At 48.8% G+C, this 71,837-nt stretch overlaps 2 protein-coding genes across 3 annotated transcripts; one reads left to right on the forward strand and one right to left on the reverse strand.

Moving 5' to 3' along the window:
* Window positions 1–21,179: 21,179 nt before the first annotated feature.
* LOC137349103 (zinc finger protein 551-like) lies at window positions 21,180–24,381 on the reverse strand. Of its 2 annotated transcripts, none has more exons than XM_068014446.1 (2): window positions 24,306–24,381; window positions 21,180–22,569 (listed from the first exon to the last, which is right to left on the reverse strand). In XM_068014446.1, exon 2 carries the CDS (start codon window positions 22,279–22,281, stop codon window positions 21,412–21,414), a length of 870 nt encoding a protein of 289 aa, XP_067870547.1. In that variant the 5' UTR covers window positions 22,282–22,569; window positions 24,306–24,381; the 3' UTR covers window positions 21,180–21,411. The 2 variants fall into 2 exon arrangements, with proteins under 2 accessions (XP_067870547.1, XP_067870548.1); XM_068014447.1 differs by having other exon boundaries at window positions 21,180–22,595; window positions 24,306–24,369.
* A 9,351-nt stretch (window positions 24,382–33,732) lies between these two features.
* LOC137349101 (uncharacterized) lies at window positions 33,733–55,660 on the forward strand. Its single transcript, XM_068014444.1, has 3 exons — window positions 33,733–33,862; window positions 50,110–50,193; window positions 53,844–55,660. The coding sequence occupies exons 2-3, from the start codon at window positions 50,125–50,127 to the stop codon at window positions 55,596–55,598; spliced, it is 1,824 nt and encodes a 607-aa protein (XP_067870545.1). The 5' UTR covers window positions 33,733–33,862; window positions 50,110–50,124; the 3' UTR covers window positions 55,599–55,660.
* Window positions 55,661–71,837: the final 16,177 nt, after the last annotated feature.

The raw sequence follows: 71,837 nt of genomic DNA on the forward strand, positions 1-71,837 counted from the left end.
GTGGGGTTGGTTTATCTCAGACAGGAGGAGATTGGTGTCAGTGACTGTGGGGTTGGTTGATATCAGACAGGAGGAGATTGGTGTCAGTGACTGTGGGGTTGGTTTATCTCAGACAGGAGGAGATTGGTGTCAGTGACTGTGGGATTGGTTTATATCAGACAGTGGGAGATTGGTGTCATGACTGTGGGGTTGGTTTATATCAGACAGTGGGAGATTGGTGTCAGTGACTGTGGGGTTGGTTTATCTCAGACAGGAGGAGATTGGTGTCAGTGACTGTGGGGTTGGTTTATATCAGACAGGAGGAGATTGGTGTCAGTGACTTTGGGGTTGGTTTATATCAGACAGGAGGAGATTGGTGTCAGTGACTGTGAGGTTGGTTTATATCAGACAGTGGGAGATTGGTGTCAGTGACTGTGGGGTTGGTTTATATCAGACAGTGGGAGATTGGTGTCAGTGACTGTGCGGTTGGTTTATATCAGACAGTGGGAGATTGGTGTCAGTGACTGTGGGGTTGGTTTATATCAGACAGATGGAGATTGGTGTCAGTGACTGTGGGGTTGGTTTATATCAGACAGTGGGAGATTGGTGTCAGTGACTGTGGGGTTGGTTTATATCAGACAGATGGAGATTGGTGTCAGTGACTGTGGGGTTGGTTTCTATCAGACAGGAGGAGATTGGTGTCAGTGACTGTGGGGTTGGTTTATATCAGACAAGAGGAGATTGGTGTCAGTGACTGTGGGGTTGGTTTATATCAGACAGGAGGAGATTGGTGTCAGTGACTGTGGGGTTGGTTTATATCAGACAGGAGGAGTATTACAGTTTTGTTTCTTTGCTAACCTTACCCTGGATTATTTTTGTGTCTGAAGCGTTCTCCCTTTATTGCACCCGAAATCCCTTCCTCTTTCACTGTGCCTACTCATGCCTTGAGATCTGCTTAGGCTTTAATTATTTTTGGCAGCAGGCTTACCTCAGGCCCTGACTGCTGGCTGACTTCATTTACCTCAATGATCGTGTGCTTCTGTTCCATTTTCATTTTGAGCTTTGGAAGCAGTGAAATAGCGAATCGGACCGAGTTCATCTACAAAAGATGAACAAGCGAATAAGTAAAAGTCATGCAATGTATCTTAATATAGTGACAAAAACTGATACACACTTCCCATATTAATTGTTACCATTTTAAATCCATTTCTTTGGCCTCCTTATCTCGAGAGACAATGGGTAAGTGCCTGGAGGTGGTCAGTGGTTTGTGAAGCAGCGCCTGGAGTGGCTATAAAGGCCAATTCTAGAGTGACAGGCTCTTCTACAGGTGCTGCAGAAAAATTTGGTTGTCGGGGCTGTTACACAGTTGGCTCTCCCCTTGCGCCTCTGTCTTTTTTCCTGCCAACTACTAAGTCTCTTCGACTCGCCACACTTTAACCCTGTCTTTATGGCTGTCCGCCAGTTCTGGCGAACGCTGGCAACCGACTCCCACGACTTGTGATCAATGTCACAGGATTTCATGTCGCGTTTGCAGACGTCTTTAAAGCGGAGACATGGACGGCCGGTGGGTCTGATACCAGTGGCAAGCTTGCTGTACAATGTGTCTTTGGGGATCCTGCCATCTTCCATGCGGCTCACATGGCCAAGCCATCTCAAGCGCCGCTGACTCAGTAGTGTGTATTAGCTGGGGATGTTGGCCGCCTCGAGGACTTCTGTGTTGGAGATACGGTCCTGCCACCTGATGCCAAGTATTCTCCGGAGGCAGCGAAGATGGAATGAATTGAGACGTCGCTCTTGGCTGACATAGGTTGTCCAGGCCTCGCTGCCATAGAGCAAGGTACTGAGGACACAGGCTTGATACACTCGGACTTTTGTGTTCCGTGTCAGTGCGCCATATATCTGTCTTTATTATGGAAATTGGCTATGTAAACATGTCATACTGTAATGGCACTTGCCTACCACTAGGTGGCATTACAGCATGCCATATGTACATCAGCAGCTGCTGACAGCCTATGGGGGAGGGGGCAGGGGTGATGGGGTGGAGTTCAGCATTTCCACAACCTTTTATGTCTCTGTCTTTGTTTTTCTTTCTGCTTCAGTTCGGATAGGTACAGCACCGGTTAGTTACAGAGTAAAGCTCCCTCTGCACTGTCCCCATCAAACACTCCCAGGACAGGTACAGCACAGGCCGCCTGTACTTTCTGCAGCCTGGACGAGTCCGTGTTCCACGTTTATACGGAGTGTGCGAGGTTGCAGCCCCTATTTGAGTATCTGAAGGGGCTGCTCCTCAAATTCTGGCTGCACTTCAGTCCCACGCTCCTGATCTTTGGGCACCCGATGCAGAGGGGCTTGGGCCGGGAGGAGGATCTCCTCGTCGGTCTGCTCCTGGGCCTGGCCAAGGTGGCAATTCACAGGTCCAGGTTGTGGGCCGTCGGGGGGGTCCGTCCTCCCCGATTGCCTGCCCCTCTTCCACGGTTAAAAAAAAAACGGGGTTAGATACAGAGTAAAGCTCCCTCTACACTGTCCCCATCTAACACTCCCAGGACAGGGACAGCATGGGGTTAGATACAGAGTAAAGCTCCCTCTACACTGTCCCCATCAAACACTCCCAGGACAGGTACAGCACGGGGTTAGATACAGAGTAAAGCTCCTCTACACTGTCCCCATCAAACACTCCCAGGACAGGTACAGCACGGGGTTAGATACGGAACACGGACTCGTCCAGGCCGCAGAAAGTACAGGTGGCCTGGGAGTCCGTGAACCTACTTAAAAGCCTATTGCACGGGACTGCTCTGTGCAGCACCCTCCACCCCAGGTCCCCGATGTAAAGGGGGAAGACTCCCGCGTAGAGAGACCTCCATCGGGGTTTCCCCTCGCCGCCAGATGGCAACGCGGACCGCCAGGGCATGTCCGGCCGGCTGACAAGGGCGAGAAAGTGGAGAGTGTGCACGAGCAGCCCATACAGGAAACCCCTCCGTGCCGATTGGAATGGCACGGAGGGCATTTCCGAGAGGCGGCTCGGGTTGTGTGGGACCAGCTCCCGAGGAGGGTTTCGGGGCCTGGGTCCGATGAGCAGTTCCGGCCGAGTGGAGGACAGCTCGGCCAGGATCGCTCCGCACTCCCGAGCCCCCTCGCCACCCGCAGTGAGGGGCGTCCCGGGGGTTTCGGCTACTCCTCCGCCCGCCGGACAGTCCCCGGAGTCGGCCGCCCGGACAGCCGAGGCGCTCTCCTCCGCCGGCGGGGGAGCACCCTGACTGGAGGCGACCATGTTCCAGACTCGGAAAAGATCCCGGTAAAAGACAGGCAACTCCCTCAGAGAGGCGCGGCTAACGGACTCCATCGGGAGTTGCGTGTCGTCTTGAAGGCAGTGACACTGGCGGAAAAAATACATCGCCAGCGCACACCATCTGGGAGGACGCTCGACGTACAGGTATCTCTGCAGGGTCCGAAGGGCGGAGAGTCACAGCCTGGGTGCGGACGCACACCAGCGACTGACCGCCCTCCTCGATCGGGAGACTCAGGACCGCGGCAGAGACCCAGTGTTTCCTCTTGCCCTAGAAGAAATCGACGAGTTTCTTCTGGATCTTGGTGGCAAATACAAGGGGCGGGGCCAAAGTGACTGGACGAGTCCGTGTTCCACATTTATACGGAGTTTGCGAGGTTGCAGCCCCTATTTGAGTATCTGAAGGGGCTGCTCCTCAAATTCTGGCTGCACTTCAGTCCCACGCTCCTGATCTTTGGGCACCCGGTGCGGAGGGGCTTGGGCCGGGAGGAGGATCTCCTCGTCGGCCTGCTCCTGGGCCTGGCCAAGGTGGCAATTCACAGGTCCAGGTTGCGGGCCGTCGGGGGGTCCGTCCTCCCCGATTGCCTGCCCCTCTTCCGCGGTTACGTTCGCGCCCGGGTGTCCCTGGAAAAGGAGCATGCGGTGTCCGCCGGTACGCTTGAGGCCTTCCGCGACCGGTGGGCACCTCAGGGACTGGAGTGCATTGTCGACGCCGAGAATGGTATTTTAATTTGAGTTTTTTGTTTATTTATCTGGTTTTAATAAAGTTATTTTAAAAATATAAGTGTGTATATAAAGGGGGCCTGAGGAATAAAGGCCCCCTCGACATAAAAAAAATATATTTAAAAAAAACGGGGTTAGATACAGAGTAAAGCTCCCTCTACACTGTCCCCATCAAACACTCCCAGGACAGGTACAACATGGGTTAGATAACGTGTAAAGCTCCCTCTAACTATCCCATCAAACACTCCCAGTGCAGATCCAGCACAGGGTTAGATACAGAGTAAAGCTCCCTCTACACTGTCCCCATCAAACGCTCCCAGGACAGGTACAGTACGGGGTTAGATACAGAGTAAAGCTCTCTCTAACTCTCCCATCAAATACTTCCAGGGCAGGTATAGCATGTTGCATGATTGCCTTTAAGAGTGATGTCCCTTTAAGATCTTAGTATGCTAATGAGCTAAGTGCCAGGACACGATCATGTGACTCAGGGCTACCGTCACCCAGCAACTGCAACACCCAGAGTGAGGTTCAGTAAATATTTTGCTCTGTACTGTATATTCCTGTTAGCTATAATAAACCTGTTTGAGATCTTCAACCAACTGGACTCCACCCATCTCATTTATGTTGCATCAGACAACATAAAAAGAACTCACTATATGGTTCCAGCTCTGGTAAGAAAATGAAGTCTAAGCTTGAAGACCTCAGGTGAAACAGCTTTTAAAAAAACCTTCCTACAGCCATTAGATGGAAAGTTTTAAAAAAAACTGGCTCAAACAATGACAAAAAAAGAAACTTGCCTTAAGCTGCAGAAGAGAGAACAGAATGACAGGCTGCAAGGAAATCAGGTGAGTCATTGTGGCAATGGTTGAAGGATACTGCTTTAAAAAAAAAAGCTCTGAAGTGCTTAAAAATTGATCTTTTTCAAAGTCTCTGTTTAATAAAAAGGGAAGGCCCAATTCTTCTCCCAGGCTGATTGACGTCGGCCCACTACAGGAGGCGTCGTTAGAAAAAAAACATGGGACCACTGCAGAACCTCATCCAGGTAGCCAAAGTTTAAAAAAATTAAACCACTCAAACATGAATAAGAGCTTTCATTCAGGAAGCACAGTAAAAACAATATTAAAACCACTCAAGCGTGAAGAACATAAACAAATTCTCATTGAACTGTTTCCTGAACAGCTGTGTAAACAGAACAGGCTTAAATGCTGGAAGCAAGATAAACACACAGCACCAACACCTGCTCCTGTCAATCAAAGCAGCTAGTTTAAATAACAGGGAAGTTTCTTAAAGAGGAAATAGTGCAGTCATAGATCAAGTTTTAAAGCAAAATAACAACAGAATAATGGATACCAAATTTTCCAGCATGAACTGGAAAGCCTTGGATATCCTACCCGAGTTCTAACTGTTCAAAGAATGCCATTATGCTTTACAGACCAAACATTTGCAGAACCAGAAAAACAGGCTGTAAAATACTAATAACAGTTGGAAATGAGGGATTGCACAGAATCAATACCTCTGGCTTATCAGAAAGATCCCACAAAGTTATGGGTAGTGCCAGAAGATCAGCTCCAATTACGAGTGAATTTTTGAATTCACCGCCTGGAACTGATGTCCTGCAGGAAACAGCCACAGGAATCAAAAGACCAGTTCATCAATAGATGCCGTAGTAAGGGCAATGAATGTGATTTCTCAGAAACTGAGCTGTCAGACCGAATAATGTCGCTAGTTTTTGTCTCCACACCCATTGAAACATTTCAGAAATACCTCTTAGGGAAAAAGAAAGGTCACAGCATTGATGCACTTCTAAAAGATGGAAGGAAATACAAAGCCATTGTAGCTGGACAACAGCATCTGCAAGCACTAGGTGCAGCCAATAGTATCGGCACAATAACCAGGTCAAAAAGAGCAAGCAAGCTGTCTGGTAAATGTGCTTGGTCCCACTCACCGTGAAGTTGTCCTGCATTTCGAGACCTGTGCAAGGCGTGCAGTTCAAAAGGACACTGGGCCTGCCTCTGCAAGAAATCCAGCTCCAAAGACACAGCCAGAAGCCACAGTAGGACACAAGCAAGCAGAGTGCCAGAGACCTGTGTAAACGCAAGACGATACACGAAACAGACCTGAGACAAGAGTCAGAGAGAAGCAATTCTCAGTCAGAAGATGAACAGGCGTTCCACATTGTGAACCTGACACATCATGTTGATGAAGCCAAACTGGAAGCTTTCAATACTATTAGCATCATGTGCCCAAAGAAAGCTGGCAAATATACACTCAGGGTTAAGATTGATACCAGGGCTAGTGCAAATATCCTACCAGTCTGGATCCTGAAGGATATGTACCAGAGTCGTTGGAAAGCAATGATACAAGGTATCTGCAGACAATGTGTCACCCATCCCTTGCAGTGGCACATTAACAAATCAATGCAGCTACGGAAAGTCGGCATGGAAACCACAAATATTCTACCTAGTAAACACGAGCGGACCAGCAATGGCAGGACTACCAGCGTGTCAGCATCGCAACATCGTGATCATCCATGAGGTGACCAAGATACCCATTACAGCAGAAGAGACTAAGGGTACCTGCATGGAGTCGGTCCACGACCTACAACAAATGTACCCGGACAGGTTCGACGCCAGAGGAGATTCCAAAGGCGATGCTGTAATGCACCTCCAAGAGGATGCAATTCCATCAATCGACCCTCCCAGAAAGTGCAGCATACATGTACAAGAAAAACCTAAGCGTGAGTTAGATGACATGAACGCAATGGCATCATCCGTCATGTGCATCATCATACAGACTGGTGAAGCTCAATTACGTGCGTACTAAAGAAGGATGCAGCAATCAGGATAGGTCTAGATCCAAGGAGTCTAAACCTTTCCCTAAAGAGATGCCCCCACAAGATTCCAACATCAGAGGAATTGTTCACAGGAGCCAAATTCTTCTCCAAGTTGGATGCTAAACATGGATATTGGTCGGTACACCTAGCTAAGGAATCTCAAGAAGTCACCACCTTCAGAACAACATTTGGAAGATATTGCTTCCAGAGACTACCCTTCAACTTATCTGTCAGTCAAGATCAGTTTCAGCAACATATGGACAGAATTATAGAAAATGTGCCTGGATGTATCTGCATTGCTGATGAGATTGCGGTAATGGGCAAAACCAAAGAAGAACATGACTGAAATCTCCATTCACTGATGGCAGTACCTCGTCGTGAAGGGCTCATTTTTAACAGCAAGAAGTGCCAGGTGAATGTAAGTAAGAGCAATTTCTTTGGCTCCATCTATTCCGGTTGTGGAATCCGTCCTGACCCAGGCAAAGTCGAAGGTGTGAGGCATATGCCTACTCCACAAGACAAGGAAGACCTCCAGAGATGTCTTGGAATTTTCAACTTTTTGGCACCATACATTCCAAATTTTTCTGACAAAGCATCATCACTGAGCGAGCTCTTAAAGAAAGACGTACCATTTGTATGGCAGGAGGATAATCAGCATATGTTTGAGTCTCCCACACAAGCATTGTCAGCAGAAATCTGTACCCTGCAGTACTACGATCCAAGGAAGAAGACAATCCTGGAAGTCGACGCCTCACAGAAAAGGCTAGGAGCGTGCATCCTACAGGATGACAAACCAATTGCATTCAGGCCCAAATGTTTATCCTCATCACAGTCCAATTACTCAAACAGAGAGCGTGGAACACTTGCTCTGGTGTCTGGGATCACAAGGTTCCATACCTACCTGTTCAGTAAGCGGTTCACTGTGGAAACCGACCACAAACCACTGGAGATGATCTGGCACAAACCATTGACAAGGTTCGCACAAAGAAATTATCCTAAAGTGTAGGACAACGAAACAAGATTTTCATGTTGCCATGCTCCACCTCAAAGCTACCCCTATGGATATGGGTTTACCATCACCAGCAGAGATCATGTTTGGCAGACAAGTGCGGACGACTCTGCCAAACCATCATCTGTCCAAATTCTCTGAGATGCAGGAGACACCGCTCGGAAAACAAGGAAGAATGAAGATGGAGCATGACCAATACTGCAGGTGCAGAACTATATCAACTGCACATAGGACAAAAGGTCAGGGGTCATACACCCCACCATGAGAACATGGTTACCAGGTGTACGTAAAGGATTGCACGGCCACTATTTTGAAGAAGAGCAGTGGAGGTCATGCTGGTGTCAATATTTAGCCCTTTTCTGCTGTAGGCCCAAAGGCATCTCCCTCCATTAGAGGGGCACCGTTGGTAATGTAGAGCTTGAGGGACACCACTCCTCAAGAGTGGGACATAGCAAGTAGGCAGGTCTTCGTGAACTACCACAGCCTGCACAGGGATTAAACCCACACTGTTGGCACCTTTCTGTATTATATACTAGCCATCTAGCCAACTGAGCTAACCAACATCACTGAAAGAACAGACTATCTGATAATAATCAGATTCTCTGGAAAGTGGTACCTCAATGAATTTTTGCCCAACCTTATTGAGTTCTATGAAGAAGTCACTGAAAGAGTAGATAAGGGGATTGCAATAAAGGTAATAGATTTGGGCTTCCAAACAGCCATCGATAAGCCAACGCACAGCAGACTCACGACTTAAGGTCGGAACCTGCAGAGTCGGCGACAGAAAGGAGAGCAAGCTGGCTAGAAAACAGAAAACGGAGATTCGTGCTTAAAGGGAGTCACTCGGATCGGCAGGTGGTGGGAAGTGGCATTTCACAGGGATCGGTGCTGGGATATCTATTGTTCACCATTTACATAAAGGATTGGGAATCAGAAATACAATTCCAAAATTTGCAAATGACACCCAACCTGGGGGAGGGGGAGCATTTAATAGAGGACTGCGACCAGCTACAAGGAAATAGTAGAAAACTTGCAGAATGGGCTTGTAACTGGCAAAGGAGCTTCAATTTCGTGTTACAACCGAGGCAGGAGGAGTGCACTGTTTATTCTAGTTCCACTTCTCCACAGGTCACAACATATATTTAATTGTTTCCCACTTACCGATATGGTCAATCATAGACTCTATTTTTATCCCAGAACCAACTAGGTTTCTTTAATAAACAACAACATTATAAAACAAGTCTTAACCCATAATGAAGTAAAGCATAAACACACAGATTGAAATGTTAAAGTTCCCTTTTTTACCTTTGCCCCTCACACTCACACACACACAAACACAGACACAGACACACAAACACACACACACACAGGTTAACTGAAAAAATAAAGGATTTTTTGTTTTTAAGAGCTCTATTACAGACGAAGAACATTTGGGCTGAATACTTGCTTATCCTTGAAGAAACAGCAGATGCGATATGCTGTGTTCTAAAACTTGCATACAGTCTGGCGCTGAGTACACATAGATGGGTCACTGGGATCTTTCAGAACAGTTCTTTTCAGATGGCATTGAGAATTAATTTAGCAGGCTTTTCTTCAAAGACAGGAGACAAGATGAGTTGACACAGTGGATTTCTCAAGGTCTTTTAGAAAAGTGCTGGAAAGTTGCGCTGGGTTGTGGTCTTCTCTCCTTGGAAGTTTTCTCCCTTTTTATACAGTTCAATCCCAACTCAAAACAAAGCGAAACCAATGACAGGAGGTCAACCTTTTGACTGCCATCAATCTTGACCTGTCACTTCTTTGTAAACAATTTCTCCAGGTGTCCAAATTTCTCTGTTATTGTGCTGGAAGTCAGGTGGTTTCCGAAAAGGCTTGTGTTGTTGCTGGAAGTCAGGTGGTTTCCCAGAAAGGCTTGTTTTACTCATAAGACCTCTCAGTGCCCCTTTTAAAAAACATTTCCAGGGACCGTTTTTAAAAGTCAAGTAGCCTTTACATGACCCCCTTTGAAAACCCCAAAGTTTAACATTTCTTCAATCTTTCAAAAATGAATCCTGAAAAAATATATTTAACAAAACACAGAGGCAGTACATTTTGATGGGAAGAATAATGGGGCCACATGCATCTTGGGAAATAAGGGTATAAATGGGGGAGAGGGACAGAGGGGTCTAGGGGTACAGATACAGTGATCACTAAAAGTAGCGACCCAGGTTAATAAGACAAAACCAGCACTGGCGTTCGTTTCTGGATAAATAGAATTCAAAAGCAGAGACGTTATGTTAAATCTCTGCAGAACCTCGGTTAGATCATACTTGGGAGTACTATGAACAGTCTCGGTCTCCATTATTATAAATAGGATATAGAGACAGTAATGAATATGCAAAATTTACCAGAATGATCCCAACAATGGAAAGGTTGAACAAGATGGGACCCTTTTCTCTGGAAAAGAGAAGGCTGAAAGGATGAAATAAAAACGGGAACGCTGGAAGCAGGTCAGGCAGCATCCATGGAGAGAGAAACGGAGTTAATGTTTCAGGTCTGTGACCTTTTGCTAGAAAGGTTAATTCAGCCAACAACAACTTTAAAGTTCCAAAATATCCCAAGATGCTTCATAGGAGCGATTATCGAACTAAATTTGACACCGAGCCGCATAAGGAGATATTAGGACAGGGGGCCAAAAGCTTGGTCAAAGAGGTCGGTATTAAAGGAGCGTCTTAAAGGAGGAGAGAGAGGGGCGGAGAGGTTTAGGGAGGGAACTCCAGAGCTTAGGTGCCCAGGCAGGTGAAGGCACGGCCGCCAATGGTGGAGCGATTAAAATCGGGGAAAGAGAGCAGAGATCTCAGAGGGTTGTGGAGGCTGGAGGAGGTTACAGGGATAGGGAGGGAGGGGGTCACGGAGGGATCTGAAAACAAGGTTGAGAATTTTTAAATCGAGGCATTGCTTAAGCAAGAGCTATTTTTGGTCAGCGATAACAGGGGGCAATAGGGGAACGGGACTTGGTGCGAGTTGGGACATGGGTAGTAGAGTTTTGGATGGGCTGACGCGTGGAAGGTGGGCGGTCGGACAGGGAAGTGTTGGAATAGTCAGGTCTGGAGATAACAAATGCATAGATGGGGGCTTCCACAGCGGATGAGCTGAGGCAGCAGGACGTGAAGGAGATGGCAAGCCAAGCTGCCCGACTGCACGCTGGCAACTAACTACCAGGAAGGGGCGATGCCTTTATACGCTCCGATTTCAGATGGATGATGGAGATATTGTCTGTGGCATGTTGGATACCAACTGCAAGCAAAACCTTGCAAGGTCAGCTTGGCTTGTACGGCCTTGAAGTGTAGACGATTAAGGGATGAGGTGTTTGAGATGATTAAAGGATTTGACAGAGTACGGAGAGAAACTATTTCCTCTGGTGGTGGAAGCCAGATGGATTGGCAGCTCAACTGACCAATACCCCACACTTCACCATCTACCCCACCCCCTGCCCCAGACAGGGAAGTGGTCAAAGGTCAAGTTCTCCCACTTCCTGTGGCGACTGAACAAAAGGAAAAATGCACGTTCATGACAGTCTTTTGACAAAGGCTGGCAAGTGAGATATAGGATGCATGGCAGGTCAGTTTTCAGAAGAAACTACAACAGTAAGGTCACAGCCTCAGGGTTCGGTTCTGGGTACTGCCTGTGCGGAGTTTGCACGTTCTCCCTGTGACCGCGTGGGTTTCCTCCGGGTGCTCCAGTTTCCTCCCACATACCAAAGACTTGCGGGTTGATAGGTAAATTGGCCGTTGTAAATAAATTGCCCCTGGTGTAGGTAGGTGGTAGGAGAATTGTGGGAAGGAGAGGGAGAAAAATGGGATTAATGTTGGATTAGTATAAATGGGTGGTTGATGGCTGGCGCTGACTTGGTGGGCTGAAGGGCCTGTTTCAGTGCTGTATCTCTCTATGACTCTATGACTAATAACAGTATCTTTAATGCTGTAAAATGGCCCAAGGGTGCGTATTCAGACAAAGAAATTAATACCAAGCCACATAAAGGGGGTATTAGGACAGGAGACCAAGATCTTAGTCAATGAGGTAGGTTATCATGGAGAAGAACATGGAGAGACAATATAGCATAAAGGACACAATTCTAAAGGGGGTACAGGAGCAGAGGGACCTAGGTGTATATATGCATAAATCATTGAAGGTGGCAGGACAGGTTGAGAGAGCAGTTAATAAAGCATACAGTATCCTGGGCTTTATAAATAGGGGCATAGAGTACAAGAGCAAGGAGGTTATGTTGAACTTGCATAAGACACTAGTTTGGCCTCAGCTGGAATATTGCGTCCAGTTCTGGGCACCACACTTTAGGAAAGATGCGAGGGCATTGGAGAGAGTACAGAAAAGATTCACGAGAATGGTTCTAGGGATGAGGAATTCCAGTGATGAAGATAGATTGGAGAAGTTAGGACTGTTTTCCTTGGAGAAGAGAAGGCTGAGAGATGATTTGATCGAGGTGTTCAAAATTACGAGGGGTCTGGACAGAGTAGATAGAGAGAAACTGTTCCCACTGGTGAAAGAATAGAGAACGAGAGGACACAGATTTAAAGTATTTGGTCAGAGAAGCAAAAGTGACATGAGAAAGAACTTTTTTTATGCAGCGAGTGGTTAAGGTCTGGAATGCGCTGCCTGAGAACGTGGTGGAGGCAGGTTCAATTGAAGCATTCAAAAGGGAATTAGACAGTTATATGAAAAGGAAGAATGTGCAGGGATACGGGGAGAAGGCGGGGGAATGGGACTAAGTGAATTGCTCATTCGGAGAGTCAGTGCGGACACGATGGGCCGAATGGCCTCCTTCTGTGCTGTAACGGTTCTGTGATCACGAGTGTCTTAAAGGGGGAGAGAGAGAGACGGAGAGATTTCAGGAGGGAATTGGAGAGCTTAAAGCCCAGGCAGCTGAAGGCACGTCCACTAATGGTAATGCGAAGGAAATTGAGCATGTGTAGAATCAGATCTGAGAGATCTGTTGCTTACAGAGATAGGGAGGGGGCCAGGCCATGGAGGGATTTGAACTCGAGGATGAGAATATTCAATTTGAGGTTTTTCTGGAGCAGCAGCCAATAGAGGTCAGTGAGCACCGTACAATGGGTTGGGGTTGAGGGGGGGGGGGGGTGATGTAACATTAAAATTAGATATACAAAGTGATGGCAAGAAGCACTTCTTCAAACAAAGGGTACTCCAAATCGAGAACTCTCTCCCCAAGAAAAGCTGTTGAGACCGAGAGTCTATTGAAAATGTCAAGACTTGAGATTTTCATTGATCAGGGTATCGAGAGATATGGAACCCAGGAGTTGAGCTACTGATCAGCCATGCTTGAACAGACTGTTGGAAAGGACTCAAGGGGCTGAATGGCCTCCTCCTGTTCCCATGTATGTAATCCTGCACACTGAACATAGCTGTGCTTCACTCATATCAAGCAAAACAGAACAGAAACTCACACATCACTGGATGGGTGCAGCTCCAACAACACTCAAGAAGCTCGACACCATCCAGGACAAAGCAGCTCGCTTGATTGGCACCCCATCTACAAACATTCACTCCCTCCACCACTGACATACAGTGGCAGCAGTGTGTACCATCTACAAGATGCACTGCAGCAACTCACCAAGGCTCCTTAGACAGCACCTTCCAAACCCGTGACCTCTACCACCTAGAAGGACAAGGGCAGCAGATGCATGGGAACACCACCACCTGCAAGTTCCCCTCCAAGTCACACACCATCCTGACTTGGAACTATATCGCCGTTCCTTCACTGTCACTGGGTCAAAATCCTGGAACTCCCTTCCTAACAGCACTGTGGTTGTACCTACCCCACATGGACTGCAGCGGTTCAAGAAGACCCCAATTAAATTACTGAACAAACTAAGTTACTTTTCTCAATTAACGATGAAGTTCTGCACCCCTTCCTCATTCTGAGCGTGTCAGCAGGAAGAACTCTGAATGAAAACCAAGGACAGGCTGCCTAAAAATGTTCCCCATCAGTAACTCCTTTCAGTTCCCATTAGAGAATCATACAGCCCAGAAATTCTATGTTACTACTGGGGCGGGAGGAGTGCACTGCTTATTCTAGTTGCACTTCTCGACAGGTCACAACATATATTTAAATGTTCTCACTTACCGATACAGTCAATCATAGACTCTACTTTTCCCAGAATTAAACACACCAACCAGGTTTCTTTAATAGACAATTATCAGTTTATTAGAAAACAGGTCTTCACCACTAATGAAGAAACCATAAACACACAGATTGAAATACTGAAGCCCCTTATTTATCTTAGCCCCTCACGTACACACATACACCAGTTAACTGGAAAAATAAAAGGGATTGTTGTTTGTGGCGCAGATACAAACAAAAGCACTTCGGCCGAATACTTGTCCTTGGTTTTGGTTTGGCATCCCAAATGTGTACAGACAGCTGGCACTGGAATCTTCCTGGAACAGTTCTTTCCAGGTGATGTCGAAGATCAGTTTGGGTAGGCTTTCCAAGAAATGCAGCTGCAGAGGCTTCAGATAGGACTTACAGCAGAAATGCAGCAACAAGGGTTATCAGTTCCCACGCATTCGATACACAAGGTTTCTTCAAATACAGTTGGAAACAGGAAACTGACACTCTGTATGCAGGATTTGTTTTAAAGAGAGAGATCAGTTGGGTCTTCTTTGGCTGTCAAAAACCAACTGGCTTTCATAACAGTTCAAATTGAAACTAAAAACAGCAGAGAAGTCAAACCTTCAGACCTCTCTAAATCCTGACCTGTCACTTCTTTGTAAACAACTCCCCAAGTCAACACCTCCCCTGCTGAGTGATTATCCACAGATAGATGCTTGCCAGTAAGAAACAGATACAAGCCAAATCCAGGAACCTGCTGGTGACTTCTTTTAAAAAAAACGCAAAGTTCAGCATCTCTTCAAGATTCCAGATGAATCAATGTCCCCATAATTCATCCATGTCACTAAAACGTATTTAACAAAAAAAAGTACTCGCGTAACAGGAGGCCATTCGGCCCTTCATTGGCTTTCTGAAAGAGCTATCCAATTAATCCCACTCCTCTGCTCTTTCCCCGTAGCTCTGCAAACCTTTCCTCTTCAACTATATATAATAATACACCATTTTTGTCTATCCATACTGTTCTGCTTGATCAGTTTAAGGGGCGTGTCGGTTGGTAGGCAGTGACCAACGCACGCAGAGACACAAAGGGCACGTGACACACGTGTAGCTGCCAATGGTTTGTGGTATGGTGGGGGTGGGTGGGGGGATAGAGGTTACAAATTTACACTGAATTCAGAATAGAAAGTGCTGGAAATCCTCAGCAGGTCATGCAGCATCTGTGCACTGGGAAACAGTGTTAACATTTCAGGTCTTTTATTTTTATTCATTTCATGGGATGTGGGCATTGCTGGCCAGGCCAGCATTTATTGCCCATCTCTAATTGCCCTTGAGAAGGTGGTGGTGAGCTGCCTTCTTGCATCGCTGCAATCCATTTGGGGTAGGTACACCCACAGTGCTGTTAGGAAGGGAGTTCCAGGATTTTGACCCAGCAGCAGTGAAGGAATGGTGATATAATTCCAAGTCAGATTGATGTGTGGCTTGGAGGGGAACTTGCAGGTGGTGTTCCCATGCATTTGCTGCACTTGTCCTTCTAGTTGGTAGAGGTCGCGGGTTTGGAAGGTGCTGTCTGAGGAGCCTTGGTGCATTGCTGCAGTGCATCTTGTAGGTGGTACACACTGCCGCCACTGTGCGTCGGTGGTGGAGGGAGTGAATATTTGTGGACGGGGTGCCAATCAAATGGGCTGCTTTGTCCTGGATGGTGTCGAGCTTCTTGAGTGTTGTTGGATCTGCACCCATCCAGGCAAGTGGAGAGTATTCCATCACACTCCTGACTTGTGTCTTGTAGAAGGTTTTGGGGAGTCAGGAGGTGAGTTACTCGCCACAGGATTCCTAACCTGTGACCTGCTGTTGTAGCCACGGTATGTATATGGCTACTCCAGTTCAGTTTCTGGTCAATGATAGCCCCCAGGATGTTGATAGTGGGGGATTCAGCGATCGTAATACCGTTGAATGTCAAGGGAAGATTGTTAGATTCTCTCTTGTTAGAGATAGTCCTTGCCTGGCACTTGTGTGGCGCGAATGTTACTTGCCACTTAACAGCCCAAGCCTGGATATTACCAGGTCTTGCTGCATTTCTACACGGACAGCTTCAGTATCTGAGGAGTCACGAATGGTGCTGAACATTGTGCAATCATCAGTGAACATCCCCACTTCTTACCTTATGATTGAAGGAAGGTCATTGATGAAGCAGCTGAAGATGGTTGGGCCTAGGACACTACCCTGAGGAACTCCTGCAGTGATGTCCTGGAGCGGAGATGATTGACCTCCAACAACCACAACTATCTTCCTTTGTGCTAGGTATGACTCCAACCAGCAGAGAGTTTTCCCCCTGATTCCCATTGACTCCAGTTTTGCGAGGGTTCCTTGATGCCACACTCGGTCAAATGCTGCCTCAGTGTCAAGGGCAGTAACTCTCATCTCACCTCTTGAGTTCAGCTCTTTTGTCCATGATTGAACCAAGGCTGTAATGAGGTCAGGACCTGAGTGGCCCTGGCGGAACCCAAACTGAGCATCACTGAGCAGGTTATTGCTGAGCATGTGCCAATTGAAAGACTCTGGGCCCTGACAACATTCCGGCAATAGTACTGAAGACTAGTGCTCCAGAACTTGCCACACCCCTAGCCAAGCTGTTCCAGTACAGCTACAGCACTGGCATCTACCCGGCAATGTGGAAAATTGCCCAGGCATATCCTGCACACATAAAGCAGGACAAATCCAACCTGGCCAATTACTGCCCCATCAGTCTACTCTCAATCATCAGTAAAGTGATGGAAGGTGTCGTCGACTATAACCTACTCAGTGACGCTCCGTTTGGGTTCCACCAGGGCCACTCTGCTCCTGACCTCATTACAGCCTTGGTTCAAACATGGACAAAAGAGCTGACCTCCAGAGCTGAGGCGAGAATGACTGCCCTTGACATCAAGGCAGCATTTGACTGAGTATGGCATCAAGGAGCCCGAGCAAAGCTGGAGTCAATGGGAATCAGGGGGAAAACTCTCCACTGGTTGGAGTCATACCTAGCGCAAAGGAAGATGGTTGTGGTTGTTGGAGGTCAATCATTGCAGTCCCAGGACATCGCAGCAGGAGTTGACCTTCCTTCAATTATAAGGTCAGAAGTGGGGATGTTCGCTGATGATTGCACAATGTTCAGCACCATTCGCGACTCCTCAGATACTGAAACAGCCCGTGTCCATATGCAGCAAGACCTGGTCAATGTCTAGGCTGATAAGTGGTAAGTAACATTTGCGCCACACAAGTGCCAGGCAATGACCATCTCTAACAAGAGAGAATCTAACCATCTCCCCTCGACAGTAACTGGCATTACCATCGTTGAAACCCCCACTATCAACATCCTTGGGGCTACCATTGACCAGAAACTGAACTGGAGTAGCCATATAAATACCGTGGCTACAAGAGCAGGTCAGAGCCTGGGAATTCTGCGGTGAGTAACTCACCTCCTGACTCCCCAAAGCCCGTCCACCATCCACAAGGCACAAGTCAGGAGTGTGATGAAATACTCTCCACTTGTCAGGATGGGTGCAGCTCCAACAACACTCAAGAAGCTCGACACCATCCAGGACAAAGCAGCCCGCTTGATTGGCCATCCACAAACATTCACTCCTTCCACCACCGACGCACAGTGGCAGCAGTGTGTACCATCTGCAAGATACACTGCAGCAACTCACCAAGACTCCTTCAACAGCACCTTCCAAACCCGCAACCTCTACCACCTAGAAGGACAAGGGCAGCAGATGCATGGGAACACCACCACCTGCAAGTTCCCCACCAAGTCACACACCATCCTGACTTGGAACTATATCACTACCCCACATGGACTGCAGCAGTTGAAGAAGGCAGCTCACCACCACCTCAAGGGCAATTAGGAATGGGAAATAAATGCTGGCCTAGCCAGTGATGCCCACATCCCATGAATGAATAAAAAAAATGCTTACTGCACTACCCCCATTTATACCCCATTACTACCCTTTCCCCATTTATACCCCCTTATTCCCTTCTCCCTGTTTATATCCTTTCTGCACACACCCCATTTATACACCCTTCCTATCCTCTCCCCATTTATACCCCCTTAATGCCCTCTCTCCCTATTTATACCCCCCTTACTGCCCTATCCCCATTTATACCCCCTTCCTGTTGAAATAGCAACATGAAGATTAAGGATGCCAAGAAACCCTCGTTCACATGGTTTGGAATGGACATTTGTGGAACACTGGTGAAATTCGTTTTTTTTTTATACCCCCTTCCTCCCCTCTCCCCATTTTTACTCCCTTACTGCCATTCCCCATTGATACCACCTTACTGCCATTCCCCATTGATACCACCACCTTCCTGCCATTCCCCATTGATACCACCACCTTCCTGCCATTCCCCATTGATACCACCTTACTGCCATTCCCCATTGATACCACCTTACTGCCCTTTTGTATTTGTAGCCCCTTCCAGCCCTCTTCCCGTTTATACCGATTACTCCTCTCTCCCCATTTATAATCTTTTACTGCCCATTCCACATTTATACCTCCTTGCTGCCCCATTATACCCCCTTCCTCCCCTCCCCCCTTTATACCTCCTTACACCCCTCTCCCCACTTATACCCCCTCTTCCCTTCTCCCTCTTTATACCCCTTTCCTCCCCTCTCCCCATACACCCTTCTCCCTTTTTCTACCCCCTTCCTGCCCTCTTCACATTTATTTCCCCTTATTCCCTTCTCCCTCTTTATACTCCCTTCCTCCTCTCTTCCCATTTATTTCCCCTTATTCCCTTCTCCCTCTTCATACCCCCTCTCCCTCTTTATACCCCCTTCCTCCCCTCTCCCTCTTTATACCCCCTTCCTCCCCTCTCCCTCTTTATACCCCCTTATTCCCTTCTCCCTCTTTATACTCCCTTCCTCCTCTCTTCCCATTTATTTCCCCTTATTCCCTTCTCCCTCTTTATACCCCCTTCCTCCCCTCTCCCTCTTTATACCCCCTTCCTCCCCTCTCCCTCTTTATACCCCCTTCCTCCCCTCTCCCTCTTTATACCCCTATTCCCTTCTCCCTCTTTATACTCCCTTCCTCCTCTCTTCCCATTTATTTCCCCTTATTCCCTTCTCCCTCTTTATACCCCCTTCCTCCCCTCTCCCTCTTTCTACCCCCTTCCCATTTATTTCCCCTTATTCCCTTCTCCCTCTTTATACTCCCTTCCTCTCCTCTCCCTCTTTATACCCCCTTCCTGCCCTCTCCTTTCTCCCTCTTCACATTTATTTCCCCTTATTCCCTTCTCCCTCTTTATACTCCCTTCCTCCTCTCTTCCCATTTATTTCCCCTTATTCCCTTCTCCCTCTTCATACCCCCTCTCCCTCTTTATACCCCCTTCCTCCCCTCTCCCTCTTTATACCCCCTTATTCCCTTCTCCCTCTTTATACTCCCTTCCTCCTCTCTTCCCATTTATTTCCCCTTATTCCCTTCTCCCTCTTTATACCCCCTTCCTCCCCTCTCCCTCTTTCTACCCCCTTCCTGCCCTCTTCCCATTTATTTCCCCTTATTCCCTTCTCCCTCTTTATACTCCCTTCCTCTCCTCTCCCTCTTTATACCCCCTTCCTGCCCTCTCCTTTCTCCCTCTTTATACTCCCTTCCTCCCCTCTCCCCATTTATTTACCCTTATTCCCTTCTCTCTCTTTGCACCCCCTTCCTCCCCTCTCCCCATTTATACCTCATATTCTTCTCCCTCCTTATACTCCCTTCCTCCCCTCTCCCTCTTTATACCCCCCTACTCCCTCTTCCTCCCCTCTCCCCATTTATACCCCCATATTCCCCTCTCCCCAGTTATTTCCCCTTACACCCCTCGCCCCATTTATACCCCCATATTTCCCTCTCCCCATTTATACCCCCTTCCTCCCTCTTCACATTTTTACTGGTAATGCCCTCACTCCTCATTTATACCCCCTTCCTCCCCCTGCCCATTTATATCGTTAATACCTTCTCTCCCCATTTTACCCCATTACTGCACACTCCACATCTATACCTTTCTTCCCCACTTACTCTCCCTCTCCCTATTTATACCCTGACTGTCCTTTCCCCATTTATCGCCACTTTACACCCTCTCTCCCCACCTATACCCTTACTCTTCTCTCCCTATTTATAGCTTTTCCTCCCATCTCCCCATTTTACTCCCTTATTCCCCTCTCCCTCTTTGTACCCCCTTACTCCTCTCCCCATTTACACCACTTTCCACCCTTACTCCCCCTCATTTTACCCTTACTGCCCTCTCCCCATTTATACCCCCTTACTGCCATACCCGCATTTATATCCCCTTACGCCCCTCTCCCTGTTTATACCACTAACTGCCCTCTCCTGGTTTATATCCCTTTCTGCCCTCTCCCTTTTTGTTACCCATCTTACTCGGTGGTGCTTCATCCCGTTTGTATTTCCCTGGATTTCCTCCCTTCCTCCCTGATGACAGGATGGTGTTGCATTGCTTGTCCCTACAGTGAGCAGGGAACTCTTATACCAATGATGGGGTGGTATCAGCCGACACCACAGCAATATGGGGCCCCCTGACATGTCCACAGTGTTAGCAGCACCGGGAGAGGGGTTATATTTAAAGGGCTTCCCCTCCTCAATTACAGTGTGGAAAATTTAAAGTAAAGAAACTAAAGGGTGCTTTGTTTTCGTAACAAAAAGTTTACTCTGCTGCAGCAAATATCCTTCTCCTCCTCAGGCAGGCAAGTGGGCTCCCTCAATGGGCTCTAGATAGTGAGACCGCAAGTCCTGGCCAGAACGGAGACGATTAGCTAATTTCCCCATCAATCGCGCCAGGAGCCCGCCTTGCTCTAAGTGTCTGGGATCGCGCTTACACACATTAACTTGCATAATTGTAAACTATCATCTGGAGAAATAAACCTGCTCTTATCGGGAGAAGTTGCTGTAGTTCCAGCCAGGAGTCCTGTTTTGCTGTAGTCCGTGCAGGCTCTCTTTAAATAGACTCTGTAGACCGTCTGCTACAGTGCACTGTTTAAATGGGCTCCGTCCGCTGAGTCAATAGACACTCCGGACTCATTACCACCACAAATACCGCCGCTCCGCTCCTCCCCATCATCACCCACCCCCCACCCCCCCCACACAAACCCCAGGCAAAACGGTGGGGTGAAAACACCACCCCTCCCCACCCCCAGCCCAGGAGAAGACCTGCCCCATCGCGCCCATAAAGGAAGATCTACCCACCCAGTGTGTGGGTTTGAAACAAAGCTGGTTTATTTCAAGATGTACACGGTGCGTTCAAACACGCCCTCGCTCTGGGAGGAGCCCGGGGGGAGGAGGGGGTGGGGAGGGGGGGGGGGATTGGGGGAGAGAAGGGGTTCATTTAACTTCAGTAGAAACAGACACCCCTCCCCCAACCCTCCCCCACTGAGCACCAGACTCGACGGCAATGGACGGGGACTGTCGGTACGATGCAGTCCCTCCTCAAGTGGGCTGCCCCTCGCGGCCGCCGCTGCCTTCCCTGGTCGACTGCCTCTCCCCGGTGTGGATGCGCTGGTGCCGCAGCAGGTGGGAGGAGACCTTGAACCGCTTGCCGCACTGCCCGCAGCGGAAGGGCCGCTCCCCGGTGTGGACCCGCTGGTGGGTCATCAGGTTGGAGGACTGGGTGAAGCCCTTGCCGCAGACCGAGCAGGTGTAGGGGCGCTCACCGGTGTGCACCCGCTGGTGGGTCAGCAGGCTGGAGGAGTGGGTGAAGCCCATGCCGCAGACCGAGCAGGCGAAGGGCCCCTCGCCCGTGTGGACCCGCCGGTGGGCCAGCAGGTGGGAGGACTGGGTGAAGCCCATGCCGCAGACAGGGCAGCCGAAGGGCCGCTCGCCCGTGTGGACCCGCCGGTGCCGGGCCAGGCTGCTGGAGACCCGGAACCGCTTGCCGCAGTGCCCACAGCGGAAGGGCCGCTCGTTGGTGTGTACCCGCCGGTGGCTCAGCAGGTTGCAGGACTGGGTGAAGCCCTTGCCACAGACGGGGCAGGTGAAGGGCCGCTCGCCCGTGTGCACCCGCCGGTGGGTCAGCAGGCTGAAGGAGCGGGCAAAGCTCTTGCCACAGGTGGCGCAGGCGAACGGCCGCTCGCCGGTGTGGGTGTGCCGGTGGGTCAGCAGGGTGGAGGAGTGGGCGAAGCGCTTGCCGCACTCGTGGCAAGCGAACGGCCGCCCCTCCTCCTCGCTGCTGCCGTCATCCGGACCGCCGGGGCCACCGTCACCGCAGCCGTGGGCTTCCAGTTCCGACGGGCGGCCGAAGTTGGCTCCGCAGTCGGTGCAGCGGTACGGGGAGCCCTGGGACAGCTCGCTTCCCTCCATCTTCCGGGCCGTGAGAGCTGGGCCGGTCCGCGCGCAGGGCACTCTCCTCCTCGCCGCGGATAGTCTCTGGTTAAAGCTCACGCCGCGCACCGCAATGTCCTCTCTCTCTCAGCCGCGCGTGCGTCTCGTCCCGGTGCTTCTCCCAGTCACGCCGACGTTTCCCAGCAGCCGGAACGCTCGGGAACACCTCCCATGCTCAAAGGATGAGGACGGATGCTTGGCTCCGGACCAATCGAGCGGCTAACTTGCTTGGAGTCTCTCACCGGCAAAGGGGTCACATCCGGTCACCTGCAAACGTGAGTTCACAAAAGTCACTGTTTCAAAAAAAATAGACGAGACTTGCGTTTATATGGCGCCTTTCACGGTCAATGCAGTGCAGTTACATTTGCGCTGCAGGGATCGCAGCAGCCAATCCGCGCACAGCAGGATCCCAGAAACAATAATCTGATAACGACCCGATCGTCTGGTTTTTTTTTTAAAGTGACGTTGGTTAAAAGATAAACACTGCCCCACCCCCACCTACCCTGCGGGAGAACTCCTCCTGCCCTCCATGTAATCATAGACTGTTCCAACCAAGGAGGCGGCCACTCTGCCCCTCAGTCCGCGCCGGCCCTCCAAAAGGGCAATCCAATTGATCGCACTCTTTCCCCTAAAGCCCTGCCAATATTTGCCAATCCACTTTGCTAAGTTACTATAGAATCCGTTACCTCCCCATTTTCAAGTCGTCCGCTCCAGACCGCAACAACTCACTGCATGTTGAGAAAGAAAATCTCATCTCCCCTCTGTTCCTTTTGCCCATCCTCCTAAGCCTGTGCCCTCTTGTTACCGACTCTTCCGTCGCTGCAATCCTCTCCCTTTAAATATCTGTCACCCACAGTTCGCAAGAGGCACTGTTCCTTTAAATATTTGTTACCCACAGGTGAGGCGGGGCCCAGTTCCTTAAAATACCTGTCACCCACAACTAGCACGGTTCCTTTAACTATGTCACTCACAGGCCGGGAGAGATGTGATCCCTTTGAACTTGTCACGCCCAGGTAAGGTGAGACACTGTCCCTTTAAAGGTGTCACACAAAGTTCAGGGTATATATAGTCCCAGCAGCAGCAAGTAGGCAGACAAGGGGAAACACTTTTCCCGTCTTGTACTTTTAATACAGATTGCCCCTTTAATTATACTATCCCCCGATTAAGACACTACCCCTTCCCCTTTTAGTCACAATACTCCTTTAAATACACAAACTATCCTATTAACTTTACAGCCTCATTAATTGCGTTCACTGGGCCTTCATATCACACTCACTACCCAATCCCACACTGCCCCTTTAATTATTCCCAACCCATTTAACACACTGCCCATTTAATCACACAACTCAATTCACCGCCCATTCCTCTTTAACCACGATGCCCCTTTAATAGCATCCACTGTCCCCTATTTACCTTTCATTCCATGCCACCCTTTAAATGATCACAATGCCCCTTAAATACTCCCATCTCTTTAATCACACATTCCCTCTTTAATTACCCATTCTGTTAGCCACAATGCCTCTTTAATGGCATACTTACTTACCTCATATCTTTATTCCACACCATCCCTTTAATGGAGCACAATGCCCCTTTAATTATTCCCATCCCTTTAATCACACAAAATTAACTGTCTTCCTTTTCGCCACAACACCCCTTTAATAACATGCACACTCCCTTTATTTACCCCATACCTTTTATTCCACACCATCCCTTTAATCACATCACAAAATTGCCCATTAACCTTTTAACCACAACGCCCCTTTCACTGTCCCTTTTCTTTCCCCCCACTTTAAGCTCCACACCATCCCTTTAATTGCCCCATCCCTTTAATCAGACGCTGCCCCTTTAAATTTCTGCCGACTGTGTTTTAGGCTCCCCCTTCCATCTTTTGGGTCCTTTTTAGCACCCCCCACCCCTCTTTTCCAAAGCCACTTGGACCTTCCCCCGCCCAGAGCGAACGGTTGGAGAGTTATCCGGGGAGGAGGTAAAGAGACCGCACTCACCCCCGCGGCCCTGGGCCCGGGCTCCACAAAAATGGCCGAGCGGTTGCCAGCGGAGGCCCCGCCCCCCGCACCCCCCCATTGGCCACCGCCAGCGCCGCTCCCTATTGGCCGGCGGTGCACGTCAATCAAGACGTGATGCGTCATGCCGTCAGGGCGGGGAGCAAGTAGCCACGTGTCTGCGCTGGGCCCTCCCCCTCCCCTCCCCCCCCCATTCAACCCACCAACAACAACCAACATGACCAGTTTGCAGACTAATAAATGGATCTTAATGCTGATATCACCACATGGCCAATGCCGGTGAATCACAGAAAGGCTTCGGCAAAGGAGAAGGCCATTCGGCCCATCGCGTCCGTGCTGCCTCTCTGCAGTTGCCACCCAGCTCGTCCCACTCTCCCGCCGTCACCGCCCCGTAGCCCTGCAGACCTTTCCCTCTTCAAATAATTATCCGAATCCCCTTTCGAAAGCCACCATTGAACCTGCCTCCAGTGCACTCTCAGCCAGTGCATTTGCGGATCCAGGTTTTTCCTCATGTCACCATTGCCTCTTTGGCCAATCACCTTAAGTTGGTGTGCTCTGATTCCCGACCCTTCCGCCAATGGGACAGGGACGGTTTCTCCCTATCTGCTGTGCCCAGGCCCCTCATGATTTCGAACGCCTCTATCAAATCTCCTCTCAGCCTCCTCTTCTCAACGGAGAACAGTCCCAGCTTCTCCAATCTGTCCACGTAACTGAAGTCACTCCTCCCTGGAACCATTCTGAATCTTTTCTGCACCCTCTCAAATGCCTTCACATCCTTCCTCAAGTGCGGTGCCTGGAATTGGACACAATACTCCAGTTGAGGCCGAACTGGTATTTTATACAGGTTCACCATAACTTCTGCAAATTCTGCCCTGTACACCCAAGCCATTAATATATATAGTTGTTTGGTAGTACAGAACTTGACCTTTGCTGAAAACAGAGACATTCTGTCGAAGCTTTTCATCTTGCACTCATCAGGACAATTTGCAAGAATAACCAATGTAAGGGAAAGCAACAAATTTATACTGTATGAGAAGAGAGTGCTGATTGGTTGGCAAGTGGACTCTGATTGGTAGAGGCGTTGTCATGGAGAATGCACCAGTTTGCGGTGACTGACAGTTAACTGCCAAGCTTTGTTTAAAATTTAAACCAGGCAGCTTGACTCTGATTGGCCAAGGCATTGCCCTGAAAAATGAACCAGCGAATGGCTGTCACTTATTTTGTTCAGCTGAAATGTGTGTACATGTTCTTTCTGTCTGCGTATTAATATATGTAGCTTCTAGTACTTGCAAATGCGCCACACTGCGAGCCCTACTTGACGGCAGTTTCCAGTTAGTGGCGAACACCACACGTGTTGCTACTGCTTAGTCGCAGCGTGAAACACCTAGCTTCACCTCTTGTTCACATTTGCACACTTCCAGGGTAATCTGAGGCAAACTGGGCACTTTTCAGGGCTGAAAATGACGGTCTTAGGACCGTTCCTAAGTTCACCATTTAAGGTGTACTGCACTCTTCTGACATCTCCCTCTATTACTGATGGCCCTCTGGGACTTCAGGAATACCCTGGCTCGCCGCCCCCACCCCAAGGGCTGGTTGGGAGGGGCCATGCCACTTGCGGTCCTCGCTTTCCCCATGCTGGAGAACGAGGTGTCACTGGCACAGGGTGATGAGTTGTTAAATTAAGGATATAGCAACCGTGCAGCAGAATGGTGAACAGAGGAACATAGCAGCAGGAGGAGGCTATTCAGCCCATCGAGCCTGCCCCGCCATTTAATCTGATCATGGCTGATCATCCACTTCAATGCCTTTTTCCCCACACTATCCTCATAACTCTTTACATCATTGGTATTTAGAAATCTGTCAATCTCTACTTTAAACATACTCAATGACTGAGCTTCCACAGCCCTCTGGGGTAGAGAATTCCAAAGATTCACAGCCCTCTGAGTAAAGAAATTTCTCCTCATCTCTGTCTTAAGTGGCTTCCCCCTTATTTTGAAATTGTGTCCCCTGGTTCTAGACTCCCCAACCAGGGGAAACATCTTACCTGCATCTACTCTGTCTATCCCCTTTAAGTATTTTGTAGGTTTCGATGAGATCACCTCTCAATCTTTCAAACTCTACAGAATACAGGCTCAGTTTCCTCAAACTCTCTTCATAGGACAGTCCCGCTATCCCAGGAACAAGTCTGGTGAACCTTCGTTGCACTCCCTCTATGGCAATAATATCCTTCCCTAAGGTAATGGGACCAAAACCGCACACAGTACTCCTGGTGTGGTCCAAACAAGGTTCTATACAATTGAAGCAAGACTTTGTTACTCCTGTACTCAAATTCTCTTGCGATAAAGTCTAAGATGTCATTAGCCTTCCTAATTGCTTGCTGCACCTGCATGTTAGCTTTCAGTGACTTCTTGATGAGGACACCCAGGTCCCTTTGTACATCTACACATCTAATCTCTTACCATTTAGGAAATACTCTGCACATCTATTCCTCCTACCAAAGTGGATAACCTCACATTTTTCCACAGTATATTCCATCTGCCACATTCTTGCCCACTCACTAAGTCTGTCCAAATCCCCTTGAAGCTGCTTTGCATCTTCCTCACAACACACATTCCCACTAGTTTTGTGTCATCCGCGAACTTGGAAATGTTGCATTTGGTCTGAAAAGTGTCTGTATCAGTGCGATCCGTGCCTTTCCTGTGGTCCCTGGGGTCCTTCATGATGCATCGCCTGGTCAGCAGCCTCCTCTATGTCCTCACCTTTTTAAAATGTATTCATGGGATGTGGGCATCGCTGGCCAGGCCTGCATTTATTGCCCATCCCTAATTGCCCTTGAGAAGGTGGTGATGAGCTGCCTTCTTGAACAACTGCAGTCCATGTGGGGTAGGTACACCCACAGTGCTGTTAGGAAGGGAGTTCCAGGATTTTGACCCAGCGACAGTGAAGGAACAGTGATATAGTTCCAAGTCAGGATGGTGTGTGACTTGGAGGGGAACTTGTAGGTGATGGTGTTCCCATGCATTTGCTACCCTTGTCCTTCTAGTTGGTAGAGGTCGCGGGTTTGGAAGGTGCTGTCTAAGGAGCCTTGGTGCATTGCTGCAGTGCATCTTGTAGATGGTACACACTGCTGCCACTGTGCGTCGGTGGTGGAGGGAGTGAATGTTTGTAGATGGGGTGCCAATCAAGCGGGCTGCTTTGTCCTGGATGGTGTCGAGCTCCTTGAGTGTTGTTGGAGCCGCACCCGTCCAGGCAGGTGGAGAGTATTCCATCACACTTCTGACATGTGCCTTGTAGATGGTGGACAGGCTTTGGGGAGTCAGGAGATAAGTTACTCGCCGCAGGATTCCTAGCCTCTGACGTGTTCTTGTAGCCACAGTATTTATATGGCTACTCCAATTCAGTTTCTGGTCAATGATAACCCCTAGGATGTTGATAGTGGGGGATTCAACAATGGTAATGCCATTGAATGTCAAGGGGAGATGGTTAGATTCTCTCTTGTTGGAGATGGTCATTGCCTGGCACTTGTGTGCTGTGAATGTTACTTGCCATTTATCAGCCCAAGCCTGGATATTGTCCAGGTCTTGCTGCATTTCTACACGGACTGCTTCAGTATCTGAGGAGTCGCAAATGGTGCTGAACATTGTGCAATCATCAGTGAACATCCCCACTTCTTACCTTATGATTGAAGGAAGGTCATTGATGAAGCAGCTGAAGATGGTTGGGCCTAGGACACTACCCTGAGGAACTCCTGCAGTGATGTCCTGGAGCTCAGATGATTGACCTCCAACAACCACAACCATCTTCCTTTGTGCTAGGTATGACTCCAACCAGCAGAGAGTTTTCCCCCTGATTCCCATTGACTTCAGTTTTGTTAGGGCTCCTTGATGCCATACTCGGTCAAATGCTGCCTTGATGTCAAGGGCAGTCACTCTCACCTCACCTCTGGAGTTCAGCTCTTGTGTCCATGTTTGAACCAAGGCTGTGGTGAGGTCAGGAGCCGATTGGCCCTGGCGGAACCCAAACTGAGCATCACTGAGCAGGTTATTGCTAAGCAAGTGCTGCTTGATGGCACTGTTGATGACATCTTTCATCACTTTACTGATGATTGAGAGTAGACTGATGGGGTGGTAATTGGCCGGGTTGGACTTGTCCTGCTTTTTGTGTACAGGACATACCTGGGCAATTTTCCACATTGCCAGGTCAATGCCAGTGTTGTAGCTGTACTGGAAAAGCTTGGTTAGGGGCATGGCAAGTTCTGGAGCACAGGTCTTCAGTACTATTGCCGGAATATCGTCTGGGCCCATAGCCTTTGCAGTATCCAGTGCCTTCAGTCGTTTCTTGGTATCACACGAAATGAATCAAATTGGCTGAAAACTGGCATCTGTGATGCTGGGGACTTCAGGAGGAGGCTGAGATGGATCATCAACTCGGCACTTCTGGCTGAAGATTGTTGCAAATGCTTCTGCCTTATCTTTCGCACTGATCTGCTGGGCTCCCCCATCATTGAGGATGGGGATATTTGTGGAGCCACCTCCTCCAGTTGGTTGTTTAATTGTCCACCACCATTCAAGGGTAGTATTTAAGTCCAAGTCATGGGTCTTGTGATTTACTGTAACAAGCAACAAGTAATTTGACAAGTGAAATCACAGCAGATAAGTGATTTAAATATCAATAAAAGGGTTTATACAAAGTATCTCGTGCAGGTGTCTTTTGTCCGCCACGTCAGTTGATCCCTAGTTTGAGGGTCAACAGAATATTTCTTGGAATATGTGGTTTGCCTTTCAGGCTTGCAAGGGATCAGTATTGCTTTAAGAGCCTGCAAGCCTTAGGAGTTATAGGAAGGTGCATTTGTGTTGCCTTAGAAACAGCCATTTGGAGACTGCGAATCAAAGGGTGTATTCTCAATACCATGGAAACAGCCACTGGGAGTGAGGAACAAGCGATACATTTGTTGCAATTCAGTTTTGAACTGGCTTTTAGTTGAAGACAGTTTGTTCTAACAGAACACACATAGACACAGAGGGCACACAGACAGCTGTGCTGAGAACACCTGAAAAAGAGCTCGCAACCATCTAAATTGAAGGAAGAGGATTTTAGTCTGTTTATTATTGTCTCTCAAAATTCTAAAAAAAAGTCAAGCCAAAACAGAGATCTCTGGTAATTTAAATTGAAGAAAGGGAAGTTAGACTGTGACAATCTTTTATTTCTCAAAAACTCTAAAGTCAAATTGATTCTGTTGAAAGTGTTTGCAAGTCGTTAATTGTTGAAATTCGCTGGAGAAGGAAAGCAACATTCTGTGAGGACTTCGAGCAACATCCTGTGAGGACTTCAAGCAACATTGGACTGTAAATTTGCAAGGACTCTTTTCTATTTTAATCTTCATAGTGTTTAAGAATTTAGTTCTTCTAATTAAAGAGTTAATTTATTGATTTAAAGACACCTGGTTTAGTGAGCCTCATTCGGGGGTTAATAGATGGTACAATTTGGTTGGGTCTCTCTTTAATTTGGAAAGTTTTAAATGATATGTTAGCCAATCTGTGGAGTGATGGGATTGAATTAACAGTGCGCTAGTCCCACCACAATCAGAATTGTATATTTTGATTGGGGGATTTGACAGGAGCGGTTGGTCGTAACAATAGGAACATAAGCAATAGGAGATGCAGTAGGGAATTCAGCCCTTCAAGCCTGCTCCGCCATTCAGTGGCTGATTTTCTACCTTAACTCCACCTTCCTGCACGATCCCCATATCCCTTAATTCCCTAAGTACCCAAAAATCTATCAACTTCTGTCTTGAGTATATTCAATGATGGAGCATCCACAGCCCTCTGGGATGGAGAATTCCCAAAGATCACAACCTTTTGAGTGAAGACATTTCTCCTCATCTGAGTCTGAAATGGCCGAGCCTTTATTGTGAGACTGTGACCCCGCCTCCTCCCCCCCTCCGACCCCTCCCCCCCCCACCCCGTTCTTGATTCTCCAGCTAGGGGAAAACATTTACTCAATGCCTACCCTGTCAAGCCCTCCAAGAATTTTACATGCTTCAATGAGATCACCTCTCATTTTTCCAAACTCCAGGGAATATAGGCCCACGCTACTCCATCTCTCCTCCTCGGACAATCCCCTCTTCCCAGGAACCAGTCTAATGAAACTTCGTTGTAGGAAGACCTCATCATCAGCTGCTCTAACGGGGACTGCATGGGTTTCCCTGGCTTCATGGAACTCGCAAGGGAAGTCAAGGTGGGAGTACAGACGGATTTGAGGGGGACTGGGCAAGTAACAGGCAGGAAATGCTTTAAATACTGAGAGCTCACACCCGCTGCCTTGCCTAGGTGAAAGGTTTTTTGCTCACAGGGCTACTTTGGCGTCTACTGCATTTGATCTACACGTCCCAGCTGTTGACCCTCACACCGGCCTGGGAGTTATTTATGCAGCTCGAGTTCAGGCCGCAGATGAGGAACAGCAGGAGCTGCAGCAGCAGTGGCCTTCTCCTCACCTGCCACTCCACAGGGTAGAGCGGATGAGCACAGGTCACCAGCTCGCAGGAAGTGATACCCCCCAACAGAGGGGCCGGGATTTTATCCGGGTGCCGGGGATCTCAACCTCCGGCAAAAAGGCTGGCCAGAGCCCCCGCGTCGGCCCTCCTCTGGGAGGCCCGCCGAATCAAGTGCCCATTAGGCACTTAAGTGGACAGCGGGGCGGTCCTGCCACGGGATCAAGGACCTCGGCAGCGGCAGGCACCCAGGTATTCGGGCACAAAGTGCCTTTAAATGAAGAAACCCGGCCCTCAGAGTTGGCGAGCGACCCCACACGGTTTTTCCTGATGTGCTCCCCGCGTGGCGACATGCCCGCCCGCCGCTCGGCTAATTGCTGTGGCAGGATGAGACCCTTAATCGGGCATTAATTGCCCACTTCAGGGCCTTGATTGACGGTGGGGCGGAGAGGCCGCTCGCAGGCCCTCCCGCCCCGGACTGAATTTCGTCGGGCGCAAGAAGGTGGTGGGGATGCCCACCACCACCCACCCAACCCCCCCCGGACTCCGCCGCCCGCCACCATCCCACCCGATTACACGTTCTCCCCGCCTCCAAACCCGCCAGGGTGTACAGACAGGGGACTAGCCTCCTCAACGTGACCAAGCAGCCAGTGCGTCAGGAGGGCTCAGGGCATCGTGTCCGGTGCGCGACACCAATTTTGCCAGGGCTGGAACTCCTGCGCACGTCTCAGTCAATGAAGCCAGTCAGAACGAGCTTGGCTTTGCTGCTCTGGCTGGCTACCCACAGGTCTGGCCTTTTAACCCGTCCCAAGTAACTTCACTCTGTCATAGGAAGGTACTGGACTTGAATGCGGACATTTTTAGGACTCTAGCACTGAAAACCACAAGAAAACCTGTACTGACGTTTTTAAATTATTACTAGGGATCAATTTGGTCTCTGCATCCAATTTCTCGTTTGTCTGTGGGTTCAATCGCGGACATAGAGCCCCCAGATTTTTGTTACAATCAGGTGAGCAGGGGTCAAATGGTTCCCTTCTTTTCCATCTTCTTGTTTGACCCCAACAGGTTTACTTCTTTTTTGAATCGGATATACTTGGCGATTCAGTGAGTGTTTAACTGCTTACAGCTGTGATCATAAAAAGAAGCAATCGGACAGGTTTCCTTTAGTTTATCAAAGAACGAGGTTAGCTTTATTGCACTGATCTAAGTAAAATAATAAAATACGCTCCAACTTTCTCTCTCTCTTAAACACGCACACGCTTGAAGTTCATACACGCACACAAATAGATTACAAAGTGAGGACAGATAGATTGATCAAATTAGAGTCCAGAGAAATAAAGGGGGGGGAATACAATCTGTGGAGGTTGGTGACTCGGCTGGCTTCAGGCTGAATTCAGTGGCCCTGCGACTTTCCTTTGGCGGTCCGGAGACTTCCGATTTGAAGACGTAAATGGCTGATTTGATGTTCTCCTGGAGACAGGGCAGGGTTGATTTCCTTCAGTTTCTGTCTGCAGCAGGGTATCTCTGGCTGGTTACAGTCAGCAAACAGGGTTAGAAGTTTGCTAGGTGGGTTGGAGAGAGAGAGGGAAGAAGGGTGGGGTGGAGGTGGAAACCCACTCAGGTCTTCACTCGTTAGTGTCTATCTGCTTGTCTCCTTACTGCAGAGAAAACAGAAGCTTAAGCACATGAAGGGTGGGCCTGTCACATGACCGTCACCCAGTGATTCAAGCATGATCGCTACTAGTGTACTCCCTCTTGCAACTTAATTAGTCCATGTCTAGCAATCCCTTTCTCACAGCTAGGGTGTTCAAGTGATTAGGTTTAATGGTTCATCTCCACCAGTCGAATACCTCCGGTGAATGCCTTGATGCCTTGCTAACGGGGACAGGATATGTGGTTCACTCACGTTCCCCAGATCATTATCCTTGATAGGTCTTTGCAGACACGGTGTCTCCGTCTCAATGGATTGGAATGTGGAAGGTACAGTGATGCAAATCGGGGGAGCCATCTTTAGCTGCGAGCATCAAGTCACCTTTAGTGTCTTACTTTAAAATTCAATTCGGGTTTCCAGCTGGTGGATTAAAAATCATCATTCAACATCAGTAAAGCCTATGGAATCTTGAGTTTCACAAATAGAGGCATTGAGTACAAAAGCAGGGACGTTATCCTGAACCTTTGTAAAGCTCTGGTTAGGCTCCAACTGGAGTATTGCATCCAATTCTGGTCTCCACACTTCAGGAAGGATGTGAAGGTCCTTGAGAGGGCGCGGAGGAGATTTACCAGGGTTCCAGGGATGGGGGAATTTAGCTACAAGGGTCAGGTTGGAAAAGCTGGGTTTGTTCTCCTTGGTGGAAGCAGAGATGATCAATGACTTCAAGAGGAAGTTGGACGGGCGCCGAAGAGAAATAGACTTGCGATGGAAGGGGGGGGGGTTACGGGAATCGAGCGGGGGAGTGGGACTGGCCACATGGCTCGGCGGAGAGCTGGCATGGGCTCGACGGGCCAAACGGCCTCTTAGTGTGCCCTAGATGACTCCATGGCCCTTTCTTTCCCCGGGACGACTGGGGGGATGGACAAATAAAGGCCCACAGCCCACGAATGAACTGGAAAAGAAAATAGAAAAATATGGCGCATTCACTCCTCTGGCATTGAGCCTGTTTCCCAGCATGCACTGGGAGCTCTTTGCTCCTCCCTCCCTCCCTTACCCAGCCTTCGGTCGCAATGATTCTCGGGAGTTGTAGTCCCCAGTGGGACTACATGTCCCACAATTGCACGGCGCCGGGTGGAAGGAGGTGGCCCGAGTGAGCATGCGCGGCGCGGGCTTTGCCCCACCCCCCTCCCCTCCCCTCCCCTCCCCCACCTTCGGCGGCCTCTGCGCCGGCGTCACAATGCCGCAGACGGCACGTGCTCCGGGGATCACCATGGGGACTCAGAGGCGGTGGGAAGCCAACCCAGCCGAGAGGGCTGCAGCGGCGGGAGAGCACACAGAGAGCTGCAGCATGGTTTGAGCACTCCACGGGGAATCTCCAGCACCTCACACTCAGTTTCTGTAAGTGGAAATCGCACGTTTGCAGAAAAAAAAAGAAAAAGCAACAGAAAAAAAAATCAGGGCAGCATGCATTTTTTTTGTCAAAAGAAAGAACCCATCCATTCCCCCCCAAAATGTGTAACTCAATTCCTTTGACACTGGGCTCATCAGGGGGGGAGGAGGTGGGGGTGTGGTTTGAACCCGCACTGCCCTCGTAATAATCCTGCTGCAGGAATGCTGCTTTGTTGGAGGTGCCATCCCCTTCCGATGAGAGCACGTTTGCCAACCGCACCAGGCACAGATGAGGTGCCCGGCTGTTTGGGGAGGGTCTGACGAAGGGGGCGTTCCCCCATCCCCCAGCTGTCCCTTGCACGTCAAGATCAATTGGCCGCAGGGCACCACCGCCGGACCGGCCTCAGCTGGGATTGAGATGTTTCTGAGGGGCGATCAGGCGATGTGCTTGCGTGTGTCCCCCTCGGCGGGATTTTTCATGGGTCCGTTGAAAGCGCCGTGTCAGTGAAACTTTCTGCGGGAGGTTTATGGGATGTGGTGGAGTTCTATTCTCAACACACAAGTTCTCCCTGTGGATTGTTTCTGAGAGATGCCATAAGGACGTAAGAAATAGGGGCGGGAGGAGGCGTTACGACCCCTCAAGCCCGCTCCGCCATCCAGTAAGACGATGGGTGAACTTTGACCTTCACCTTTCCACCCACTCCCCATATCCCTTGATTCATAGGTTTGCCCTAGAGTCCAAAAATCTATCGATCTTAGCCTTGAATATACTCAAGGACTGAGCATCCACAACCCTCTGAGAGGAGAAATTTCTCCTCATCTCCGTCCGCAAAAGCCATCCCCTTATCCTGAGACCACGCCCCCACGGTCAAAACTCTCTAGCCAGGGGGGAAACATCCTCCCAGCATCTAGCCTGTCGAGTCCTCTCAGAACCCTATACCTTTCAATGAGACCACCTCATTCTTCTAAACTCCAGAGAGTTTGGACCCATTCTACTGAATCTCTCATCATAGTATCAATCTAGTAAACCTTCATTGCACCCCCTCTAAGACAGGTATATCCTTCCATAGGTAGGGAGACCAAAGCTCTATATAGTTGTAGCAAGCCTTCCTTCCTCTTGTATTCGAGCCCTCTTGCAATAAAGGCCAACATGCCATTTGCCTTTCTAATTGCTTGCTGTCCCTGCATGCTACCTTTCTGTGATTTTTGTACAAGGACCTCCAGAACCCCTCTGAACATCAGCATTTAAAAGTTTCAGGCCATTAAAAAAAATATTCCATTCTTCTGTTCGTCCAACCAAAGTGAATAACCTCATATTTTCTCCACATTATACTCCATTAATAGAGATTGTAAATAGCTGAGGCTATAGCACTGATTGTTGTGGCACTCCACTGGTTGCATTATACCAACCTGAAAATGCCCCATTTATCCCGACTCTTTGCTTCCTGTCCGTTCACCAATCCACTATCCATGCTAATATATCACCCCCAACTCCATCTTGTGTATTAGCCTTATGTGTGACACCTTATCAAATGCCTTTTGAAAATCCAAGTATACTACATCTACTGGTTTCCCTTTGTCTACCCTACTAGTTACATCCTCAAAAAACTCTAATAAATTTGTCAGACAAGATTTCCTCTTCATAAAACCGTGTTGACTCTGCGGAATTATATTATGATTTGCTCAGTGCCTTGCTAATAAATTCCAGCATTTTCCTGATGACTGCTGTCAGGCTAACTGACCTGTAGTTCCCTGTTTTCTTGAATAGTGGCGTTACATTTGCTATCTTCCAATTTTGTGGAATCTAGGGAACTTTGGAAAATCATAGCCAGCACCTCCACCGTCTCTGCAGCTGCCTCTTTTAATACTTTAGGATGCAGGCCATCTGGTCCAGGGAACTTGTCGTCTTTTAGTCCCATTGTTTTCACTAGTACTTTTCCTCTACTGATACTAATTACTTTAAATTCCTCACTCTCATCAGCCCCTGAATCCCCACTATTTTTGCATTCTGTGTCTTCTACTGTGAAGACAGATCCAACATATCTGTTTAACGTCTCTGCCATTTCCTTATTTGCCGTGATAATTTCTCCTGTCTATACCTCTAAGGGACCAATATTTACTTTAGCTACTCTCCTCCTTTTTGCATACTTGCAGAAGCTCTTACAATCTTTTTTTATATTTCTTGCTAGTTTACTCATTCAAATTTTTCCCAATTTGTCATTCTTTTGGTCATCCCATCCTCAACTCTCCAATCCTCAGGCTTTCTATTACCCTTGGCAACACTATAAGCCTGTTATTTTAATCTAATACTTATAATCTTGATGACTTTCACCAGCCATGGATGAATTTTTTTCTGAATGGAATATATTTTCATTGACAAATTTCAATTATTTCTTTAAATGTTTGCCACTGCTTATCAATCTCCATAACTTTTAATCTGTTTTCCTAATCAACTGTAGTGAACTCGCTCCTCATGTCTATATAATTGGCATTATTCAAGTTTCAAAGTCTTGTTTTGGATTTAAGTATGTCACTCTCAAACAGAGTAAAATTCAATCATATCATGATCACTCTTCCCCAAAAATCCTTTACTATGAGATTACTAGGTTGAGAATGTCATGGATAGCACATTTCTAAATGTGACCACTCTGCAGCTTAAGGATGTGCAGGCAGAGAAGCAATGGGTGAGTGCCAGGCAGTTAAGGAAGACTAGACAGGTAGTGCAGGAGCCCCCTGAATGCAACTTGCTCTCCAACCAGTATTCGGTTCTGGATACTGGTGAGAGTGATGGTTCCAATGGGGTCTACAGCCAGAGCCTAGAACACAGCACCATGGCTGGCTGTACAGTGGGCGGGAGCCGGATTGTTTTTAATTCATTCATGCGATGTGGGCATCGCTGATGAGGCCAGCATTTATTGCCTATCCCTAATTGCCCTTGAGAAGGTGGTGGTGAGCTATCTTCTTGAACCACAGCAGTCCATGTGGGGTAGTTACACCCACAGTGCTGTTAGGAAGGGAGTTCCAGGATTTTGACCCAGCGACAGTGAAGGAACAGCAATATAGTTCCAAGTCAGGATGGGTGTGCGGCTTGGAGGGGAACTTGCAGGTGGTGGTGTTCCCATGAATCTGCTGCCCTTGTCCTTCTAGATGGAAGAGGTCGTGCGTGTTGCCTCCAAGGTGCCAGGGTCAAGGATGTTACTGAGCGGCTGCAGAGCACTCTGAGAGGGGAGGGTGAACAGCCAGAGTTCAAGGTCCATATCGGTACCAATGACATTGGTAGAAAGAGGGATGAGGTCCTGCAGCAGATTTTAGGGAGTTAGGAAAGAAACTAGCAAGGAGAAACTCAAAGGTAGTAATCTCCAGATTACTCCCAGTACCGTGCATTAGTGAGTATAGAAATAGGAGGATAGAGAAGATACCATACGACAATATGAATGAGGAGCAGAAGTAGGCCATTCAGCCCATCAAGCCTGCTCCGCCATTTAATAAGATCATGGCTGATCTGTTTAAGTCTGGAATTCCACACTCCCATCTACCCCCCGATAACCTTTGATTCCCTTTCCGAACAAGAATCTATCTACCCTCGCCTTAAAGATATTCACTGACCCTGCCTCCACCACCTTCTGAGGCAGAGAGTTCCAAAGTCGCACAACCCTCAGAGAGAAAACAATTCTCCTCATCTCTGTCCTAAAAGGGTGACCCCTAATTTTAAAACAGTGCTCCCCAGTTCTGAACTCACCCACAAGAGGAAACATCCTTCCCACATCCACCTTGTCAAGACCGTTCAGGATCTTATATACTTCAGTCAAATCTCCCCTCACTCTTCTAAACTCCAGTACAAACAAGCCCAGTCTGTCCAACCTTTCCTCATACGACAACCCCCTCATTCAGGTATCAATCTAGTAAACCTCCTCTGAACCGCCTCCAATGCATTTACATCCTTCCTTAAATAAGGAGACCAAAACTGCACACAGCATTTGAGATGTGGTCTCACCAATGCCCTGTACAACTGAAGCATAACATCCTTACTTTTATTTTCAATTCCTCTCGTAATAAAGGATAGCATTCCATCAGCCTTCTTCTTTAATACTTGCTGTACCTGCATACTAACCTTTTGTGACTCATGCACTAGAACACCTAGCTCCCTCTGCACCTCAGAATTCTGCAGTCATTCTCCGTTTAAGTAATACTCCGCTTTTTTATTTTTCCTGCCAAAGTGAACAACTTCACATTTACCCACATTATACCCCATCTGCTAGATTTTTGCCCACTCACTCAACCTATCTATATCAGTCTGCAACCTCCTTATGTCCTCTTCACAACATACTTTCCTACCTATCTTTGTGTCATCTGCAAGTTTAGCTACCATGCCATCGCTCCCCTCATCTAAGTCATTGATATAAATTGTAAAAAGTTGAGGCCCCAGCACACACCCCTGCAGGACTCCACTCTTCACATCCTGCCAATCAGAAAAGGACCCATTTATGCATACTCTCTGTTTTCTGCCAGCCAGCTAATCTTCTATCCATGCTAATATGTTACCGACTACACAATGAGCTCCTACTTTGCACAATTACATTATATGTGGCACCTTGTCAAATGCCTTCTGGAAATCCAAGTACAGTACATCAATGGGTTCCCCTTTATCCACAGCACATGTTACTCCTTCAAAGAACTCCAATAAATTGGTTAAACATGACTTCCCTTTCACAAAGCCATGCTGACTGTTCCCGATTACCTTGAGTTTTTCTAAATGCCCAGCTATAGCCTCTTTGATGATCTATTCTAACACCTTCCCCATGACAGACGTGAAGCTAACTGGCCTGTAGTTACCTGTTTTCTGCCTCTCCCACTTCTTGAATCAAGGGGTTATATTTACTACTTTCAGTCTGATGGAACCTTTCCAGAATTGAGCGGATTTAAAAAAATTAACACCAACGCAGCTACTATCTCATTAGCCCCTCTTTTAAGACCCTCGGATGAAGTCCATCAGGACCTGGAGACTTGTCAGCCCACAGCTCCATCAGTTTGCTCAGTACCGTTTCCATGGTGATTGTAATTTCACCAAGTTCCTCTCTTCCTTCCACCTCCTGATTTACAGCTATTATTGGAATGGTTTTTGTATCCTCAAAAGTGAAGACAGAAGTAAAATATTTGTTCATTTCATTTGCCATTTCCTTATTATCTACTATTAACTCCCCATTCTCACTCTCTAGAGGACCAACACTCACTTTACTTACTCTTTTACTTTTTAAATACTGCAGAATCTCTATCTATCCATTTTCACATCTCTAGCCAGCTTCCTCTCATACTCTAATTTTTTTCTCCTGATTAACCTTTTAGTTCATTCTCTGCCATTCTTGATATTCTGACCAATCATCCGACCTGCCACTCACAATTATATGCTTTTTCCTTAAGTTTGATGCTTTCCTTAACTTCTTTAGTTAACCACGGATGGTCGGTCCTCCCCTTAGAATTTTTCTTTACAGTAGGAATATACTTATTCTCAGTATTCTGAAATATCCCCTTAAATGTCTGCCACTGCTTCTCTATTGATCTGTCTCCTAGCCTAATAACCCAATTCACTTCAGCTTGCTCAGCTTTCATACCCACATAGTTGCCCTTATTTAAGTTTAAAATACTAGTCTTAGACCCACTCCTCTCTCATTCAAACTGGATGTAAAATTCATTCATATTGTGGTCGCTGCTACCTAAAGGTGCCTTTACTCTGAGGTTGTTAATTAATTAAGATGAATGTGTGGCTGGAGAGATGCGATACAGGAGGGAGGGCTTTCGATTCCTGGGCCATTGGGACTGGTTCTGGAGAATGTGGGACCTGTACAGGCTGGACGGAGTGAACATGAATAGAACTAGAACCAATGTCCTTGCGGAGTGATGATTTGGGACAAAGTTAAGGTCTCTTGGGCAAATGCAGGTTAATTAGGGAAAGGTAACAGAGATTTGTACGGGGCAAATCGTGTTTGACTAAAATAAAAGCAGAAAAGGCTGGAAACACTCAGCGGGTCAGGCAGCATCTGTGGAGCGAGAAACAGAGTTAACGTTTCAGGTCAGTGTGACCTTTCAACAGAACTGGGAGAGGTTAGAGACATAACAGGATTCCAGCGAGTACAGAGACAGGGCAGAGATCAAGGTCCCAAACACTCCTTCCAGGTGAAGAAGCGATTTATTGGAAATTTTTTCAATTTAGTATACTGTATTCGCTGCTCATAATGCGATCGCCTCTACAATGGGGAGACCGAGGAGAGCTGAGTGACTGCTTTGCTTTGATCTGTCCTGTCTATATGAAGGTTAAATTCCCCCTTTGATTATTGCATTACCTTTGTTCCAAGCTCCCATTATTTCTTGATTAATATCACAGAATTTTTTTTTATTCATTGATGGGATGTGAGCATCGCTAGCAAGGCCAGCATTTATTGCCCATCCCTAATTGCCCTTGAGAAGGTGGTGGTGAGCTGCCTTCTTGAACCGCTGCAGTCCGTGTGGGGTAGTTACAGCCGCAGTTCTGTTGGGAAGGGAGTTCCAGGATATTGTGTGAGATGAAGTGAGGTATAAATACTCATTCCCTCTGTACATTCTAAGAACATATGAACATACGAATTAGGAGCAGGAGTGGTCCACTCGGCCCCTCATGGCTGAACTGATTACTCTACATTCCCACCTACCCCCGATAACCTTTCACCCCCTTGCTTATCAGGAATCTATCTAACTCTGCCTTAAAAATATTCAAAGACTCTGCTTCCACCGCCTTTACAGGAAGTGAGTTCCAAAGACTCACGACCCTCTGAGAGAAAAAAAATTCTCCTCATCTCTTTCTTAAATGGGCGACCCCTTATTTTTAAGCAGTGACCCCTAGTTCTAGATTCTCCCACAAGGGGAAACATCCTTTTCACATCCACCCTGTCAAGACCCCTCAAGATCTCATATGTTTCAATCAACTCACCTCTTACTCTTCTAAATTCCAGTGGATACAAACCCAGCCTGTCCAATTTTTCCTTGTAAGACAGCCCATCCATTTCAGATATTAGTCTAGTAAACCTTCTCTGTACTGCCTCCAACGCATTTACATCCTTCCTTAAATAAGGAGACCAGTATTGTACACAGTACTCCAGATGTGGTCTCACCAATACCCTGTATAGCTGATGCATAACGTCTTACTTTTGTATTCAATTCCCCTCGCGATAAATGATAACATTCTATTAGCTTTCCTAATTACATGCTGTACCTACATACTAACCTTTTCGATTCATGCACTAGGACACCCAGATCCCTCTGTATCTCAGAGCTCTGCAATCTCTCACCATTTTGATAATATGCTTCTTATTTATTCTTCCTGCCAAAATGGACAATTTCACAATTCCCACGTTATACTCCATTTGCCATGTCTTTGCCCACTCACTTAACCTATCCATATCCATTTGTAGCCTCCTTATGTCCTCTTCACAACCGACTTTCCTACCTATCTATGTGTCATCAGCAAATTTAGCAACCATACCTTCGGTTCCTTCATCAAAGTCATTTATATAAATTGTAAGACGTTAAGGCCCCAGTGCAAATCCCTGTGGCACACCACTCGTTACATCTTGCCAACCAGAAAATGACCCATTTATGCCTACTCTCTGTTTCCTGTTAGCTAGCCAAACTTCTATCCTTGCCAATATGTTACCCCCCTACACCATGAGCTTTTATTTTTTGCAATAACCTTTGATGTGGCACCTTATCAAATGCCTTCTGGAAATCTAAGTACAACACATCCACCGGTTCCCCTTCATCCACAGCACATGTAACTCCCTCAAAGAACTCCAATAAATTGGTTGAACATGATTTCCCTTTCACAAAACCATGTTGACTCTGCCTGATTACCTTCAATTTTTCTAAGTGCCCTGCTATAACATCTTTAATAATAGCTTCTAACATTTTCCCTAAGTATGTTAAGCTAACTGGCCTGTAGCTTCCTGCTTTCTGTCTCCCTCCCTTTTTGAATAAAGGAGTTACTTTTGCAATTTTCCAGCCTAGTGGAACCTTCCCTGAATCTCGGGAATTTTGGAAAATTAAAACCAACGCATCAGCTATCTCACTAGCCACTTCTTTTAAGATCCTAGGATGAAGTCCATCAGGACCCGGGGACTTGTCAGCCCACAGCTACAACAATTTGTTCAGTACCACTTCCCTGGTGATTGTAATTTTCTTGAGTTCCTCCCTCCCTTCCATTTCCTGATTTACAGCTAATACTTGATGTTACTTGTATCCTCAATAGTGAAGACTGATGCAAAATATCTGTTCAGTTCATCTGCCATCTCCTTATTATCCATTATTAATTCCCCAGACTCATTTTCTATAGGACCAACGCTCACTTTGTTAACTTTTCTTTTTTAAATATCTATTGAAACTCTTACTATCTGTCTTTATATTTCTGGTTGGTTTCTCTGGTACTCTAATTTTTCCTTCCTTATCAATCTTTTAGTCATTCTTTGCTGTTTTTTATATTCTGTCCAATTTTCTGACCTGCCACCCATGTTTGCACAATTATATGCTTTTTCTTTAAGTTTGATACTGTCTTTAACTATTTTAGTTAACCACGGATTGCGGGTCCCCCCTTGGAATTTTTCTTCCTCATTGGAATGTATCTATTCTGTGTATTCTGAAATATCCCCTTAAATGTCTGCCACTGCATCTGTATAGAGCTATCCCTTAATGTAATTTGCCAGTTTACATACTCTGCTTTCATGCCCTCATAATTGCCCTATTTAAGTTTAAAATACTGGTCTTGGACCCACTCTTCTCTCCCTCAAATGGAATGTAAAATTCAATCATATTATGTTCGCTGCTACCTAGGAACACCTTAACTATGAAGTCATTAATTAATCCTATCTCGTTGCACAATACCAGGTCTAGTGTAGCCTGCTCTCTGGTTGGCTCCAGAACGTACTGTTCCAGGAAATTATCCCGAAAACATTGTATGTACTCCTCATCTAGGCTACCTCTGCCCATCTGATTTTTCCAGTCTATACGTAGGTTAAAATCCCCCATTATTATCGCTGTACCTTTCTGACAAGCTGCCATTATTTCTTCCTTTATACCCCATCCTACAGTGTGGTTGACCTTAGGCGGCCTGTACACCACTCCCACAAGTGACTTCTTGCCTTTAGGATTTCTCATCTCTACCCAAACTGTTTCTACATCCTGGTTTCCTGAACGTAGGTCATCCCTCTCTATTGTGCTAATACCATCATTAATTAACAGAGACACCCCTCCACATTTTCCTAGCGTCCTGTCCTTCCTAAATGCCATGTATCGTTCAATATTCAGGTCCCAATTATGTCATCCCTCAGCCATGTCTCTGTAATGGCTAGCAGATTGTACTTATTTATTTCTATTTGCGCTCTCAGTTCATTTGTTTTGTTTCGAATGCTACGTGCATTCAGATACAGAGCCTTTAGTTTTGTCCTTTTATTATTTTTGTAACCTCTAGCCTTATTTGTTGATTTACTCTTAGATTTGTATGCTCTGTCCCTTGCTGTCATAGTCTGTTTATCATTTTCTATATTAATACCTTACTTTCAGGGCGCGGGGGTTGGGGAGGGAGGGTGTGGGTGTTGTAGTTAATACAGAGGAGGACTGTGAGAAAACACAGGAAGATGTTAATAAACTTGCAGAACGGGTGCATAATTGGCAAATGAGCTTCAACGTAGGTGAGTGTGAGGTGGTACATTTTGGTAGGAAGAAGAAGGAGGTCACATACTCCTTGGAAAATAAGTGTCTAAATGGGGCAGAGGGGCAGAGGGATCTGGGAGGTACAGATACAGACCACCAAAAACTAATGATGCAGGTTCATACAGGCATAAGAAAGCAAAGGTAACACTGGGGTTCACTTCTGGATGGATGGAGTTGAAGAGCAGAGATATTATGTGAAAATTATATAGAACTTTGGTTAGACCACACTTGGAGTACGGTGAACAGTTCTGGTCTCAGCTGCTTCCTTTGAACAGAGGCCCAACCAGTCCCCATCCACCGCCACCCTCCTCTGCCTGGCTGAACTTGTTCTCAAGAACACAAGAAATCGGAGCTGAAGTAGACCATTCGGCCCATCGAGCCTGCTCTGCCATTCAATACGATCACGGCTGATCTTGGGCTTCAATTCCACTTTCCCACCCACTCCCCATATCCCTTGATTCCCTGAGAGACCAAAAATCTATCTATCCCAGCCTTAAATGTATTCAATGATGGAGCATCCCCAACCCTCTGGGTCAGAAAATTCCAAAGATTCACAAACCCTTTGAGTGAAGTAATTTCTCCTCATCTCAGTCCTGAATGATTGTCCCTTTATCCTGAGACTGTGTCCCCGTGTTCTAGATTCCCTGATCAGTGAGAACAATCTCTCAGCTTCTACCCTATCAAGCCCTTTCAGAATCTTGTATGTCTCAATTAGATCAACTCTCATTCTTCTAAACTCCAGAGAATATCGGCCCAATTTACTCAGTCTCTCATCATAGGACAACCCAACATCCCAGGGACCAATTTAATAAATCTTCACTGCACTGCCTCCAGTGCAAATACATCTTATCTTAAATGTGGAGACCAAAACTGCACACAGTTTCCAGGTGCTGTCTCAATATAGCCCTGTACAATTTTAGGAAGACTTCTTTATTCCTGTACACCAATCGCCTTACAATAAAGGCCAACATGCCACTTGCCTTCCTAATAGCCTGCTTCACCTGCATGTTAACTTGGTGCGGTCCTTGTACAAGTACCTCCAAGTCTCTCTATCAACACTTACCAGTTTCACACCTTTTAAAAAATATTCTGCTTTTCTATTTTTATGATCAAGGTGAACAAGTTCACACTTCCCCACATTATACTCCATTTTCTATCTTGTTTTCTATCTTAGCCTGTCTGCATCTCTTTGCATCCTCCCTCTACATCCTCACCATAGCTTACCTTTCCACTGAGCTTTGTATCATCAACAAACTTAGATACATTACTCTCTGTCTCTTCATACAAGTCATTAATATAGAGTGTAAATAGCTGAGGCCCCAGCACTGATCCTTGCAGCACCCCACTATTCACTGCCTGCCAACTTGAAAATGCCCCATTTATGCCCACTCTCTGTCCATGCTAATATATTACCCCCAACACCATGAGCCCTTATCTTGCCTATTAATCTTTTATGTGGCACCTTATCAAATGCCTTTTGGAAATCCAGGTATACTACATCTACTGGTTCCCCTTTATCTACCCTACTACTTACATCCTCAAAAAACTCTAATAAATTTGTCAAACAGGATCTCCCTTTAGTAAAACCATGCTGACTTGTTTTAATCATACTATGTTTTTCCAAGTGCAATGTTAAGACTTCTTTAATAATAATTTCCAGCATCTTCCCAACGGCTGATGTCAGGCTAACTGGCCTGTTGTTCCCTATTTTCTCTCTACGCCCTTCCTTGAAAAGCAGTGTAACATTTGCCAACTTCCAATCTGATGGGACCATTCCTGAATCTAAGGAATTCTGGAAAATCATAGCCAGCGCATCCACTATCATTGCAGCTACCTCTTTTAAAACCCTAGGATGTCAGCCATCTGGTCCTGTGGACTTGTCAGATTTTAGTCCCTCAAGTTTCTGCAATACCTTTTCTCAGCTGATATCAATATCCTTAATTTCCACACTCTTTTTAGCCCCTAGGTTACTGCCTCTGGTATGGAACTTGTGTCTTCTACTGCGAAGACAGGCATAAAATCTTTGTTCACTGCCTCTGCCATTTCCTCATTCCCCATGATCATTTCTCCTGTCTCTGCCAACATCTAGTAGACCAACATCTACTTTAGCTACTCTCTTCCTTTTTATCTACTTTTAAAAGCTCTCACAATCAGTTTCTATATTGCTGGCCAGTCTAACTCTCATATTCCATTTTTTCCCTTTTTATCAACTTTTTGGTGGCCCTTTGCCGGTTTCTAAAACACTCCCAATCCTCAGACTTGCTACTATTTTTTTGCAACATTGTAAGCCTCTTCTTTTAGTCTATTACTCTCCTTAACTTTCTGAGTGAGCCATGGTTGGGTCTTTCTTGATGAGTTTTTGTTTCTGAACAGAATGTACTTCTGTTGAACCCTTTGAATTGTTCCTTTAAATGTTTCCCACTGTTCATTTACTGCCATACCTTCCATTTTTTCCCCATTAACCTCAGCCAGTTCTCCCCTCATACCTTCATAATTGGCTTTGTTTAAGTTTAAGATTCTTGTTTGTGATTGAAATGTGTCACTTTCAAACTTCACATGAAATTCAATGGTATGATCACTATTTCCCACTGGATCTTTTACTATGACATTGCTTATTAACCCTGCTTCATTACACAATACGAGATCGAAGATAGCTTTATCCCTAGTTGGTTCTATAATGCATTGCTTCAAGAAACTGTCACGAAAACATTCCACAAACTTATCTTCTAGACCACTGTAGCCAATTTGATTGTTCCAGTCAATATGAAGATTAAAGCCCCCACAATTAATACATTACCTGTTTTACATGCTCCAATAATTTCCTGTTCAATCTTCTGTTCAGTAATATAACTACTGTTAAGGGACCTGTAAACTACTCCAACCAGTGTTTTCTGGCTTCTGCTATTCCTAATTTCCACCCAAACTGATTCTACTTCATGAACTTCTGAGGCCAGATCCCTTCTTATTAATGTCCTTATGTCATCCTTTACTATCAGGGCTACCCCTCCTCCTTTGCCAGTCTGTCTCTCCGATTGTGTACCCTGGAATATTCATTTCCCAACCTTGATCTCCTTGTACCCAAGTCTCGGTAATGGCAATTAGATCTAGATCATTTACCTCTGTTCGTACAGGGGAGTGAGTTACAGACTGGAATCAAATCGAGGGGGTCGTGTGGTTTACATATAAAATAACAGATACCAGGGAGTGAGTTACAGACTGGAATCTAATCGAGGGGATTGGGTGGTTTATACATTGAATAACAGATACCCGGGAGCGAGTAACAGATTGGAATCTAATCGAAGGGATCGGGTGGTTTATATAAAGAATAACAGATACCCAGGACTGAGTTACAGACTGGAATCGAATCGAGGGGTTCGGGTGTTTATATACAGAATAACAGATACCCAGGAGTGAGTTACAGACTGGAATCTAATCGAGGGGTTCGGGTGGTTTATATATAGAATTTCAGATACCCGGGAGTGAGTTACAGACTGGAATCTAATTGAGGGGTTCGTGTGGTTTACAGATAGAATAACAGATACCCAGGAGTGAGTTACAGACTGGAATCTGATCGAGGGGCTCGTGTGATTTATATAGAGAATAACAGATACCCGGGAGTGAGTTACAGACTGGAATCTAATCGAAGGCTTCAGGTGGTTTATATAGAGAATAACAGATACCCGGGAGTGAGTTACAGACTGGAATCTGTTCGAGGTGTTCTGGTGGTTTATATATAGAATAACAGATACCCGGGAGTGAGTTACAGACTGGAATCTGTTCGAGGTGTTCGGGTGGTTTATATATAGAATAACAGATACCTGGGAGTGAGTTACAGACTGGAATCTGATCGAGGGATTCGGGTGGTTTATATATGGAGTACCAGATACCCGGGAGTGAGTTACAGACTGAAATCTAACCAAGGGGTTCGGGTGGTTTAGATATCGAGTAACAGATACCCGGGAGTGAGTTACAGACTGGAATCTAATCAAGGTGTTCGGGTGGTTTATATATAGAATAATAGAGATCCGGGAGTGAGTTACAGACTGGAATCTAATAGAGGGGTTCGGGTGGTTTATATATAAAATAACAGATACCCGGGAGTGAATTAGAACATTACAGCGCAGTACAGGCCCTTCGGCCCTCGATGTTGCGCCGACCTGTGAAACCATCTGACCTACACTATTCCATTTTCATCCATATGTCTATCCAATGACCACTTAAATGCCCTTAAAGTTGGCGAGTCTACTACTGTTGCAGGCAGGGCGTTCCACGCCCCTACTACTCTCTGAGTAAAGAAACTACCTCTAACATCTGTCCTATATCTATCACCCCTCAACTTAAAGCTATGTCCCCTCGTGTTTGCCATCACCATCCGAGGAAAAAGACTCTCACTATCCACCCTATCTAACCCATTGATTATCTTATATGTCTCTATTAAGTCACCTCTCCTCCTCCTTCTCTCCAACGAAAACAACCTCAAGTCCCTCAGCCTTTCCTCGTAAGACCTTCCCTCCATACCAGGCAACATCCTGGTAAATCTCCTCTGCACCCTTTCCAAAGCTTCCACATCCTTCCTATAATGTGGTGACCAGAACTGCACGCAATACTCCAGGTGCGGTCTCACCAGAGTTTTGCACAGCTGCAGCATGACCTCGTGGCTCCGAAACTCGATCCCCCTACTAATAAAAGCTAACACACCATATGCCTTCTTAACAGCCCTATTAACCTGGGTAGCAACTTTCAGGGATTTATGTACCTGGACACCAAGATCTCTCTGTTCATCTACACTACCAAGAATCTTTCCATTAGCCCAGTATTCTGCATTCCTGTTACTCCTTCCAAAGTGAATCACCTCACACTTTTCCGCATTAAACTCCATTTGCCTTCTCTCAGCCCAGCTCTGCAGCCTGTCTATGTCCCTCTGTACCCTACAACATCCTTCGGCACTATCCACAACTCCACTGACCTTAGTGTCATCCGCAAATTTACTAACCCACCCTTCTGCACCCTCTTCCAGGTCATTTATAAAAATGACAAACAGCAGTGGCCCCAAAAGAGATCCTTGCGGTACACCACTAGTAACTAAACTCCAGGATGAACATTTGCCATCAACCACCACCCTCTGTCTTCTTTCAGCTACCCAATTTCTGATCCAAAGCTCCAAATCACCTTCAACCCCATACTTCCGTATTTTCTGCAATAGCCTACCGTGGGGAACCTTATCAAACGCCTTACTGAAATCCATATACACCACATCCACTGCTTTACCCTCATCCACCTGTTTGGTCACCTTCTCGAAAAACTCAATAAGGTTTGTGAGTTACAGACTGGAATCTAATCGAGGGGTTTGGGTGGTTTATATATAGAATAACAGATACCTGGGAGTGAGTTACAGATTGGAATCTAATCGAGGGGTTTGGGTGGTTTATATATAGAATAACAGATACCTGGGAGTGAGTTACAGATTGGAATCTAATCGAGGGGTTCGGGTGGTTTATATATAGAATAACTGATACCCAGGAGTGAGTTACAGACTGGAATCTAATCGAGGGATTCGGGTGATTTATATAGAGAATAACAGATACCCGGGAGTGAATTACAGACTGGAATCTAATCGAGGGGTTCGGGTGGTTTATATATAGAATAACTGATACCCAGGAGTGAGTTACAGACTGGAATCTAATCGAGGGGTTCGGGTGGTTAATATATAGAATAACAGATACCCGGGTGTGAGTTACAGACTGGAATCTAATCGAGGGGTTCGGGTGGTTAATATATAGAATAACAGATACCCGGGAGTGAGTTACAGACTGGAATCTAATCGAGGGGTTCGGGTGGTTAATATATAGAATAACAGATACCCGGGAGTGAGTTACAGACTGGAATCTAATCGAGGGGTTCGGGTGGTTAATATATAGAATAACAGATACCCGGGAGTGAGTTACAGACTGGAATCTAATCGAGGGGTTCGGGTGGTTAATATATAGAATAACAGATACCCGGGAGTGAGTTACAGACTGGAATCTAATCGAGGGGTTCGGGTGGTTTATATATAGAATAACTGATACCCAGGAGTGAGTTACGGACTGGAATCTAATCGAGGGGTTCGGGTGGTTTATATACAGAATAACAGATACCCGGGAGTGAGTTACAGACTGGAATCTAATCGAGGGGTTCGGGTGGTTTATATATAGAATAACAGAAGATTTGGGAGCTGTTTAAAGACCTTGTGAGGTATCAGGGCTGAGCAGGAAGCAGATTGTCCATCAGTTGACATTGTGGAAATGATACTGTGGAGATCAGCGCCACAGGTCTGAGGGCTGGAGCTGGGAATGGGATGTCAAGTGAGACATTGACTCCAGGCAGGAGTGACGGAGAGATGGGAGACTTCGATAGAAAACCATCTCTATCATGAAATGTGTCACTCACCGTCAGTCTTCGCTGAAAAACAAGACTTCAGACCATGTTAGGGACCGATAGAGAGAGAGAAATTGCTCTAACTAATGTTTTTCTGACCGTTGAAGGAATCAGACAGACACATGGAACCTGCGAGGATCCGAACGCCTTCGCCAGTGGCCATCAACTACGCAGAACGTGCAGCAACTGAGGTAGGGCACTATTCCCTTCGCTTCCTTCCACACTGTACCTAGTGTGAATTGAGAGTTAACACTCCTGGTGTGCACTGGCAGCACACCATTGGAAAACTGGGCCATCACTCCCTGCCTCCCGCCCAGCTCCCCATCCTGTTCAAATGGGATTTTAAGCCCATTAACAGGAACATAAGAAATACAAGCGGGAGTAGGCCATTCAGCCCCTTGAGCCTCCTCCGCCATTCAGTATGACCATGGCTGATCATCTGCCTCAACTCCACTTTCCCTCCCGCTCCCCATATCATTCGCATCCCTTAGTGCCCAAAAATCTATCGCTCTCAGTCTTGAATGTATTCAACGAGGGAGCATCCACAACCCTCTGGAGTCGAAAATTCCGAAGATTCACAACCCTCTGGAGTCGAAAATTCCGAAGATTCACAACCCTCTGAGAGACAAAATGCCTTCTCATCTGAGTCCGCAATGGCCGACCTCGTCCCTGAGACTGTGCCTCCTAGTTTTTGACTCGCCAGGTAGCAGAAACAGCCCCTCAGTATCTACCCAGTCAACCTCCTTCAGAATTTTATACATTTCAGTGAGATCACCTCTCATTCTTCTAAACTCAGGGAATATAGTCCTCGTCTACTCAATCTTTTCTCACAGGACAATCCCCTCATCATAGGAATCAGTCCAGTGGGCCTTGGCTGCACTCCCTCTAAGGCAAGTATCTCCTTCCTTTGGGAAGGAGACCTATAGTGTGTACAGTTGAGCAAATGCAATGGAAATCCTGTGCACCGTAAGAGCGAGGAGAGTCCGAGCGAGGGGAGACAGACTGCAGGCCGCAGACCAAAAGAGGGGTTAAGTCCCAGACAGCGCGGGGGTGGGGGGGGTGGAGGAGCGGGGGGGGGGGGTGGGGGAGCGGGGGGGAGGGAGTTCAGACTGTGGGCACAGAAGGGAGATTGTGAGCAGCCTGACATAGCTATTGGAACCCTTCTGAATTTTCATGCCCTCTACCAGGTTCTACACTTTAAAACATTCTCAAACTGGAGCTAGCAACCCGGAGCGAAGAAACAGCAAGGGGCAGCAAACATTGGTGGGAATTGTTTATAGGCCACCAATCAGTAGTGGTAATGTTGGGCACAGTATAAATCAGGAAATTAGAGGTGCATGTATCGGGTAATACAGTAATAATGGGCGACTTCAATTTACATTTAGACTGGGTAAACCAAATCAGCACTAATGCTGTGGAGGTTGAATTCCTGGAGTCTGTACGGGATGGGTTTCTGGAGCAGTACGTTGAAGGACCAACTCGGGATTGGGTTATTTTAGATTTAGTGTTATGTAATGAGAAAGAGCTGAGTAATAACCTTGCTGTAAGCCTTTGGGAAATAGTGACCACAATATGATAGAATTTTACATTAAATTTGAAAGTGATGCAGTTCATTCTGAAACGAGGGTCTTAAATCTGAACAAAAGGAAACTATGAAGGTATGAGGGACAATTTGGCGATGGTGGATTGGGAAAATACACTAAAAGATTTAATGATAGACAGGCAATGGCGAGCATTTAAGGAAGCATTAAATGGTCTGCAAAAAATATGCATTCCTCTAAGACACAAAATGGGTTTATAGAGATAGTGGATGCATTGGTGACTATCTTCCAAAATTCTATAGATTCTGGAAAGTAGCAAATGTAACCCCACTGTTTAAGAAAGGAGGGAAAGAGAAAACAGAGAACTACAGACCTGTTAGTTTGACGTCAGTAATAGGGAAAATGTTAGAATCTATTATAAAAGATGTGATAATTAGACACTTAGAAAATAATGATATGATTGGGTAGAGTCAACATGGATTTCTGAACGGGAAATCATGTCTGACAAACCTGTTTTTGAGGATGTTACTTGTCGCCTAGATAAAGGAGAACCAGTGGATGTAGTGTATTTGGATTTTCAGAAGGCTTTTGATAAGGTCCCACACAGGAGGTTAATGAACAAAATAGAGCACATGGGATTGGGGGTAATATACTGCAATGGATTGAGAATTGGTTAACAGACAGAAAGCAGAGAGTAGGAATAAACGGGTCATTCTAAGGATGGCAGGCTGTTACTAGTGGAGTACCATAAGCATCAGTGCTTGGGCCCCAGTTGTTCACAATCGATATAAATGATTTGGATATGGGGACCAAATGTAATATTTCCAAATTTGCTGATGACACAAAACTAGAAGGGAATGGTGAGTTGTGAGGAGGATGCAAGGAGGCTTCAAGGGGACTTGGACAGGCCACGTGAATGGGCAAGAACACGGCAGATGAAATATGTGAATAAGTGTGAAGTTATTCACTGTGGCAGAAAAACAGAAATGCAGAGAATTTCTTAAATGGTGAGAGGTTGGGAAGTGTTGATGTCCAAAGGGACCTGGGTGTCCTTGTTCATGAGTCTCGAAAAGCTAACCTGCAGGTGCAGTAAACAATTAAGAAGGCAAATGGTATGTTGGCCTTCATCACCAGAGGATTTGAGTACAGGAGTAAAGATGTCTTGCTGCAGTTTTTTAGAGCTTTGGTGAGACTGGACCTGGAGTACTGTGTACAGTTTGGGTCTCCTTATCTCAGGAAGGATATACTTGCCATAGAGGGAGTGCAACGGAGGTTCACCGGAATAATCCCTGGATGGCAGAATTGTCTTAAGAGGAGAGATTGAGGAAACTGGCCCTGTATTCTCCAGAGTTTTGAAGAATGAGAGGTGATCTCATTGAAACGTACAAAATTCTTACAGGGCGTGACACGTTTTTTTTTTAATTCATTCATGGGATGTGGTCGTCGCTGGCCAGGCCAGCATTTATTGCCCATCTCTAGTTGCCCTTGAGAAGGTGGATGTGGATAGGATGTTTCCACTGGCTGGTGAGTCTAGAACAAGGGGACACTGTCTCAGAATAAGAGGCAGGACATTTAAGACTGAGATGAGGAGGAATTTCTTCACTCAGAGGGTGGTGAATCCCTGGAATTCTCTACCCCAGAGGGCAGTGGAGGCTCAGTCATTGAGCGTGTTCAAGATAGAAATCGATAGATTTCTGGATACTAGCGACATCAAGGGATATGGTGATAGTGCGGGTAAATGGCGTCAAGCCATGATCTAGTTGAATGGCGGAGCAGGCTCGAGGGGCCGAGTGGCCTACTCCTGTTCCTATATTCCTAGAGTCTGGGCAAGGGCCGGGGGGTGGTGGAGGTGGCAGGAGAGAGCCTGAATAGTGAGGGAGGGAAGGGCCATGGAATTGAAAGACAGCTTGTGCTTCAAGTCCTCAGGCATGATTTGGAGGGTGGGCACACAATGCCACGTGGAGCAGGATGGCGAGATGGGACGCAGGGCAGGGGATGGGTGCTGTGCACAAGGTTAGTATGGGATGGGCTCACCATAGGCTGTGGAGGGGAGGAGGGGGGATCACAATGGGGCCAGGGTGGGGAGGGGGGGTACATTGGGAGTGGGAAGCGATGGGGCGGAGGGGGATGGGAAGTGATTAGGGAACCATGATGGGCAGATCACGGCAGGAATAGGGAAGCAGGTTGGGATGGGGGGGGTGGGGGAACCAGGATTGGGACGGGCTTTGAGAGAGAGGAAGTTTTGCCCTGGGCCCGACTCTCATTCCCCTCTCCTTTCTCTTTCCGTCTCGTTTCTCCAGGTATCCCGCACATCGGACGCGTTTAAGATCTCCGAGGCCGAGACCACGTCCGTCGACGACCTGGACAATCTCCTGTCGCTGGCTCAGGAGATCGTGGCCACCCACCAGGCGCCGGCGGCCAGCAAGCGAGACTCGGACACCGTCTGTGTCTTCAGGTCCCCCGAGGCCTCGGTGGCAGACACGAGGAGGAGGGGCAGCGACGGCGGCGGTTTCAGCAGCCGGTGCAAGGACAGCGACGCGGAGCCGAAGGCGCAGGCCAAGTCGCCGGACGAGCTGGATCTGTACTGCGTGCTGGACCAGCGCTCGGAGGCCGAGCCCAGCGCCTCGCACCTCCGGCTCCGCTGCTTCATCGGCGGCACGACCAGGTCCTGGAGCGAGGGAGGGCCGCAGCCGGCCTTCGACTGCAGCCCCGCTGGCCTGCCGCCGGCGGCCCAGGCGGCAACGTCCACCCACTTCCTGCAGGACCTGCCTTCCTCCACCGCCGTCAGCGAAATGTACCGGGCGGCCGAATCGATCTGGGAGGCCGAGCTCTCAGTGCTCTCCCACAGCGATGATTACTGCTCAATGTCCAGCCCGGTGCTCGAGGCCTCGCCCAATGACCTGCTCTTGGACAACCTGACCGTCGCCTTCGCCGACAGCCCGCCCCTATCGCCCCACCATTCCCAGCTGCAAGTCAGCAGGCCCGGGTCCCGGCCTCCACCTGACTGTAGCTGCGACCCCTGGCTCTGCCCCGAACCACTCCACAGCCCCAGGCCCAGCCTCGGGACCTGCCAAGGGCCACTCCACAGCCTCGGGCCTAGCCACAGCCCCAGGCCCAGCCTCGGGACCTGCCAAGGGCCACTCCACAGCCCCGGGCCCAGCGTCGGGACCTGCCAAGGGCCACTCCACAGCCTCGGGCCCAGCCTCGGGCCTAACCACAGCCTCGGGCCCAGCCTCGGGACCTGCCCCAGGCCCATCCACAGCCTCGGGCCCAGCCACAGCCCCGGGCCCAGCCACAGTCCCGGGCCCAGCCCTGGGCCGAGCCACAGCCCCCGGCCCAACCATGGGCCGAGCCCCAGCCCCGGGCCCGGCCTCAAGCCTAGCCACAGCCCCCCGCCCAACCTCGGGCCTAGCCACAGCCCCGCACCCAGCGTCAGGCCAAGCCACAGCCCCCCGCCCAGCATGGGGCCTAACCACAGCCCCCCGGCCAGCAGCAGGGCAAACCACAGCCCCCCAGCCAGCATGGAGCCTATCCACAGCCCCCCAGCCAGCATGGAGCCTAACCACAGCCCCCCGGCCAGCATGGGGCCTAACCACAGCCCCCCGGCCAGCTCCGGGCCTAGCCAGGGCTCACTCTCCACCAGCCTCCACCACAACTTTGAGCCTAGCCACAGCTCCAGCCGTAGCCTTGGCACTGTCCGCAACCTCGGCACTGTCCGTAGCCTCGTGCTTGCCCACAATCCTGGGCCTAGCCACGACTATAGGGTGAGCCACAGCACCGAGACCAGCTATAGCCCCAGCCTCAGTCTCATCCGGCCCGGATCGCAAATCAGCGTGCACACAGCCGGCACTATTGGCCCTTTCCCCTTAGCTAAACAGTATGGGAGGACCAGGAGCCTGGAGACCCAGGAGCCATCACATGGGATGACCTCAGAATACTTCAGGAGACAGCGGCTGACCAATGAGGAACAGACAGCAGCCCAGTATTTCAACCCCACCGACTATGGGACCGTATACATGGAGAACTTGTACCCGCCAGAAGAAAAGAAGAGCTGAGTACAGGCGGATGAAAGGACAAGAGGCTGGGTGTTTACGGTGGGGGGAAAGATTTGTAAATAACCGGCTTAAAATAAAAGAATTTTTTTTTTCCCTTTCTGACCAGGACTTTGTCTTGGCCCCTAATTAAGATCTTTAGCATGTTCAACATTGTCTCTCTGCTTTTTTTTTCTTTGCTATGCCCTCCTCCAATTGGACAGTACCTCGGCGAAAGAGGCCATTCAGCCCATCGTCGGGAATTCCAGAGCTCGGGGCTCCAGGCAGCTGAAGGCACGGCCGCCAATGGTGGAGCCATTAAAATCGGGGGATGCTCAAGAGGCCGGAATTAGAGGAGCGCAGAGATCTCGGAGGGTCGTGGGGCTGGAGGAGGTTACAGAGGTAGGGAGGGGGCGAGGCCATGGAGAGAGGCTTTGAAAACAAGGATGAGAGTTGTAAAATTGAGTTGTTGCTTAACCGGGAGCCAGTGTAGGTCGGCGAGCTAAGGGGATAATAGGGGAACAGGACTTAATGCGAGTTAGGACACGGGCAGCAGAGTTTTGGATAAGCTGAGGTTTCGGAGGGTAGGGTATGGAAGGCCAACCTGGATTAGGCCAGGCAGGACTAGGCCTATCAGCTGTGGCTCAGTGGGTCACACTCTCACCTCTGAGTCACAAGGCTCTGGCTTCAAGTCCCACTGCAGCACAAAAATCAAGGCTGACACTCCAGTGCAGTACTGAGGGAGCACTGCAATGTGGCAGGCACCATCCTTCAGAGGCGACGTTAAACCGGGGGGTGGGGGGGGGGGGACGTCTGCCTTCTTGGGTGGATGTAAAGCATGGTGCTCTTTCGAAGAAGAGCAGGGAGGAGTCCTAGCCACTATTTATCCCTCAATCAACATCACAAAAAACAGATTATCTGGTCATTATCACATTGCTGTTTGTGGGAGCTTGCTGTGCGCAAAACTGGCTGCCATGTTTCCGACGTTACAAACAGTGACTACATTTCAAAAAGTACTTCATTGGCTGTAAAGCGTTTTGAGCCCTCCGGGTAGTTGTGAAAGGCGCTATATAAATGCAAGCCTTTCTTTACTTTCACTTAAGGTTATGATCCAGAATGCACTGCCGAAACAGGCAGTCGCAGCCGATTCTAGAAGAGAATTGGATAAATGCTTAAACAAAAACAAGAAATGCTGGAATCACTCAGCAGGTCTGGCAGCATCTGTGGAAAGAGAAGCAGAGTTAACGTTTCGGGTCAGTGACCCTTCTTAACGTTTCGGGTCAGTGACCTTCTTCGGAAGGGTCACTGACCCGAAACGTTAACTCTGCTTCTCTTTCCACAGATGCTGCCAGACCTGCTGAGTGATTCCAGCATTTCTTGTTTTTGTTTCAGATTTCCAGCATCCGCAGTATTTTGCTTTTATTTTAGTGGATAAATGCTTAGTTTAGTTTAGAGATACAGCACTGAAACAGGCCCTTCGGCCCACCGAGTCTGTGCCGACCATCAACCACCCATTTATACTAATCCTACACTAATGTGGAACTTTTTCAAGGAGCAGATAGTAGGGGCCATTGATAAGCATGTCCCTGTCAGACAGGGAAGGGATGGTCATGTGAGGGAACCGTGGTTGACAAGAGAGGTTGAGAGTCTTGTTAGGAAGAAGAAGGAGGCGTATATAAAGTTGAGGAAAAAGGGCACAGGCATAGCTCTGGAGGGATACAAGATGGCCAGGAAGGATCTGAAGAAAGGGATTAGGAGAGCTAAGAGAGGGCATGAAAAATGCTTGGCGGGTAGGATAAAAGAAAACCCCAAGGCCTTTTACGCGTATGTCAGAAATATGAGGATGACTAGGGGGACCATAGGTCCGGTCAAGGACAATAGCGGGAGACTGTGTGTTGAGCCGGAAGAGATAAGTGAGGTTTTGAATGAGTACTTCTCTTCGGTATTTACGAATGAGAAGGGGTGTATTACTGAAGAGGACGGTGTGAAACAGACTGGTAAGCTCGAGGAAGTGCTCGTTAGGAGGGAAGATGTGTTGGGGTTTTTGAATAACTTGAAGATAGACAAGTCTCCCGGGCCTGACGGGGTATATCCAAGGATGTTATGGGAAGCAAGGGATGAAATTGCAGAGCCGCTGGCAATGATCTTTTCATCTTCTCTGCTGACGGGGGTGGTACCAGGTGATTGGAGGGTGGCAAATGTTGTGCCCCTGTTCAAGAAAGGGAATAGGAACAACCCTGGGAATTACAGGCCAGTTAGTCTTACTTCGGTGGTAGGCAAGTTGATGGAAAAGGTGCTGAGGGATAGGATTTATGAGCATCTGGAAAGACACTGCTTGATTCGGGACAGTCAGCACGGTTTTGTGAGGGGTAGGTCTTGCCTCACAAGCCTGATTGAATTCTTTGAGCAGGTGACCAAGCAAGTGGATGAGGGTAAACCAGTGGATGTGGTGTACATGGATTTTAGTAAGGCATTTGATAAGGTCCCCCATGGTAGACTTATGGAGAAAGTCAGGAGGCATGGGATAGTGGGGAATGTGGCCAGTTGGATTAAGAATTGGCTAACTGATAGAAGGCAGAGAGTGGTCTTAGATGGTAAATACTCAGCCTGGAGCCCAGTTACCAGTGGCGTGCCACAGGGATCAGTTCTGGGTCCTCTCCTGTTTGTGATTTTTGTTAACGACTTGGATGAGGAAGTCGAAGGGTGGGTCAGTAAATTTGCAGATGATACAAAGGTTGGTGGAGTTGTGGATACCGAGGAGGGCTATTGTCGTCTGCAAAGGGACTTGGATAGGTTGCAGTGCTGGGCTGAAAAGTGGCAGATGGAGTTTAACCCTGAAAAGTGTGAGGTCGTCCATTTTGGAAGGACAAACATGAATGCAAGATACTGGGTTAACGGTAGGGTTCTTGGGCATGTGGAGGAGCAGAGAGACCTTGGGGTCTATGTGCATAGATCATTGAAAGTTGCAACTCAAGTGGATAGGGCTGTGAAGAAGGCATATGGGGTGTTAGCGTTCATTAGCAGAGGGATTGAATTTAAGAGCCGTGAGGTGATGATGCAGCTGTACAGGACCTTGGTAAGGCCTCATTTGGAGTACTGTGTGCAGTTCTGGTCGCCTCATTTTAGGAAGGATGTGGAAGCCTTGGAGAGGGTGCAGAGGAGATTTACCAGGATGTTGCCTGGAATGGAGAATAAGTCTTACGAGGAAAGGCTGAACATTCTAGGCCTCTTCTCATTAGAAAGGAGAAGGATGAGGGGTGACATGATAGAGGTTTATAAGATGATCAGGGGAATAGATAGGGTAGACAGTCAGAAACTTTTTCCCCGGGTGGAGCAAAGCGTTACAAGGGGTCATAAATTTAAGGTGAAGGGTGGGAGATATAAGGGGGATGTCAGGGGAAGGTTCTTTACCCAGAGAGTGGTCGAGGCATGGAATGCCTTGCCCGGGGAAGTTGTTGAGTCAGAAACTTTAGGGACTTTCAAAAGGCTTTTGGATAGGTATATGGATAAAGGAGAATGATGGGGTATAGATTAAATTGTCCTTGACAGAGGACAAAGGATCGGCACAACATTGTGGGCCGAAGGGCCTGTTCTGTGCTGTATGTTCTATGTTCTATGTTAATCCCATATTCCTACCACATCCCCACCTGTCCCTATATTTCCCTACCACCTACCTATACTAGGGGCAATTTATAATGGCCAATTTACCTATCAACCTGCAAGTCTTTGCAAACTCCACACAGGCAGTGCCCAGAATTGAACCCGGGTCGCTGGAGCTGTGAGGCGGCGGTGCTAACCACTGCGCCACTGTGCCGCCCTGAAAAGGGGAAATTTGCAGGACTATGCTTGGCTGCGGGGGGTGGTGGTTGCGTGTGGTGCTTTGGGGAGGACGCACAAATGCCAACAGATCGCCCTCCTGGGCAGCTTAGTCTCCCGGATTGGCACGTTGACACCCAGGGAGAGCACACTCTGCGGAATCTTTGACCTGGGAAGGGGCCATTCGGCCCATCCAAGCCTGTTCTGCTAACATGGCACACAAGACTGGGCCAACTCCAATTTGGGCCAAAGTGTGCCAACTCCTTGAGGCCTTGTGCCTGGCAGCAAGAAGGAGCCCCCTGCTGGAGCCTGTCAGCAGCTCCAGGGGGGCGCCCGCGGTGCATGGTGGACGTTGTAGTCCTACGGGTCCTGGACGGGGGTTGGGGGGAAGGCGCTGGCCGGCTGGCGGACTACAGCTCCCAGAAGGCACGGCGCCCCGGCCTGGGGGAACCGGTCGCAACGGGGCATGCGCCACTCCGACAGGGAGCGTTTCGCGACTGAGCTTGCGCGGCCCCCTCCCAGCGTCGCAACCGAGCGGGGCCCCGCAGATGGTGGGCGACTGAGCATGCGCGTCCCTTTTCTTCATCCGTCAATAAAGGGAGGGCCCCGGCGATGGAGGGCGACTGAGCATGCGCGGCCCTCCCTTATTCGCACGTCACAAAAGAGCGGGCGCCTCGTGCTCTGGGCGTCACAATGGGGTGGGTGGGTGGGCAGGCGGCGGAGTCTGCGCAGTAGCGATACTGGGGGGCCATGCTCAGGTTCCCAGGGCCATGTGCAGAGAGCTACAGGGTGGGCAACCCTGGGGGCAGGCCGAATGGGGCTGCATGGCACCAGTGGTGTGAACAGGCGCAGAGGACCCACCAGCATCTCACACTCTGTACGTAGGAACCGGGCATGGATGACCATCAGCCTGCCAACTGCTCCACTTTTTTTTTGTGCAAAGCCTTTGGCATTTTGTTTAAAAAAAAGCTTTCTTCACGGGGTGCGGGCGGCACTGGCAAAGACCCGGCATTTATCGCCCACCCCCCCCCACCCCCCGAGAAGGTGGTGCGGAACCGCCTCTTTGAATACAACCTTTTGCTCGGCCATTGCCGCCTGGAGTCACGTGCTGGCCAGACCGGGGTCAGGATTTCCTTCCCCAAAGGACGTTGGTGAAAGGGGTGGGTTTTGACAGTCCGGTGGTTCCATGGCGTGGCCGTCACTCCAGGTTTATCGGCGAACCGAATTTAAACGCCCCCCCCACCGCCCCCAGCCGCCGTGGCGGGATTTGAACCGACGTCTCCGGACGGTTAGTCCAGGCCTCCGGATTACGGGCCCGGTGACATAACCGCCCGTCCTCCGTACCTGTTGTTATGGTTACGTAGCCGGGGTGGAAGTATTTCCCCCTCAAGCAGCACTGCGATTAGCGTGAGGGCAGTGGAGACTCTCAGGTACCCCGCAACCGGGCTGTGCTGGCCCGAACTGAGACTGGCCATTTTCTTGGAAAAGACTATTCCAGCAGTCCCGTATCCACCTCCCATTCCCACTCTCCATAAAATTGAGCTCATCCAGCATTCTAACTCATACCCAGTCCCTTTCGCCCATCTCCCCTGAGTCATCTGACCCTCATTGGCTCTTTGTATTCAGATCTTTCCACGGCCCCAGCCCTTCCCTATCTCTATACTCTCCTCCAGCCCTCTTTTCCTCCAATTCCGGCCTCTTGTCCATCCCTGATTTTAATCGCTCCACTATTGGCGGCCGTGCCTTCAGCTCCCTGGGTCCCGAGCTCTGGAATTCCCTCCCTAAATCTCTCCACCTGTCCCTCCTCCTTTCAAACCTTTACCGAGGTTTAGATTGACTGTCCTAATATTTTATTTTGTGGCTCGGTGTCAAATTCCTTTTGATAATCGCCCTTGTGAAGCTCCTTGGGAGGTTTTACTACAGTTGAGGTGCTGGATAAATATAAAAGCACAGGTTCTGCCTGAGCTGCTGGCTATTTCCAGCATTTCCTGTTTTTTGTTTCTATATTAAAAATTAATAGTCAGTTGGGGAAATGCGGGTTAATTAAGGAAAGCCAGCATGGATTTGTGGAGGGCAAATTGTATTTAACTAATTTGCTGGAGTTTTTTGAGGAGGTAACAGAGAGGGTCGATGAGGGCCATGCTGTTGATGTGGTGGACATGGACTTTCAAAAGGCATTTGATACAGTGTCGCGCAACAGACTTGTGAGCAAATTTGTCGCTCATGGAATAAAAGGGACGGTAACAATATGGATATGAAATAGGCTGAGTGACAGGAAACAGAGAGTAGTGGTTAATGGATGTTTTTCAGGCTGGTGGAAGGTTTGTAGTGGAGTTCCCCAGGGATCAGTGTTAGGACCCTTGCTTTTCCTGATATATATAAATGACCTAGACCTTGGTGTAAAGGGCACAATTTCAAAGTTTGCAGAAGATACGAAACTTGGAAACATTGTGAACTGTGAGGAAGATAGTGCAGAACTTCAAAAGGACACAGACAAGTTGATGGAATGGGCAGACAGGTGGCAGATGAAGTTCAATGCAGAGAAATGTTAAGTGATTAATTTTGGTAGAGAGAAAATGGAGACAATATATAATAAAGGACACAATTCTAAAGGGGTGCAGGAGCAAAGGGACCTGGGTGTATATGTGCATATGTGAAGGTGGCAGGACAGGTTGAGAGAGCGGTTAATAAAGCAGACAGTATCCTGGGCTTTATTAATAGGGGCACAGAGTACAAGAGCAAGGAGGTTATGTTGAACTTGTATAAGACACTAGTTCGGCCTCAGCTGGAATATTGCGTCCTATTCTGGGCACCGTACTCGAAGAAAGATGTGAGGGCATTGGAGACAGTACAGAAAAGATTCACGAGAATGGTTCCAGGGATGAGGAATTTCAGTGATGAAGGTAGATTGGGGAAGTTAGGACTGTTTTCCTTGGAGAAGAGAAGGCTGAGAGGTGATTTGATAGAGGTCATCAAGATCATGAGGGGTCTGGACAGAGTAGATAGAGAGAAACTGTTCCCACTTGTGAAAGGATCGAGACGAGAGGGCAGAGATTTAAAGTATTTGGTAAGAGAAGCAAAAGTGACATGAGGAAAAACATTTTCACGCAGTGAGTGGTTAAGGTCTGGAATGCGCTGCCTGAGAACATGGTGGAGGCAGGTTCAATTGAAGCATTCAAAAGGGAATTAGACAGTTATATGAAAAGGAAGAATGTGCAGGGTTATGGGGCGAAGGCGGGGAATGGAACTGAGGGAGTTGCACTTTCAGAGAGCGGGTACGGACACGATGGGCCGAATGGCCTCCTTCTGTGCCGTGGTTGTAGGTGATTGTGATATAAATACAAATTGTTTTCTATCCTTCAATCACACGATTCAGCAACATTATAAGAAGGAACTGAGGCCCCTCTATCACCCATCAATCGGCCACAGTACAAAGCTGGAGATGAGACTTGGGGGTCCTTCCTGTTCTGTGGGGCTCAGTACCACAGCAATTGGGGGAATTTGAAACAAAGCCCATGGCAGCTGAGGGAGTTGACAACTTGAGTCTTTATTGAATGGCCCTGTGTCTGTTGAGGTTTTACCGGTGTCTTCTCCTTTGGAACAGTCACACCAAATGGGGAACACAGGATGAAAGATGGAGAGTTCGGACAAGAGGCGATCAGCTGACCGCAGGTATCCCAGACACCTCGGAGCTCCTGGAGTAAGTTGTGTGTTTGATGGATTCTAGGTAAATCAGATTCCTCACATCTTTCCTTTTCGGCTCGCGATTGGCTTGGGTGTGATTCTTGCGTGAAAGTGGTGTGCAGGAAGGACAAGTCGCATTCCTGACCTTTCACCCTCTGGGTCTGTGGTCACATCCAGGGTCAGGCAGAGGGGATAAAGGTCAAACACCCCCAGGGCAGGTACAGCACGGGGTTAGATACAGAGTAAAGCTCCCTCTACACTGTCCACATCAAACACTCGCAGGACAGGTACAGCACGGGGGTTAGATACAGAGTAAAGTTCCCTCTACACTGTCCCCATCAAACACTCCCAGGACAGGTACAGCACTGGGGTTAGATACAGAGTAAAGCTCCCTCTACACTGTCCCCATCAAACACTCCCAGGACAAGTACAGCACAGGGTTAGATACAGAGTATAGCTCCCTCTGCACTGTCCCCATCACACACTCCCAGGACAGGTACAGCACGGGATAGAAAAAAAAAGAAAAAAAAAAGGGGTTAGATACAGAGTAAAGCTCCCTCTACACTGTCCCCATCAAACACTCCCAGGACAGGTACAGTATGGGGGTTAGATACAGAGTAAAGCTCCCTCTACAAAAAAAAAACAGGTTATAGGAACAGAATGAGACCATTCAGCCCCTCAAGCCTGTTCCACCATTCACTGAGATCAGGGCTGATCTATGATCTAACTCTACATACCTGCCTTTGCCCCATATCCCTCAATACCTTTGGCTAACAAAATCTATCAATCTCAGATTTAAAATTAACAATTGATCGAGCATCAATTTCCATTTGGGGAAGAGAATTCCAAACTTCTGCCACCCTTTGTGTGCAGAAGTGTTTCCTAACTTCACTCCTGAAAGGACTGGCTCTCTATTTAGACTTTGCCCCCTGAGCCTAGACTCCCCAAACAGCAGAAATAGTTTCTCCCAATCGACCTTATTGGTTCCCTTTAACATTTGAAAACTTCGATCAAATCACCCTTTAACCTTCTAAATGCCAGAGAACACAACCCTAGTTTCTGTAATCTTGTAATTTAACCCTTGGAGTCCCGTGTCATTCCGGTAAATCCATACTGCACTCCCTCCAAGGCCAGTCTTCCTAAGGTGTGGTGCCCAGAACTGCTGACAGTTCTCCAGGTGTGGTCTAACCAGGGTTTTGCACAGCTGAAGCATGGCTTCCACCCCCTTGTATTGTAATCCTCGAGATATAAAGCACAGCATTCCATTAACCTTTCGTCATTATTTTCTGTACCTGTCCAGTACATTTTAATAGGGACGTAGGGACATAGGAACAGGAGTAGGCCATTCAGCCCATCGAGCCTGCTCCACCATTCATGGCTGATCATCCACTTCAATGCCCTTTTCCCCACACTATCCCCATATCTCTTTACGTCATTGGTATTTAGAAATCTGTCAGTCTCTACTTTAAACATACTCAATGACTGAGCTTCCACAGCCCTCTGGGGTAGAGAATTCCAAAGATTCACAACCCTCTGAGTAAAGAAATTTCTCCTCATCTCGGTCCTAAGTGGCTTCCCCCTTATTTTGAAATTGTGTCCCCCAGTTCTGGACTCCCCAACCAGAGGAAACATCTTACCTGTATCTACCCTGTCTATCCCCTTTAAGTACTTTGTTGGTCTCAATGAGATCACCTCTCATTCTTCGAAACTCTGGAGAAGTCAGGCCCAGTTTCCCCAATCTCTCTTCATAGGACAGTCCCGTCATCCCGGGAACAAGTCTGGTGAACCTTCGTTGCACTCCCTCTGTGGCAATAATATCCTTCCGAAAGTAAGGGGACCAAAACTGCACACAGTACCCCAGGTGCAGTCTAACCAAGGTTCTATACAATTGAAGCAAGACTTCACTACTCCTGTACTCAAATCCTCTTGTGATAAAGGCTAACATACCATTAGTCTTCTTAATTGCTTGCTGCACCTGCATGTTAGCTTTCAGTGACAATGATCTGTGTACGTGGACTCCCCCAGTCTCGTTGGCCCTCCACTGTTCCCAGCTTTTCACTATTTAGTAAGTACCCTGCTCTATCCTTTTTAGCTCCAAAGTGGACGGCCTCACACTCTCCTACATTGAAATCCATTTGCCACAGTTTTGCCCGTTCACTTTTAATTTGTTAATATCTTTCTAACTGTAAGCTTCCATCTACACTGCTTACAAAGCCGCCTATCTCTGTGTCATTGGCAAACCGGGATATGTGGCTTTCTATCCCATCATCTACCTCGTTATTGAATAGGGTGAATAGTTGAGGCCCCAACACAGATTGTGTGATGTGCGTGCTTTGAGACTTGGGGGTGCTCCCTTGCTGAATTACTCTTTCATTGTTTTTCCTTTGACTGTCTTGTAGCAGGATGAAGAATGTGAGGAACTGGAATCAGGAAGTGGATGTGCGCAGACCACCTTGGTGTCCGACAGAGGCCCCGCACCGCCGTCTGGCAAGCACTGGGACATGGCCAGCTTGTCTCATCCGCCTGAGGACCCGTCTCCAGGGAGGATCGAGGACCGGGCGTCGGGCCCAAGCATGGTTACAGGCCCTGTCGCATTCAGGACGGAGTCGGGCCGCTCGTCGATTCGCCAGGCCACAGTTTCTGACCCGAAGTGCGTGGCCAACCTAACTGGGCCTCCCTGGCTGACCTCGCCCTCTACCGCCTCCCAGGAGACGGAATTCCCGGTACCGCCCGAATTGGCATCAGAGAGCGATGAGGGGCTCTCCTCCACTATGAGCAGGAGCAGAGGCGCCTACGAGAAGGCCACACGCATCTGGGAGGAGGGGCTCTCGGCGCTTTCACCACCGTCAACCATCAACCGTGGAGAGCAACGAGCCCCAGTGGTGGTGGACGCAGAAGCCTCTCCGCCCGCCGACACTGCGCCACACAGTTGGGTTCCACGGCAGGGACGGACACCAAATTCTGGCTGGCGACCGGGGACGCCCAGCTCCGATTGGGACTTCAGTGACTCAGTCGAGCCCCAGAGCACCAGTTCGGATTCCCTCGCCACCGACGGGCCCTTCACGCCGCTGCCGAGTGATGGCGCAGCATCGCCCACCGCCCAACCCGGGGGCTTGGCGGATGAAGCAGCAGCGTCCCCCGTCGACACAGGGTCGGCCACCATCTTGGACAACCCTGAGTGGGTCACCAGTTCTCAAGGCCCCAAGGGTGCTGCCATCTTGAACGTCACTGAGCTTCCTGCCATCTTGGACAGCCCAAAGCCGGTCGCCATTTTGGGCAGCCCTGAGTGGGCAGCCATCTTGGACAGCCCAAAGCCGGTCGCCATTTTGGGCAGCTCTGAGCGGGCAGACATCTTGGACAGCCCAAAGCAGGCCGCCATTTTGGGCAGCTCTGAGCGAGCAGCCATCGTGGACAGTCCAGAGCAGCCCGCCATTTTGGGCAGCTCTGAGCGGGCAGCCATCTTGGACAGCCCAAAGCAGGCTGCCATTTTGGGCAGCTCTGAGCGGGCAGCCATCTTGGACAGCCCAAAGCCGGTCGCCATTTTGGGCAGCTCTGAGCGGGCAGCCATCTTGGACAGCCCAAAGCAGGCCGCCATTTTGGGCAACTCTGAGGGGGCAACCATCTTGGACAGCCCAAAGCAGGCCGCCATTTTGGGCAGCTCTGAGCGAGCAGCCATCTTGGACAGTCCGGAGCAGGCAGCTGTTTTGTTGAGCCCCGAGCGGGCTGCCACCTTTCATGCCCCTGAGCCTGCCGCCATCCTGGACCGCGGGGAGTGCGCGACAGGCCCGGAGGTGGCCACAATCCCGGACAGAGATCCGTCGGGTTCCTCGATGGATGCCCTCCTGCTTGCAGCGGCGGCAGCTCTCGAGCACTCCCTGCCCTTGGAGGACGACACTCTGTACGCCGTCGCCTCCTTTCCTGCCATCTCAGAGGCGGTGACGGCGTCCTCCCTCGCCCTGAGGGGGCCTGAGGAGGCTCCGGGGGGCGTCTCGGGAGAGGAGCCGCTGCTCGGCACCACCGAAAGCCCGGGTGCCCCGGCGCCTCTCAGCAGCGAGGACGCCGCTGGCAGCGAGGGACCCACGGCCGCCGCCATGCTAGCGGACCTCCTGGACGTGACCATGGCGTCCCTCGGCTTGAGGCCAGACGACCCGGTGGCCGCCGTGACGGAGTGCCCCCTGGAGGGGTGCGACAACCCTTTCTCCGTCGCCGCCGGGCTCCTCGCCAGGATGCTGGGCTCGATGGTGACGGGCACGAATGCCGACCCCGAGCCCGCCAGCATCCCCAGGGACGGCCCCAGCGCCGCCCATCCAGCCAGCAGCTCCGGGGACATCGGCATGATCCTGGACACGGAGGAGGCTGCCCCTTTAGGCGGATTCGCCAGCCTCGCGGGTCCGAACCCAACCCAACCGGACAACCGCACCAGGGGCGGCTGTGCCATCGTGGGCATCGAGGAGGCCCCTCCCTCAGGTGACCGCGCTCGCCTCTCGAGCGATGACCCAACCGCACCCACAGGAGCCGGCACCTGCAGGGACAGTGTGGACGCGGAGGGGACTCCATCCTTGAGCGATTCATCCAGCCTGCTGAGCGAAGGCCCAAACTTGGTTGAGGAACCCAAAGTCGACGGCGTGATTTCCAGAGCGGGTGAGGCCTCGTCTTTCACTGGGGCTCCCAGGGGCGTAAGCAGCGCAGCCTCAGACATAGCTCAACGTGGCCGTGTCACCGGGGAGGTTGGGCCCATCATGAACACTGAGGAGCCACGTGCCTCGAGTGATCCCTCCAGCCTCGTGAATGATGGTCCAAGCACCGCTCCGGAAACCTGCGCCAGCAGGGCTATTCTGGCCATTGCAGACATGGAGGAGGAGCCGCCTCCCTTGAGTGATTCATCCAGCCTCGTGAATGATGGTCCAAGTACTGCTGCAGAATCCAACACTAGTCAGGACATTGGCACCCTCGCGGTCAGGGAGGAGACACCTCCCTTCCGCCATCCCAGCAGACTGGCGAGCGATGGTCTAAGCAGAACCCCAGCATCTAACACCAGCCGGGACATTGGGACCGTCACAGACGCCGAGGAGATGGCTCGCTTAGGTGTTCCCATTAGCCTCTTGGCCGATGGCGCCAATGCAGCAGCCAGCCTCATTGCCATTGATGCCAGGTCCGTCCCTGGCGACCGTGCGGGCTTCAGAAGGAAAAGTCTGAGTGTGCCTCCACAACGCAGTGTGCCTCAAGGGACCGCCTCTCCCGCCCGGGGTCCCAACATCTCCGTCAGTGGTGGGAAGAATAAATGGCAACTGTCCGGCGCCAGCTTCAAGGGCAACGATCCCGACTCAACGGTGGCCGGTGAGGAGGTGCCCGGCCAACAAGATCCCGGTCCCTTTGCTTCCAGTGGCGCCAACTCAGCTCTGGAAACCATGGCCAAAGTGTCCACCAGCGAGGGCGTCACCACGGTTACTGTTGGCACCCCCAATGCAACACAGCAGTCCATCAGCATTGTAGTCAACAAGAAGGTGTCAGCCGCTCGAGAGTCCTTCACCTTAGACGTCAGCGTCCTCGGCTTGTCTCGGGGGCCTTCGCGTTTGGAGGGCAGAACTCCAGAGCCGCCACCTCAGCCTTCTGGCTCCACGACCAGCAAGGAACGCCGTCCCGTGGGCTATTCCAGCCTCTTCACCGGAAAACCATCGGAAGCGTCCAGTAAAGGGGCAGAAAGCAATGCCGACAGTTCTGCTGAAAAGCTGAAGGGTTTAGTGACTGTTGGGTCTCAAGGGATCGGCAGCTTCCAGGTGGTTCCGGATGGGGAAACTGGGCCAGGGTCGGCTCTCGGGTCCACCCACTCGGGCAGCAGAGTCAGGCTAAGCCCGGGGGTCAGCAGGCTCATCGTCTCACCTCAGCCCACCGCCGTCACCGCCCCAAGCATGCGCGTCTCCTGCCCTCCCGCACAGCCCCCCGCCCTGCCGCCTGCCCGCTCGCCCTGGGACCGGGCGGGTCCCCGGACCCCGGTGCTGTCGGCCGCCTTCAGCCCACCTCCCACGCCCCCCCAGGCGACCACCTTCCACACCGACATCCTGCGAGAGCCCAGCGATGGGCCCGGCCCGGGCGTGAGGCGGAGAAACTACGAGGTAGGCCGCAGCCTCTCCCCCGCCCAGCCCGGCCTCAGTGGCGGGGGCCAGCTGAAGGCGGCCTCCCCGACGCCCAGCACCTCGGGGAGCGCGCAATCCCTGCCCCAGTTTTACACCGCCGAGCAAGAGGAGGAGCAGGACGAGGAGGAGGAGGAGGAGGAGGAGGACGAGGAAGCAATGGATGTGCTGGAAGCCACCATCTCAGACTCAGACTTGATGGACGTATCCTGGGACGACGTGGAATACTGGGAGACCTTCTATTACGTCTCCCTGGTGGCTGCGCGCGAGCTCTTGCGCAGGCGGAGGAGGATGTGGGCCAGAGAACAGAAATGATCAGCCGCCATCTTTGTTTGACCTCATCAAGATGGCTGACGATGGGCGATATGAATATGTAAATACTAGATGGACTTTACAGCCAATCATGGTGTTTTTTTTTTAATGAATTATTTAATGTATTATTTATTTATTAAAAAGAGTAATTATTACTATATTCACTTTATTTCCTTCTGGACATTGGCCAGTCAGCCTGTGACGCCAACTCCGCCATCTTGTTGGCGACTTTTGGGCCTTTTCATCAGCCAAACTTTAGAGATTTGACGCTCAGTCATTCCAGTGCTCACCAAAAACATAAAAGTATTGCAGCAATGGCCAAAGGACCCCAACTCTTCTATAAAAACAGTTGTTACCATGCTTACAACAGCAACAGCACACTCGTAACCATTAAAATGACAACAGAAGCAAAATACTGCAGGTGCTGGAAATCTGAAATAAGAACAGAAAATGCTGGAAATCCTCAGCGGGTCAGGCAGCTTCCGTGGAGAGAGAAACAGAGTCAACGTTTCGGGGTCAGTGACCTTTCGTCAGAACTGGGAAAAGTTAGAGATGTAACAGGTTTTAATTGAATACAGAGGCAGGGAGAGGGGGAGAGGAGGAACGAACAAAAGGGAAGCTCAGTGATAGGGTGGAAGGCAGGAGAGATTGAATAACAAAAGGGAGGATGGGTGCAAGGCAGACGGAGACGGAAACAGGACGAGTAAAGGAACAAAAGATGGGTCTGGAGGAGGTGCAAACGGCAGCAGCTGAATCATTACCAACAGCTGCCGCAGCCTGAAAATAATGGGAGCTGAGGTTTGATCTGAAATTATCGATCTCGATGTTGAGCCCACGAGGGCTGTAAAAGTGCCTCATTGAAAGATGAGGGGGCTGCTCCTCGAGCTTAGACTGAACGTCGCTGGAACGGTGCAGGAGGCCGAGGACAGAGAGGTCAGAGTGCGAGTGGAGCGGTGAATTAAAATGACAGGCGAACTTACGGACTGAGTGGAGGTGTTCCGCAAAGTGGTCACCCAATCTGTGTTTAGACTCCCTAGTGTAGAGGCGACTGCATTGTGAGCAGCGAATACTAAATAGAAAGAAGTGCAGGTAAATCGCTGCTTCACCTGGAAGGAGTGTTTGGGACCTTGATCTCTGCCCTGTCTCTGTACTCGCTGGACTCCTGTTATGTCTCTAACCTCCACCAGTTCTGACGAAAGGTCACACTGACCTGAAACCTTAACTCTGCTTCTCCCGCCATGCAGGCTGCCTGACCTGCTGAGTGTTTCCAGCCTTTTCTGTTCTTACCGGATTAAAATCACAACTTTCATCTCATCGAAACATATAAAACCCTTAGAGGGTTTGACTGGGTAGATGCTGAGAGGATGTTTCCCCTGACTGGTGTGGTGTCAGTCATTAAGAACATGGGAAATAGGAGCAGGAATAGACCATGGCTGATCTCGGGCTTCAATTCCACTTTCCTGTCCGCTCCCCAATATCCCTTGATTCCCTGCGAGACCAAAAATCTATCTATCCCAGCCTTAAATGTATTCAATGATGGAGCATCCACAACCCTCTGGGGTAGAGATTTCCAGATTCACAACCCTTTGAGTGAAGTAATTTCTCCTCATCTCAGTCCTGAATGATTGACCCCTTTATCCTGAGACTGTGTCCCCGTGTTCTAGATTCCCTGACCAGCGGAAACAATCTCTCAGTGTCTAACCTGTCAATCTCAGTTAGCAGCATGTTTCCCTCTGAGTCTGGAGGTTCTGGGTTCAAGTCCCACTCTGGGACCTGTGCACGAAAATCCAGGCTGACACTCCAGTGCTGTCCTTTGGTTGAGACGTCAAAACTGATGCCCCATCTGCTCTCCCAGCTGGACGTTAAAAAAAAAAGATCCCTTGGCATTATTTCGAAGAAGCTCAGGGTGAATTCTCCCCAGTGTTCGAATCAACATTTGTCCCTCGAACCAACATCACAAAAAAACCAAATGATCTGGCCATTGCTGTTTCTGGGAGCTTGCTGTGTGCAAATTGGCTGCCGCCTTTGACACAGTGATGACACTACAAAAACTATTTCATTGGCTGCAAAGCGCCCCGAGGCTTCGGGTGCAAGGCGCTATATCAATGCAAGTCTTGAAGAATCTAGAGCATGGGGGGAGGGGGCACAGTCTCAGATAAGGCGTTTGGCTATTTAGGACTGAGATGAGGAGGAACTTCTTGACTCAGAGGGCGGTGAATCTGTGGAGGCTCAATCACTGAGAATGTTCAAGACAGAGATCGATAGATGTCTGGATATTGACGACATCAAGGGATATGGGGATAGTGGGGAAAAATGGCGT

This window comes from Heterodontus francisci, chromosome 34, assembly GCF_036365525.1.
Source record: "Heterodontus francisci isolate sHetFra1 chromosome 34, sHetFra1.hap1, whole genome shotgun sequence".
Taxonomy (NCBI): Eukaryota; Metazoa; Chordata; class Chondrichthyes; order Heterodontiformes; family Heterodontidae; genus Heterodontus; species Heterodontus francisci.

Bases quoted from the DNA above. Each gene is read 5' to 3' on its own strand.
- LOC137349103 (XM_068014446.1), bottom strand. From the start codon at position 22,281: ATGGAGGGAAGCGAGCTGTCCCAGGGCTCCCCGTACCGCTGCACCGAC.
- LOC137349101 (XM_068014444.1), top strand. From the start codon at position 50,125: ATGGAACCTGCGAGGATCCGAACGCCTTCGCCAGTGGCCATCAACTAC. The intron at 50,194-53,843 runs GTAGGGCACTAT...TCGTTTCTCCAG, and splicing joins CAGAACGTGCAGCAACTGAG to GTATCCCGCACATCGGACGC.